This window comes from Otolemur garnettii, unplaced genomic scaffold (assembly GCF_000181295.1).
Source record: "Otolemur garnettii isolate 467f Iridium unplaced genomic scaffold, OtoGar3 scaffold00190, whole genome shotgun sequence".
NCBI lineage: Eukaryota > Metazoa > Chordata > Mammalia > Primates > Galagidae > Otolemur > Otolemur garnettii.
The window spans coordinates 1046736-1112381 of record NW_003852585.1 but is presented as its reverse complement, the minus strand read 5'-3'; the positions used below and the strand labels follow the sequence as shown (position 1 = coordinate 1112381).

At 43.5% G+C, this 65646-nt stretch overlaps 1 protein-coding gene across 1 annotated transcript; it reads right to left on the bottom strand.

Annotated features, from left to right (window-relative positions):
• Window positions 1-22624: 22624 nt before the first annotated feature.
• On the bottom strand, window positions 22625-42025 carry GABRE (gamma-aminobutyric acid type A receptor epsilon subunit). Its single transcript, XM_003800933.2, has 9 exons — window positions 41950-42025; window positions 37268-37485; window positions 36765-36832; window positions 31563-31783; window positions 30719-30801; window positions 29267-29404; window positions 25198-25350; window positions 24854-25053; window positions 22625-24573 (listed from the first exon to the last, which is right to left on the bottom strand). The coding sequence occupies exons 1-9, from the start codon at window positions 42003-42005 to the stop codon at window positions 24178-24180; spliced, it is 1533 nt and encodes a 510-aa protein (XP_003800981.1). The 5' UTR covers window positions 42006-42025; the 3' UTR covers window positions 22625-24177.
• Window positions 42026-65646: the final 23621 nt, after the last annotated feature.

Below are 65646 nucleotides of genomic sequence, written 5' to 3'. Positions count from 1 at the left end.
AAAAAAAAAAAAAACCTAAAGGCCTTTCTACAAAACTCCCAGAATTGAAAAACAAATTTAGTAAAGTCTCAGTTTATAAAATCAAGGTACACAAATCAGTAGCATTTCTATATACTAATGACAGTCAAGCTAAGAGTCAAATCAAGAACTCAATACCATTTTCAGTATTTGCAAAGAAAATAAATTACCTAGGAATATACTTAACAAAGGTGAAAGATCTCAACAAGGAGAGCTACAAAGCACCAATGAAAAAATATCATAGATGAAAGAAACAGATGGAAAAAACATTCCATATTCATGGATTAGAAGAATCAATATGGTTTAAATGTCCATACTGTTCAAAGTTATTTACAGATGCAGTGCAACTCCCATTAAAATGTCAACATCATTTTTCCCAGAACTAGAAAAAACAATCCTAAATTTCATATGAAATAAAAAAGAGACCCAATAGCCAAAGCAATCCTAAGGAAAAGGAGCAAATCTGGAAGTGTCATGTTACCTGACTTCAAATTATACTATGAGGCTATAGTGGCCTAATTGGCATGGTTCTGGTATAAAGGTAGACAAAAAAAAAAAAAAAAAAAAGAAAGAAAGAAAGATCAGTGGAACAGAATAGAGAATCCAGACTATAACCAACTGATTTTTGACAAAGTGGATAAAATTATTTTACTTTAAAATTGTTAACTTGATTTTTAAAAAAATTGTCAAATGATTAAACTCTTTTTCTCTTCTGATGTATAGTTCTAGGGCTTTAGCCCATGTATAGATTTGTGTAACCCCTACCATAAGCAGAACATTGAACTGTCTCATCACCCTCTCCCCAAAGAAATTTTGTGTACTATTCATGTATGGTTATACCCTCCCTTCACACATAATCTTAGTAACTACTCATCTATTCTCTATCCCTATAGTTTTGCCTTTTCAAGAAAGTCATATACATGTAAGAATAGAGAATTTAACTTGTTGAGACTGGTTTCTTTCACTCAGAAAATTGCATATGAAGTTTATTCAAGTTTTATGTTTATCAGTAGTCCGTGCCTTCTCATTACTCAGTAGTAAACCATTTTATGGATACACCACTGTTTGTTTATCCATCACTTATGGAAGGACATTTGGGTTGTTTCCAGATTTGGGAAAATATGAATAGATCTTCTATAAACATTGATGTGTAGACTTTTGTGTGAACATACTTTGTACTCTTCCTAGTAGTGGCATTTCTGAATCACGTGGTAAGTATATATTTATGAGAATTTACTGAATCATGTTCCACACTGGCTGTACAATTTTCCATTCCCACAAATAATATGTAAGGATTCAAACTGTTCTTCACTGTAGCTAACATTTAAGAATGATATTTTTAACTTTTTAAAAAGTATTTTAGGGTGGCGCCTGTGACTCAAAGGAGTAGGGTGCTGGCCCCATATACTGGAGGTGGTGGGTTCAAATCTGACCCTGGCTAAAAAAAAAAAAAAAATTTAATTTTATTCTTTCTCAAATGTGTGTTGTGGTACATCATCATAGTTTAATTTGAATTAAGCTAATGATGTAGAACAATTTCCCATGTGGTTATTTGCCATCCACCTGTCTGCTTTGGTGAACTCTCTATTGATATCTTTTGGCATTTTTAAAATTGTTTCTTTTCTAATATTGGAGTTTTGAGAGTTTATACATATATATATATTTTCTCCTTGGCTATATGAATTGCAAATATTTTGTTCCAGTTTTTTTTCTTGACATTGTAATCTGTCTCTCTCAAAGCAAATGTTTTTTTTCATTTTCAAGAAGTCTAATATATCTTTCCTTTTCTTTTTTGAATAATGTTTGGGTATCATAAAGATTTGCCTAATTCTAGGTCATGAAAATCTGACTCCAAGTATTCTTTTATGAGTTTTATAGTTTTCATTTAATATTTAGATAATGCATGCATTTTGAGTTAATATTTGAATATAGTGTGAGGCTTAGGTGTAAGTTGAATTCTTAACTTATGGATGTCTAATTATTCCAATATGACTTATTAAAAGGTTAATATCTATCAATTGAATTGTCTTAGTCCTTTGTAATAACTACATAGGCTGTATTTGTGTGGGTCTATTTCTGGACTCTATTTGGTTCTATTGACCCCTTAGCCAATCCAACATCATCTTGATGACTATAGCTTTGTGGTAATCTTAAAAATCAAGTAGTATTTTTCCTCTACTTTTGTTTTACTTAAAAAGTTATTGGCGTTCTTTTAGTTCCTTTGCTTTTTGAGAAACTTGCCTGTATTTATAAAACATTCTGCTGAGATTTTGATTGATATTGCTTTGAATTTATAGATCATTTTGGTTAGAATTGACTACGTAACTATGTTGAATCTTTCAATTCATAAACACAGTATGGGCTCGGCGCCTATAGCTCAACCGGCTAAGGTGACAGCCACATACACCTAAGGTGACGGGTTTGAATCCCCAGTCCAGACCCGCCAAACAACAATGACGGCTGCAACCAAAAAAAATAGCCGGGCATTGTGGCCGGCACCTGTGGTCCCAGCTACTTGGGAGGTGGAGGCAGGAGACTCGCTTGAGCCCAGGAGTTGGAGGTTGCTGTGAGCTGTAATGCCAGGGCACTCTATCCAGGGGGACAGCTTGAGGCTCTGTCTCAAAAAAAAAAAAATAAAAATAAACATAAACACAGTATGTAACTCTATGTCTTGTGGTCTTTTATTTTTTTCATCAACATTTTATATTTTTCAGCACACAGATATTATTTTGCTAGGTTTATACACAAATATTTTATTGATTGGAACTATTAAAAGAGGTAATTTTTAGTTTCCAGTGTTTATTGTTGTTATATGGAGATGTGATTTATGTTTGTGTATTGACCTTGCATCTATCTTGTATCTTGTTAAACTCACTTATTACTTTTAAGCATTTTTTGAAGTGGTCTTGAGTTGTTTTTTTTTTTTTTACACAGGTAATTATGTCTTTTGAGCCTAGAGGCAATGTTATTCCCTCCTAATCTGTACGCCTTTCATTTATATTCTTTGCTTTATTCCTTTAGCAATAATTCCATTATACTATTGAATAGGAATCATGGGAATAGACATCTTTTACCTTGTTCCTGATCTTAGGAAAAAGGTATGTGGTCTTCCACTGTAAATTTTGGTATTAGCGGTGGATCTTTTGTAGATGGCTTTATCAGGTTATTTTTTATTTTTCTTTCTATGATAGTTTTAATCATAAATGCATGTCACATATTATTGTCAAATACTTTTTTGGCTTCATCTAAAATTATTACAAAACTAGTCTATTAATATTATTTATTACATTGATCATTTATCCAACCAGCTTTATGTTCCCCAGATAAATTTCATTTGATTATGGTGTGTGTTATTTTATGTTGATTTTAGTTTACGGGTAATGCTAACTTTATAAAATGAATTAGAAAAATTTTCCTCCCATTGTATTTTCTGGAAGAGACTATGTAGAATTGGTGATAATTTTTTAAAAGTTTGGGAGAAAACACCAGTGAAACTTTCTATGTCTAGATATATGCTTTTCAGAAATTTTTAAAGGATCCCTCTAATTTCTTTAATACTTATACTTCTAGTCAGGTTATCCATTTTACCTAGAGTGAGTTCCTGATTTTAAAGAATTGTTTAATTTCATCTAAGTTCTTGAATTTATGTACATAACATTTCCTTGTTATACTCGTAATGTCTCCAGGGTCTGTCATGATATCCTTTGTTTCATTTCTGGTATTAGTTATGTGTGTCTTTTTTCTTGCTTTGTCTAACCAGACTTTTATACCTTTCATCTTTTCAAAGAAACAGCTTTTGGTTTACTTGGTTTTCTCCATTTGTTTTCTGATTTTAATCATTGATTGATATTATGATCTTTTATTTCCTTTCTTGTTCTTGCTTTGGATTTTTTTCCTGTTGAGGTGGAAACTTAAATTATTGAACTGACACCTTTCTTCTTTCTTAATCTAAACATTAAATGCTATAAATCTGTTTCTCAGTACTGCTTTAGCCGCAACCACAAGTTTACCCATATATTTAATATTTAGTCTTTTACTCTTTGTTACTCTATAGCTTTGGCATAATCTCTTTGCTCTTTGTCACTCCATGAGTTTTTAAGGTTCCAATTGTGATCATTTCCCTTCTGCTGTAGGAATATGTTTTAGTATTTTTTTAGGAGAGTTCTGATGATATTGAATTATCTCAGTTTTCTGTATGAAAATGTCTGTTTTGCCTTTATTCTAATTTATTTAACTATAATTGACAAATTTTTCCGTTACAGTTATTTTTGTTGTTGCCATGGCATCACAGCTCACAGCAACCTCCAACTCCTGGACTTAAGCAATTCTCTTGCCTCTCAGCCTCCCATGTAGCTGGGACTACAGGCACCTGCCACAATGCCTGGCTATTTTTGTTGTTGTTGTTGTTGTCATTGTTTGCCAGGCCTGGGCTGGATTTGAACCCATCAGCTCTGGTGTATGTGGCTGGTGTCTTAGCCACTTGAGCTACAGGTGCTGAGCCTCCATTTCAATTTTTTAATTTTTTATTCAGTGTATTAATTTCCCAGGGCTGTTGTAACATATTACCATAAACTGAGTAGCTTAAAACAACAAAATTTTACTTTCTCATAGTTCTGGAGACCAGAAGTCCATGCAATCCCCATTAAAGCACCAACATCATGCTTTGAAGAACTTGAGAAAACAGTACTTTATTTCATATGGAGCCAGAAAAAAAAAAAACTGAATAGCAATCCAATTCTAAGAAATAAAAACAAATCTGGAGACATCACATTGCCAGACTTCAGCTCACACTACAAGTCTACAGTGATCCAAAAAGGATGGTACTGGCACAAAAAAAGAGACATAGACCTATGGAATAGAATAGAGAACCTAGAGATGAACTCAGCTATATATTACCACCATCTGATATTTGATAAAACACACAAAAGCACTGGAGAAAAGAATCCCTGTTTAGTAAATGGTGCTGAGAGAATTGGTTAGCCACATGCAGAAGACTGAAACTGGACCTGCACCTCTCACCACTTACAAAAATTGACTCACACTGGATAAAAGATTTAAATTTAAGACATAAAACAATAAAAACTCCAGAAGAAAGTGTGGGAAAAACTCTTGATAATATAGGCCTGAGAAAAGATTTTATGAAGAAGATCCCCTTGGCAATTGCAGCAACAAGAAAAATAAGTAAATGGTACATAATGAAGCTCAAAACCTTCTGCACAGTTAAGGGTACAACAGCTAAAGCATACAGATAGCCTTGGGAATGGGAGAAGAAATTGACATGCTATGAATCTGACAAAGGGCTGATAACCAGAATCTATAGAAAACTCAAACTAATCAATAAGAGCAAACAATCCCATTTATAAGTGTGCAAGAGACATGAACAGAATCTTCCCTGAAGAAGATAGATGAATGGCCAACAAACACTTGAAAGATGCTCATCCTCCCAATCAACAGAGAAATGCAAATCAAATCTTGAGATATCATCTTGAGATATCACCTAACCCCAGTGAGAATAGCCTACTTCACAAAAATCTCAAGCTACTGATGCTGGTGCACATGTAAAGAGAAGGGAACACATTTACACTACTGGTGGGATTGCAAATTAATACAGCTTCTATGGAAAGAAGTATGGAGAATTGCCAAAGAGCTAAAAGTAGACCTTATATTTGATCCCACAATCCCTTTACTAGGTATGTGCCCAGAAGTAAAACAAAAATATTTTTATCATAAGAACATTGGCAGTAGATTGTTTATTGCAGCTCAATTCACACTTGCCAAGATGTGGAATCAACCCAAGTGCCCATCAACCCATGAATGGAATAATAAACTGTGGTATGTGTGCACTATGGGATACTTTTCAGCCATAAAAAATTATGGAGACTTTACATTTTTTATATTAACCTGAATGGAGTTGTAGAACATTCTCCTTAGTAAAGTATCACAAAAACAGAAAAGCAAGTATCAAATGTACTCAATACTAATATGAAAACAGTATATAAACACCTAGACACTTAGAGATAAATATCATTTAATTCAAGTCAGAGGGGAGGAGGAAAGGGGGAGAGGGGATGAAGGAGGAGGTGTGGTGAGCTCTCACCTAATGTGCACAATGTAAAGGTATATGGCACACCACCTGGGTGAAGGGCTCAACTACAACTTGGATTTTATGTAACAAACACAAACGATGTAACCTGATTATACCCTCATATTAATTTGAAAAAAAATTCTCCATTTCTTCTTCTCTTGACACATCAGATGTGATACTGTCCCTGGGCCTCCATGGTTGGTCCTGCATGACAGTGGGCAGGAGCTGAGTTAGAGCTGCCTGGAAGTATCCTCATTTTTTGCTTTTACAATCCTGGAGCATGTGGGTGTGGGAGTCCTGGCCCAGAGGGCAGAGCCATAGGTAGGAGCTTCAATCTGCCTTGCCCTCTGACACCACCTCAGGGAACTCCCTACCCCTCTCTGGACTCCTCTTCACCCATCTATGGCTGAGATGCATGGACTCAGGAAGCTAAATAAAAGCTTTATACATTTAAAATGTATAATGTGGTGTTTTGATATATATGCACCTACCTTATGAAATGATTACGACACTCAAGCCAACATATCCACCATCCTACCTAGTTACCATGGTTTTTTCTTTAATATATAAAAACAAACAATAGATACTAAGTGTTGGTGAGGATGTGGAGAAAATGGAACCCTTGTACATTGTTGGTGGGAATATAAATTTGTACAGCTATTATGGAAAATGGTACAGAAGTTCCTCAAAAAATTAAAGGTAGAACTGCCATGTCATCCAGCAATCCCACTTGTGGGAATATATCCAAAGCAAATGAAATCACTATCTCAAAGAGATACCTGTACGCCTATGTTCATTGCAACATTATTCACAGTAGCCAAGGTGTAGAAATAACCTAAGTGTCCACCAACAGATAACTGGATAAGAAAATGTGATGCAATGCACACACACATACACAGAGTGGAATCTTTTTCACCTTTATTTTTGAAGTATAATTTTCTCTGGGTATAGAATTCTAAATTGGCAGCTATGCTTCTTTTTTGAATACATCGTACAATTATACTGTGCCTTCTATAGTTTCTGTTGAGAATTCAGCTGTCAATCTAATTACTGCTCTTTTGAAATATGGTAGGCTGAATAATGGCCGCCCCCACAGATAACACTTCCTAATCACTATAACCTGTGAATGTTACTTTATGTGACAATTTAAGGATCTTGAGATGGGGGAAATTAACTTGGATTATCTAAGTAGGTCCTAAGAGTAATCAAAAGTGTCTGTATAAGAGAGAAGCAGAAAGAGATTCAGCACAGACCAAAGAGAAGAAGGCAAAGTGACCACAGAGACAGATATTGGAATGATATGGCTCTAAATCAAGGAAAGCTGGTTGCTACAAAATCTAGAAGAGGCCGGGAACAGATTCTCCTCTAAGAGTCTCTGGAGGGAGCCCAACCTGCTAGATTTTGGCCCAGTTATACAGAGTTTAGATCTCCAGAACTTTGTGATAATTTTTTATAACTTTTAAGCCATCAATTTGTGGTAATTTCTTAAAGTAGCTATAGAAAACTAATACTTGGTGGTAATCTACAGAATATTTATAGATGTTCTTGAATAGGTGTTTCTTCATTTGCTATTAATCTTTAGACCCTTTTAAATGGTTGTTTTCTAAAATATAGTTTTGCCCAGTTTCAGCAGGGAGCAGATCAGCAGAGTTCTTCATACTGTCATGCAGGAAGATCTCTCTACTTTTTAATTAGCAAAACTCTGAGAGTTCTAAGGTCAGTACACTTTTTCTAGTATTTTCTAAAGCTTACATGCATGAATACTCTTTCTTCTATGAAGTTTTAACCAAAAGCCTGCCCTTAATTTGACCACCACCTAAAGTATTGGCCTCTTTTCTTACTTTCTATGAGATTGGGATCTAATCAAAGTATAAAAATAGAACATAATCACTTTCCTAGTAAAGAGCCACTGTTTCCTGGCTGGGAGTTAACCCCACATTGCCCCTGACAGGATGGCTGCTTGTGTTCCCTGTTGTCAGTCAGTGACAAAGATGGGAAACACCTAACTGATTGCACTTCAGGCTGCCGTTATGTGTAGCAGACCATATAGCTCATGGGAAGGGGAAGCGAGAGTAAAGCTGGGAACTCTCCGTAACTAGGAGAAACACCTGTGATATACTATCTCGGTAACGTAACACCTTGATGATAAGGGCATGGGGAAGGGATTCGGCTCTCCTTAACATGAGAGCTCTCCAGACCAGAACATCAGTGCTTGGCAGTCTCTACACCCGTGGTGCAAGCAGCCACGGGATCACGTCTCGAAGTAGCTGCAGGAGAGGTCAGTCGGGGAGCGCGCATTCTTTCACTGACTCGCTCACTCTGTCGCTTCTCCTGCTCGCAGGGCGTCTGCCTGGCGTCTCTCTATGAAGACTGCTAAGATTCACTGTCCTACTAAGACTGTTCTCTCCCTCGAAGACTTTCTCTCTCTCGCTCCTGCTAAGATGAATAGCTGTCAGGCACCTAAGGATAATTGATCTCGAGCAAGATAGCGCAGCGGTCCAGTCTGGGCAGTAGATAAGCTGGGGCTGGAGACCTGGACAGTCCCGGCCCCTACAAGTGGCAATGAGGATGGGATAGTGGATGCCACTGGCAGTTATGAAGTTATTAAAATAGGAGAGAGATTTTACACGCATCTGTGGGCAGATCCATACCAAGACCGGGTTTCTAATTTTGAGATCATCACTTTATTTTTAGAAGTATCCCTGAAACTTTTCAAAGTTCATTTTTTGGAGGCAAATAAACTATCTACCGTGTTACTCCCACAGTGCCTGAGTCCTGGCAGGACTGATTCTACATTTTGGAAAGTGCTACAAGGGACTACCATGTACTTTAGACCACATTTACTTTAGACCAATTTTATGAAAGTTTCCCCCAAATTTCAAGTCTTTTAGTAGAAACATGTATATTTGACCCAAAAGTTTTACTTGTCCTCCTGGGAATTATCTGTCTGACAATTTTTCTCGTCTGCTTTTAATTTGTTTCCCTATTGCCTTCACTGGAGCCCAGGAAATAAAATACTATATTTTTCAAAGAATTAAGCAGGTCACATGGTTATTGAACTCAACTAAGAGTGTATAAGCTGAACTAGATTGAATGTGCCCTGCAGGATAAAGCAAGCCTCAGAGTTTCAGTATCCATTCTCAGCCCTTGCATTTTCAAGGGTATAAATGAAATATACGACCCCTTGGAGTCCCTTTGTGATACACAGCTCCAGATGTGCTCCTTTGTGCAAAGGAGGAGAATTTCAGTGATTTAGTGAAGGGAAAGAAAAGCCTCACCTGCACGATCTTAACCAATCTATCTAGAAATGTCACTGGCTCAACTTTAACAATATTCTCACTACTGGTCTACTTCACCCTGGTCCCAGCCACCATGAACTCTCACCTAGACTAGTGTAATAGTTGTCGAATTGATATCACAGACAAATTTTAACACTGGATCTTGGGTAAAATCTAAGTCAGATTAGGTTATTTCTCTATTCAAGAGCCCTCACATTCAGAGGAATAGCCAAAGTTCTTTCTTAATTGCATGTGTCAACATGACTGTGCCAAGGGACACCCAGATGGTTAAATATTATTTCTGGGCATGTCTGTGGGATGTTTTTAGAAGAGATTAACATTGGTGTAGGTAGACCAAATAAGATTGCCCTTATTAATGTGGGCAGGCATCAACCAATATGCTGAGGTCTTAAATAGAACAAAAAGCCAGAGGAGGGGGAAATTCTCTCTCTCTCTGCCTAAGCTAAGACATTCATCTTCTCCTGCCCTTAGATATCTGTGCTCTTGGTTCTAGGGCCTTTGGACTCAAGCCAGGACTTAACCATTGGCCGCCAGGTACTAAGGCTTTTAGCTTGGACTAGAAATACACCTCTGTTTTTTCTAGACGTCCACCTTACAGATGGCAGATCATGGACTGCTCAGCCTCCACAATTACATTGGGCAAATCCCTCATAATAAATATTTTGTTCTCTCTCTCTCTCTCTCATACATGGCCAGCCACCTCCATTCTAGCTGTCCTTGGCTATCCCTCCCAGCAGCTGAGTGAGAATGCCTTGGGTAATTCAACTTATTTCTAGATATTGGGCCCAGTTATCTCCCCCACTCCCTGTTTTTAATAAAAAGCCATATGTGGGAAAGAGGAAGAACATACATTTGAATTTATTTGGTATGACTATTGAGGATTGGGGCAGTGTAGCATGAGGCACCCAGGAGTCTGGTCATGGCTCATTCATAGTATAAGAAGAAGGAAGAAATTTTTGCAGTGGGTCTTAGAAGTTTCTTTTCACATCAATTCATACCAATGACCAGCCACTGCCACCCCCTTCCCATGGCATTTGGTCCTAAGTGACTATTGTACTGGGAGGGTGGAACTATTGAAGGGAACGTGGAAAATATTTTTAGTTTTGAAGCTTGTCAAATTTTTGGAAAAGCCTTTTGCTTTAAGAGTCAGCCTAGGAAAGGACTTTTCCTGGACTCCAGTTGTGATGACACATGTGTTAGCCAATAGAATTGCCTGTATCTCTGTCAAATTCTATCATTCTTTAAGTATATTATTCTTGGGGCCTGGAGCCCTCAGCTTCAGGGCCCAGCTGGGTCCTGAAAGTTGCATTCTCCCTGTTCTGAGTGACTGCAACACTTTTTCCATCCACTCCCATCTTCTGGAGCTTTTCTGTACCTTAGTAACCTGCAAGACAATAAGCAACTCAAGGGCTGCTACAGCGTCAGATTTTTTATTATGTTCCACCCCAGTGCCTCACACAATGCTGGGCAGTTATTATATACCTGGAGTTGAATAATCTGGAGGGCCCAAGGAATGAGTTGTCTGAATGGGGAGACAAGTGTTTCTCCTCGTCCCTTCAGTGCTTTCCTATGCAGCTCAGAGGTGGGCCTGAGCAAGAGCGCACCACATAGATTATTATACACATAATAGGAGTCTCCTAGATGGTGTTAGGGGCCAAATTGTGTTTGTCCAGATTTGCCAGCACTTCAGAATGTGACTGTATTTGGGGAAAGGGCCTTTAAAGAGCTGATTAAGCCAAATGAGGTCACTAGGCTTAGCCCTAATCCAATGTGAATAAGAAGAGGAAATGAAGACATATACAGGGACACAGGGAGAAGGTGGCCATTAACAAGCCAAGGAGAGAGGCCTGAGAAGAAGCAACCCTGCTGATGCCTTGATTTTGGATGTGTGGCCTCCAGAACTGTGAAAAAATAAACTTCTATTGTTTAAGCCCCCCAGTCTATGGTACTTCCTTATGGCAACCCTTTCAAACTAATGCTGCAACCCTTTAATACAGTTCCTCATGTTGTGGTGACCCCCAACCATAAAATTATTTTTGTTGCTACTTCATAACTGTAATTTTGCTACTGTTATGAATTGGATAAATCAACCTACTGCTCTAATGGGTGACTAATCAATCTCAGCCTTTGATTGTCTTTCCCCAGTGCTTTTATTGCCCTCAACGCTATTCACTTATTCTGTTTTCTTATATTTATTTTTTTCCCCTGCATTCCTCAAATACCTGAGATTTTGCCTGTGGCACCATTCTCTTCCCATGTGTGCCATCTCAGCCCATGTCAGTGAGCGTGAGGTCAGGCAATCCAACTCAAAATCCTGTTTTAGAGTGGCTTTCTCTAACCATTCCTGCCCTGACTTGCTAGTTGAGTTCTTCGGGAAGCAGACTCTGAGATCAGAACTGCGTGCATCAAGTGTAGGGGAGAGGACTCTCCAGATCAACCTTTGGGTAGGGAAGGAAGGAAGAAGAATCAGCCAGAGGAGAAGCTGAGGTGTGAAGCATTTATTACAAAGGCCTCAACCACTCCCATGGGCAGCACTGCAACTGAAGGGACCCTTTAGCATTTCCTAAATTGGGGCAAGGCAGCCAGGTCTTTATATCCCTGCATCAACTAGTTAATGGATGCAAGCTGCCCACACTAAAATACACTGTTACAGAATTGTGCACCCAATTAGCAATGATAGGACCCCATGGCAATAAAGGAGGTGGTGATGGCCACCTGTCATAAGCAAGGTGGGCACAATTATCAGAATGAGCAACAGAATCAAAGTAGCAGCCAGGGTTCTTACTTGAAGAGAGCTATGGAGATAGTGATTGGAAGAGAGACGTCCTAATGACGGATATCAATGCTGTTGCTACATCTGTGCAAACAGAACACATCAGACATGGATGATCAGGAGGATGAAGGCCACCTCAATCAAAAGTCATGATCCCTTGCCTTCTTTCTGCATGTGAGCCTTTCTTCAAGCCCAGAACCGATTCAATGAATTGTGTGTGTACGTGTGCATGCATACACACACTATTTGTTTTATATCTATACTATATATTTTCATTATATACACTGTATATACGCTATTTTATATACAGGTGTATATACATGCTACTCATTTTATATAGGCATACTCTGTACATGTATGTGTGTCCATATATATATATTTTTTTCTCCCCCTCAGCTACTTCCTCCATACAATGTAAATAACCAGGGACACTACTTGCAGCTCCACCCATTGGGGAAATTTTCCCTCTCACATGGCCCCTCAGTATGACAATAACGTAGGCTTCAGTCATCCTCAGCTTGCTCCCTCCATTGAACCTGACTTGTCTGCAAAGCAAGCCTCACCCTTTTCCTTCCCTTTAGCTGGTTGCATGGGATTCCATAGTGACCACTGGCATGAGCTGACAGAGAGGAGCTGGCACAGCTGCGTGTAACTAAGGGTCTGAGCTACTGCCTCACACTTGCTCTTGCCGTCTGCTGCTGCTCAGACTCAATTTGCTAGTATGCTACTGAGTATGTTCTTAGGACTCGGGGGTCTGATGGCAACTAGCTCCCAGACACACAGTCACTTGGTGCCCTATGGTCAAGCTTGTCTCTATCAGGGCCCAGAAGCATACAAGAAGCTGTTTCTACAAATGCATCTAATTCTCTGCTGCAGGTGTCATGGCCATGGTCCATAACCCCAGGGGCCTGAGTGGTGATTCTTCCACAGGGGCTGGCCTTGAACCCAACACTGCTTCCTTTCCCACCACTGACACTTCTGACATCATAGGATCTGTTGGATGAGATGGTCCATGAGCAGCTTGCACTGTGGCCTGGACTTGCTGCAGATTCCTTCCTGGTCCTGGCCTCCAGGCTTTCACCCTTGTATGTCCCTGATATGTAGACCAGAACAGTTGTCCTGTGGGTGGCATATCTCTTTCCCAGAACTCAAAGAACGGTTGAGTAGCAGTGTTTCCTACTTTGTAATTATAGATTCAAGATGCAGTGATTTGTCTTTTTTTTTATTTTTAATTTTTTAAACATTTATTATTTTTATTTTGTTTTTATTAAGCCATAAACACATATTTGTTTATTTTTACTTTGTAATATTAAGCAGATACAAATGTTTTTGGTTACATGGATCGATTTTGCAATGTTTGAGTCACAGCTATAAGTGCATCCATCACCCAAATAGTCTTCATTATACTTGTTAGGTAGTTGTTTTCCTTTCTCCTCTTCCCCTTCCCCCTGCTTGATTTCCACTGAGTTTTTCTCCCTCTGTCATATGTGTGCTCATTGTTTAGTTCCAACTTAATAGCAAGTACATGTGGTGTTTGCGTTTTCATTCCTGAAATACGTCACTTAGGATAATGAGCTCCAGTTCCATCCAAATCACTGCTAAAGACATTAATTCATCCTTTTTTATAAATGAGTAGTACTCCCTGGTTTACATATACCACATTTTGTTAATCCACTCATGGGAAAGTGATCCCACATCTTTGCAATTGTGAATCACACTGTAATAAATATACAAGTATGGGTATCTTATTGACAAAATGATTTCTTTTCCTTTGCATCAGATACCCAGGAGTGGGATTACTGGATAGAATGGTAGGTATAATTTTAGTTATTTGAGGTGTCACCACACTGTTTTCCATAGAGGTTGGACTAATTTGCAGTCCCACCAACAGTGTAAAAGTGTTCCTTTCTCCCTGCATCCACACCAGCATCTATTGCTTTTGGAATTTTTAGGAATAGCCATTCTGACAGGAATAAACCGAGAAAAGAAATCTCAGAGGACACAAGCAAATGGAAAACATATCACACTAATGGATTGGTAGAATCAACAGTGTTAAAATGTCCGTCCTACCCAAAGTGATTTACAGATTCAATGTAATCCCTATCAAATTTCCAACATCATACTTGACAGATCTAGAAAAAATAATTCTATGCTTCAGTTGGAAGCAGAAAAGTGCCTGAATATATACAGCAAATTTAAGCAAAAAGAATATCACTGGAGACATCACATTGCCATACCTCAAAGTACACTATTATCCAAGGCTATAGTAACCAAAACAGCATGGCATTGGTACAAAAATAGAGACATAGACCAAGAGAGCAGAATAAAGAATACAGATATAAACCGTCTACCTACAGCCAACTGATCTTTGACAAAGCAGACCACTGTGTGCACCGGGGAATAAAAGCCCATTCACTAAATGGTGCTGGGGAAATTGGACAGCTACATGCAGAAGAATGAAACAAGATCCTTATCTCTCACTAGTCACAGACATTAATTCAAGATTGATAAAGACTTACATGTAAGGCATAAAACCATAAGAACTCTAGAAGAAATGTAGGGTAAACAATGATTAGTTTTTCACTATGGAGAGTACATCCTGATAATTCTATGATTAATGAGCGTCTAAAAAACTTCAGTGAAGTAGCAGATCTCTGAATCGTCATGGGGTCTGTCTCTCACCCTGGAGAGTAGCCACGTTTTACCAAGGCTTCTATTCTGCTGGCTGCCTCTTCCCCTTGCCCATTCAGAATAATGGTGTTGGTGTATGGATCCAAGTGACATTCTTCATGATATTCTGACAGCCTAGATCTTTTATGACTATGTTATAACTAGGGGCATGAGGTTTAATATAGCCCTTGGAAAACCTGTAAATAAAAGATCTTATCCTAGCCACTGTTTCTGACCCCCTATTCTAGTTGGAATAGAAAAACACACATTTGCCAAATCAATTGCCGTATAGCATGTGCTTGAGGCTTTATGAACCTATTCCAGCAAGAACATGGCACAGCAGCTGGGATCCAGACCACTAGTCCGTGAAGCCTGGGGCAATCTGTAGTCATTAGCCAGAATCCATCTGGTTTCTGCACAGGCCAGATTGAATTAAATGGACATATGATGGGAACATCCTTAAGATCTTTACGGGTGACACTAATTGCCCTTACTTGGTTCCTGATACTGTTTTTTATTTACTATCTTGACTGAGGAAGAGTAAATTCAGAGGTTTCCATTTAGCCTTTCCCACTATGATCACTTTTATAACACAGATACACAGATCAGGGACTCAGTGTGGGGGTTACTCCAACTTCCAAGTATATTACATCCAATTATTCACTCAAGAACTGGGAAGATGACTATTACCTGGGTCTGTGGACCTGGTGGGCCCACTAAGAACTGTATTCTAGTAAGGATTCAATTTATTTCTTGATCTCCATATGCTTAGCACTTTAATAGGGAATTCTAATGATGCTTTGGTCTTGTAGCATCAATCTTTTTTTTTTTTTTTTTTTTTTTTTTTTTTAGATGGAGCCTCAAGCTGTCCCCCTGGGTAGAGTGCCGTGGCATCCTGCTCACAGCAACCTCCAACTCCTGTGCTCAAGCGAGTCTCCTGCCTCCGCCTCCCAAGTAGCTGGGACTACAGGTGCCCGCCACAACGCCTGGCTATTTTTTGGTTGTAGCCATCATTGTTGTTTGGCGGGCCCGGGCTGGGGATTCGAACCCACCACCTTAGGTGTATATGGCTGGCACCTTAGCCGCTTGAGCCACAGGTGCCAAGCCTGTAGCATCAATCTTAATTTACACCTATGTCTAATAGTCTTGAAATGTCTGGGTATTCTACTTTCTACCAAGTATACAGTCACTTTAGTAAATGACTGGAAAACCCTCTGAGTACGGAATGGGGACACAATCACATTATACATTCACCATAGTGTTGCATAGCACTTCCTCCTTCAGACCTGGACACTTGTTCTGTCAATAGTCTGAAAATTGGCTAAGGTACAAGAAAGCAAAGGATTACGACTTTCTTATCCGTGAAATGACCCTTAGTTTTCTGTTCCTGCATTTTTGCCTTCTGATTGTAATTTTTAAGCAGTGCCCTTGTTGACTGTTGATTTATTTTTATTTGTTGTATTAACCATCTCCACAACATCCTATGGGTCAAGCTCACTTGGCTACCCCTTGAGTTTTGCTAGTGAAGATGATTTCAGCCCCTGGTTTCTAATGGTTAAGCACTGCTACTTGGTTTGGGTTGCTGCAGGGCACCATTGTCCTCACTGCTATTAGCCATCTGTTATAGAATGAATGCTTGTGTTTCTCCTAAATTCTTCTGTTGAAATCCTAACCCTTAATGTGATGATCTCAGGAGGTGGGGCATTTGGGAGGTGATGAGGTCATGAAGCTGGAGTCCTCATGGGAGGAATTAGTGCCCAAATAAAAAAGGCACTAGAGAGCTCCCTCACTCCTCTAGCCATGTGACGACACAGTGAAAAGATCTATAAACCAGAAGTGAGCCTTTCCCAAACACTGAATTTGTCAGGGCCTTGGTCTTGGATTTCCCAGCCTCTGTAACTGTGAGAAATAAATTTCTATTGTTTATAAGCCACCCAGTTTATGGTTTTTTGTTATAGCAACCCAAACAGACCAAGATACCATCCAAGTTAATATTTCTGCTGTGGTCAGCCCTGGCCTGCTGAGCAGAACCACTATTGAGATTCATAGTGATGTTGGTGCCTCTCTGGGAAGGGCATTACTCATGGTTTGGGGGAATTACAAGTTCTCTGGAACATAATCCTCTCCTGGGGATTCTTTTGGCCTCCCCTAGTAGGCAGGCCTAATCTGTACATCGTAGCATGCTCATTTCCTCAGCCTTCAAATCCCTTCCTTTACTATCTGCCAAGACAACTTGGCCATTTCCACGTCACTTAGTGTTGATCATCACTTTCATCCAGCTTCCCTCCATGCCTTTATGTTCAAAAACTTAGTCCCTGTGCTACTCCCAGACTCCTGGTACATGAAAGTTAATTCCTATAGCTCATATAGGATGTAACATCTTTTCTCCCTTATGAGACCTATGACTTCCGTAATGCATTATGCCTGAATTTATTCCAATTAATGACTTACCAGCCAGAAAGGAAATTGGGTAGCTCCTGAAGCGAGCACCTGTTACCTTGATGAAGAAAGGTGATGGTGTGTTCTTTGGAGCCTCTGATCGGAGACGCAAGGGAAAGAACTGCAGACGGAATGATAAAGGGAGGCCGAGACTCGCTCTGGTCGGCAGCCCGGCTAAACTTTACTGATTATCTTATATACTTTCAAACATTCAGTAAGAATTTAACACATATACAAAGAAGTGAAGTAACATTAGGAAGCTACCATTTAAGATTACAATTTAGTGTGAAGGCTGAGGAACACATATACAATTGATTTTGTTTAGAGTAAACACATAAGGGAGACTGGCTGTCTGTCCTTGCTAGCCCAAATCAAAACTAGGGATTATGATGTTAATGAAGGAAGAAGGCAGAGAATAGAACCCAATGCTCGAAGACCAGTTTGTTCACCCCCAGCTGCGACCCCGGCTGATTCTCCACAATTTCTTTTAGAGAGACCTTTCTGCATATTTCTGCATATCTATAGGCAGGTACAGAAGCTCATCTTCAATGTTTCTCAGAATCAATCTCCTGGGGGAGCACATTGAAGCGAACTGCCATGTCTGAGCAAGGGGTGCTTATGTCCTACAGAAAGGTTCCCAAAAGGTCTAAGTTCACTTAGTACTGCAAAAGTGCTAACTTTTTTGTTTTGTTTTTGAGACAGAGTCTCACTACGTTGCCCTTGGTGGAGTGCTATGGCATCACAGCTCACAGCAACCTCAAACTCTTGGGCTTAAGCGATTCTCTTGCCTCAGCATCCGAAGTATCTGGGACTGTAGGCAGCCACCACAACACCGGGCTAAAAAGTGCTAACTCTTAATAGGGAGCAGTGGACCAGTTCATCAGGCTTTGAGGGCCAAGAATGTCTACAATGCCTCAATCTTTGATGGCACATATCCAGATGATCCCATTATGTGTTTCGGAGTTCCGGATTTTCCCCTAAAGGGCCTTCCTTCACTTTAGTCTAATAGACATACCTTGGTTATACATTTAGTCATCCCTGGAGATTTATAAGTCTAACTCTTAAGTTCTGCATTTGATCTTCATCTATGCCTGTGGGAGATAAAGCCCTCTTTACAAACTTTCACAAAAATTCTCTGACTCTCATACTTACACTTTAACTGTTGCTGACTATCCTCAGTTTCTCATCTCTCCGTAGAGCATCAGTACAATTTAATCAGAACAAGTAACCCCATTCTCTTCATATACAATGTTTTCCCTGCAGCCTTCAAATGCCTGAAACAGCAATGGGGTTTCCTTCCACTGGGGTGTTTCTCCAGGTAACCACCAGTGAAATCTTTAGGTTTTGGATTGTCACAGTGTGCCAAATACTATCTGTGCCCCATATAACACTCAAGATGGTTTGTTCCTTGCCAGCTACGCAGCAAGTGATCCAGTCTCAGAACTCCCTCTTACTGTATACATTCTTGTATTATTTATACCAGCAACTGTGTCAGTTCAAGCCTGTGACAAAATTTCAATCCGGCTATGGGGAATGCTGGTTCAAAAGTTGCCTGTAGGAGGAATCCTGCATTTGGCAAATGTGTCCATACTCTAGCATTCCTGCTATATTTAGTCCTGGGCTAGAAGTAGCCCCAGGACATTGTGACCTCACCCAAAGCACAGTTATGCTAAAATTTTTCATTTATCTGAAATTCAAATTTAACTGGAAATTTTATGTTTTATTTGCCAAATCCGGTAGGATTGGAGGTTGTATGTGGGCACAATAGCATGGTTACCTATTTACTAAGGCTCATTTAGCTATTTCCTTTGCCTGCAAAAGAAAGCAATGGTGAGAACCCAATGTGTCACCATTCTTGAAGGAAGCCATTAAAGCTACTTATGGGCAAATTAACTACATTGAGTCTCTTTGAAATTGAATAGGCTGATGATTTGTCTTAATCACATCAACATAAAGTTCAGATATGGGTTTGCTTTTCCTTTCCTGGAGACCTTCAGCCATCACCACTACTTAAGAGTACATTGTTTGATGCACTGAAATTGGATCTCATACAACATTGGGTTGGAACTAAAGATCTACTTTCCAGCCAAAAGAGTATAACTTTGGGCATTTGACCTAGGATTCTATCACATACTACACCACCTAGAAACTGCTGGCCACACAGAGTGATGAAATGGTGTGAAGATACAGTTGAAGTGTCAGTTTTGAGAGGATAATCTGAGAGGATGGGGGACCAGCCCCCTGGAGGCATTTTGTACCCTACACCAATGACCATATGTGGTAGAGTATACAGGTTTGGGAACTAAGGAGTAGAAGTAGAAGTTGTTCTATCATCAATCCTGATGACTCACTTGGGAGATTTGTGCTTCCTTTCTCATAATTCTGGGTCCTATAGGTTTCAAGTTCTTGGCTTCCAGATTGTAAGTGGCTTCACCAGGGGAAAGCAAGAGTCCCATCAAATTTTAGGCAAGGATGCTTGCTGGTTAGTCACATTTGGCACCAGCCAAGAGAAAACAAGTCACCATCCCGACAGGGTAATCCATCACAATCATCAGGAGGAGATTAAGCCACCACTATACAACTGGGACAGGCAAGAATAACTTTGGAATTCAGGTGACCTACTTAGGTAAATCCCTTAGAAATAACAAACAAGTCTACCAGCCATGATCTGAGATGGGCCAGGTGTCCAGAGACTCAGACCCTTCAAAAATGAAGGTTTTAATCAGTTCATCAGGTAAGCTACCAAGATCAACAGAGATATAGCTGAGGGTGAGGACATCTAAGATGAGTAGTACAGTAGGGAGATGGTGACTATCAAATAAGGCCCCAGACCAGCTCTGGTGACAGGGGCATAGTGTTTCATTTATCTTCTTGTAAATCTTCCTCAGGAAAAGAAGTTTAACATAAACATGGGAGAATTCCCCTGGAATTTATTTGTGAAGCAAATGGGCCTAAGCAAGGTGAGAGCTGAACTATACTGATGCTGTGGTCCCCACCCTACTAAGACTTCTCTCCACCACTGCCCCTTGGTCACAGCTCTAGTTTCTCCAGCTTCTGAGAATGTTGGAGGCTGAAAGCCCTCAGCTGGGTCTCTCTCAGATATACCTGAGTTCATACCCCTTCTAAGTCTGTGCTCACATTCAGTGATGGGGCCTAAGGGCCCAGCTCCTTTGCCCTTGTTTGTAAGATTCTGCACCATCCAACTCCAGAACTCCCATGTGTTCATATGAGTCCTTTATGTGAATGCCTGGAAGCCTAGTTTCTCCTCCTCTGGACCATGCTCCCTGTAGTCCACCCAAGGATGCAGATCCTAAGAGTGCTCCCAAATCAATTTCCTATATGCTCTTCTTGGTCTCAGTAACTGCTTCCCAGAAAAACTGACTTGTGACAGCGTATTTTTTGCTTTTATTCTTATTATTTCTTAGTTTGGTGACATTTTTCAACCTTTTCCTTTACAGTTTTTGGTGTTTTATGTCATGTTTAGAAGGTCCTTTTGTCTCTCAGAAATATAAATATATTCACCGATATTGTCTTCTAGTACCTTTATGGTTACCATTTAAAAAATTCTCAAATTTTTGATTCACCTTTATTTTGCATGTGAACAGAAGTAGGAACCCAGCTTCATTTATTATTTTTCAAATGCTTAACTGGTTCTCTTTATATTGCTTATTGTATTTTTTATTAGTATTTCAAATGAGTATGAGGGAACACATGTTTAGGTTACATTGTTTTCACTTCTAAGGTAAAGTTCAACTTCTAGTTGAGCCCTTCACCCAGGGGACATGCTGAACACGTTCACGTTGTGCACATTAGGTGGAAGCCCACCAATCGCCCTCCCCCTCCCACCTCTTTCTTGCTTGACTACATTTGTATTTTATCTTTCGTGTGTGTTAGTTGTTTATATATTGGTTTCATATTAGTATTGAGTACACTAGATACCTTTTCCCCTCCTTCTCGACTCTACCTAGGTAAACATAAAAGATGTAAAGTCTCCATCTTCTCTTATGGCTGAACACTACTCCATGGTATACATATGCCACAGTTTGTTAATCCATTCATGGGTTGATGGGAATCTGGGTTGCTTCCATGACTTGGCAATTGTGAACTGAGTTGCAATAAACATTCTGGTGTAAATGTCTTTGTGGTAAAATGATTTTTGTTCTTCTGGGTAGATACCTAGTAATGGAATTATGGGATCAAATATATACTACTTGTTTTAAAAATTATTCTTTCCCCCAACTTTTCTAAAGTGTAGTGTGTTTTTCTTTTTCATAATTTCTACCTTTCAATGCCTAAGTTTTCTTCCAACATGTTTAGTAATTGAACTGCTTAAATTAGGAATTCTTCTCTAAGGGCAATGTTGACAAAGGTTTTAATATGTAGAGTTTTCTTCATTAGTTCATTTTTTAGATATTACACACCCAATTGTGTTCTCAATTTCTTCATTTTTAATAATTAAGGTTTTAAAATTTACCAGTGGTAGTAATTTTATGTATTTGTAGCTTTAGTATAGTGTGATTAAGGGATGGGTTTTGTGCTATTTCTATATTTCAAAATCCATTTAAATGAATGCTCACAAATGAGCATTTCTACTTTGCTTAGAGGCCAAACTGCCTCCCCCCCATCTTCTTAATGTAAGTAAAAGCCAGGAACTAGGCTCCTTGTTCTAAAATTGTTACTTGTATTTTTCTGTGAGTTTCTTACATGAAAGTGAACTTTATTCTAAGGACTTTATAGCAAAACTTTGACTGTTCAGATGCCATTTTTATCTCCTCTTTTGTTCTCGTTACTCTGAGTTCTTTGGGAGTTGGAAGTGTCATAAGATGCCAGGGCCAACACTTCCCAATACATCTTTAGAGACTTTTCTTTTGAAATGTGGATCAACCAAGGTTTCCAGCCTTGCTGAAGGCCAAGCCAAAAGCATCAGGATTTCTGTGGCCTGGTCCAATGCCACTATTGATTACTTGTGAGACAAGAGACAAATATCTCTTAGTTTTCCTGTGCCTCAGCATTTCCATCTTTACATGTGGGGGGTAGTGTTCTGAGTCCAGTGGTTCCTTACAACCTTCTAGCTCTGACAAGGTGGGGGCTAAAATGGTGGGCAAAGCAAAAGGAACATGGAGGGAACAGGCATAGGAGCAAGTCAGGGAATTTGGAAAGGAGGCCAGTCTCCTTTCTTTGTTCTCTACTAATGACAGCAGGGTAATTGGTTTATGACTGGCAGGTCTGGAAGTTACAGATGGGAGAGGAGAACAGACAGAGGCCTGAGTGATGGATTTAAGATTTAAATCCTGAGATGAAAACAAACTTGAACTCTGGAGAAACCAGCCACACCTTGAATGCTTTGCTGATATATTTATTTGTATAGTTCCCCTTTCAGATGATGGTGACAAAAAGCAGATGGATCCCCACCCTACCCACCCCCCAATAAAATACAGACACAGATTTCATTCAGCATATATAAGCAATGGGGCGTGTTCTAATTCATCTCACTGGGTTACCAGAGCCAGGAGAGATTTGATCTTAGGGGCAGTCTGAGCACCTCAGGCCCAGAAATTGAATAGGCCAGTGCTAAAGAGAGGCTGCATTCTGGGCACCACCACTGGGGTACCAGCAGAGGTGATAGGATCGAATCATGGTGAACTGAGCTGCCCAGCCCTGTCATGTGGTCTTTAGAAGACGACAGTGGGCTCCTGGGTAGCTTCCAATGAGATTCACAGTCCCACAGAAATCTGTGCCTCGGGGTTCCCATCTGCACAGTGGGGATAAGAATCCTGCCCCGAAGATGTCACAGGGCTATAATGAGGCTCCAAATAGAAATAATTTGTCCAAAGTGCTTAGCCAAAGGTAAAGTGCCATACAAATTTAAGGGAATTCAATTGATTGATTGTGATTGTGAGAGTGCCCCGGGGACAAGAGTGGACTGGCTCATGGGTCCAAGGGCCAAGGAAGCTCCCATGCTGTGCCTTAGATTGACACCAATCAATGGCGGGGAATGCCCGCTCCAAAACAGTTTCCTTAGTATCTTGGCCCTAGGAAGTCACCAAGGCCTAGCACCTGGGTCAGGGCTGGGAAAGTCACTGGGGAAGTTACAGAAAAAGTCACAGGGGTCAAGGAGGAGGAAGGAGGTAGCATATAAAGCAAGGGGGAATTACTATCATCACACACGAAAACAGATACCCACTGGATGCAGGGCATTGAGTTGGCAGTGCGGATGAAAGATGGAGGCAGAGGGGGAGAGGGAGGTGTCACAGCAGCAGAAGGAGAGATACTGTCCCAATAGGCTCACTTGCTAGCTCCCCTCCTCCTAAAGGGATAATGCCAGTGTCTGTCTATCTGCAGAGGAAGGGGGGGGGGCAGGGAGAGAAAACCAATAATATAATAATCTGATTTATGAATGGGGTTCCTCTCCCCCTGTTACACTACTACCCAGCACCTTAGGTAGGTGTCAGGAACAGGCAAGCACTTGGTCTGTGCACTTTGAGGCTAAGGCCAGAGTTGGGCCTGGAGCACCACAAAGGCAACAATGGTTATCTGGAAAAAGGCAGTGGTTGTCAGTACTGTTGGGGGATAGCATTTCTACTTGTACTTGGGCACACTTTTAAGGAGCCGATCACTGAGAGTCTATGAGCGATAGTGCTGAGCATTGTGGATGCCCCTGAAGACTACAGAGGTAGCCATCTTACTTGCGGTGGGCTGCCAAGGCTAATCTGGAAATGGACCAGGTAGGGAAGAGGGCCGGCAAAGACAACTCTGCAGGCTCATGTCTGGGAAACGCAGAAGGAAGGACTCTCTACTTGCTCCTGCTACTGCTGCTCTCCCCCAACTCCCTTGGCAAGGGGCTTGGGACCTCCTGGGGAACTGGGAGGCTGCCCCAAGGTGCTAGCTGGCACCTACAGGTTAAGGCAGACAAGCCAGTAGAGCACATTGAAGAGGAAGAAGGACACCGGGAAAAGAACTCGCGAGTAGTCATCCAGGCGGTAGATGTGGATGCGGAGGCGGCCCTGCTGCCAGGTGCTGCCCTCACAATCAGGGACCATGCAGAAGTACTTCTTAAGACCCTTGCACCACGCACAGCAAAACAGCTTGGAACAGAAGCTGCGGGGGCCCTCAGGGCTACCTGGGCTAGGGGACCGCTCAGCTGAGCAAGACGGGCGCTCTTCTCCATCACTTCCCTCAGAGGTGACAATCTCGCACACAAAAACTTCCTGCTGCTGGCGGGCACGGGCACGAGCACGGGCACGGGCACGCGCACGAGTACGAACATGGGCACGGCTATCGATACGAGGCTGAAATGGACAAGGGAAGAAGTGTGGAAAAGTCAAGGGCAGATGAGCCAAAAACTAAGTGCTGCCTCAGGATTTGCTGGAAACTGTACTTGGCACATCATTTCTTAGCCCCCCTCCAGAACTCCTACCAACACATCAGGAAGTTGATTTCAACTTCCCCCACAACCCCGGGTAACCCCCCATCACTCAACAAGCTGACCACCTACACACCAAACTCCTAGTGCCCTCACTGGCCTTCACACTCCAGAGCCTCGCCACCAATCCCACACCCAGGTCATACGTGGCGGAGTTTCGGAGAAGCATGGGCTTTGGTCCGGTTGTAGGTCAGGAAGTTGAGCACAGCAAACTCCATCAGAGCACAGAAGCAGAAAACGAAGCACATGGCAATGTAGAAATCCAAGGCCGTGATGTAGGAGACACGTGGGAAATTCTTACGAGAAAAGGTGCCCAGAGTGGTCATGGTGAGAACAGAGGTGATCCCTGCAAGAGCACAGGAGTAGAGGTGGACTCAGCTCCCAACCATACATCACACTGCTCAAAGTGCTCTAGGAGAAGGCAATTCATAGCACTCACCAGCAAACTCACAGCCATGTGTCCATGTTTATGCCACTGACAACCCCTTACCTAAGGAGGTCCTAGCTGGAGCAGACTCCTTCTTGATCCAAAAGGAAACCCAGGAGAGCATCGTGGTCACAGAAGAAGGGACATAGTTTTGAACGGCAACATAGCCAAAGCGCCTGCTCACGTTGAAGAAAAAGGTCATGACCATGAAGTTGCCTGGAAGACACGAACGACACCATTTCCTCATACCACTGATGTGAGGGTCTTCCCCAAGCGGGATATACACACTAAGGGTCCTGTCGTTCAGCTCATGGGATTCACTACCACTGCCCTCAGACACAGCCACGTTGTTTTGTGGCAATACACATAGGACCAGAGTCCCAGAATGGACACTCACTGTAAGACACATGACCTGCTGAAAACTAAGCTAAGGTCGGAATCTTCATAGCTTCCTTCTCAGTCCCACACACCTAATGTCTGTCTTTACGGGGTGGCAAGACAGGCAGGTGCAAGTGAGAGAATGAGTTAACTCTCAAAGTATCAGTCCCACAGAGCTGATGTCCATATGATCGGCCAAGGCCTTCACGCCCACCGAGATGTCCTGAACCGGCACTGCTGGACCTCACAAGGTGCACTATCCGGAAACGGGCCCCGGAAGGCCTGCACTGTGCTGAGAAGGAGAGCTTTGGCCTGCTGTCTACACACCCCTATTCTGGGAACATGTCCTAGTTAGCACTACTTCACTGACAGCCAAAAGCAAGTATTCAGCTGCCCCCTAAGCTTTAGCTGAAGTCTGCACCCTGAAATCTGACACTAAAGGCTCACCCCAATCTGGCTCCAACTGACATCTTATATCCACACACACCCCTTACCTACCCTCTGCTAATCCCCTCTGCTCCCAGATTCCCTGTTCTTAGTTTATGACTCTTAACCCATATTGAGTGTTTCAGGAAAAGGGAAAAATTAGCTGAAAGTGAAAATTTCAATCAGCCCTCTAGATGTAGTATCAGCACAATACACATCCCCAAGGTAGACCGAGGTCTTCACGTTCACCTAGACGGCAAAGCCTTCTCCAGGACCTGAAGACAACCCACATCTCTAGTTGGCATCTTCTTTTGAAACCTTCATGCTGCCTTCTTCTCTGACACTAGTTACATGCTCTGCATGCTATCAGGATGCTGTGGTTTGTTTGGGCTTTTCTTTGAGCCTAGAACATCACTCTTCACTTTAAATATCACATCAAATTTGTAATTACTCCAATCCTGGCTCCTAAATGAACTTAAATTTCACATTCCCACTTCAGTGATGCTGCAGAAATCCTTGACCTTGAACTGCATGGGCTTTTAAATCCCTTCAAGGCAAGGCTCATGTGGACCTGTGGCTTAGCCCCTGCTCATCCCAGCCCAGCACAGCCTGAACCCAGCAGGTGCTCAGCAACTCTTGCTACTGCTGGGCAACAGCTTTGTAAAGCAGACCAGACCACTGACCTGTCCATGTGTCCTCCTAATTTGTAAAGTAGATCACGGCCCAGCAGGTTTGAGTGGGCTGTAGCTGAATGAGAAGAGGAGCCTTTCCTACTCACCTTGGCAGCACTGGTATTCAAGGAGCAAGACTTCTCAGATTCTTCTGGAAAAAAGGCAAGGAAGTTGCCTGGGCTCAATAGGAAACCTGTGTCCAGAGTAGTAGCTTTGAGACTGAACTTCTCCAGAGCTGCTGCAGGGACCACTCACACTTGCCTACTGGCCAGAATGTATTTATCAGAAGTTCTTTTGCCCTGGCATCTTGACTATAATTTAAGATACTTCTAATTAGCTATCCCTCCAATGCACCCCCATAAAATTGCTGAGTTTATATATTCTTCTTGTAAGAAGATTCAGAATTCTATTGCATTTTTCTTTTTTAATTTTATTCTGGCCAAAGAAGAACCTTTTCTGCTTGTCAAGGGATGGAAATTCGTCTTGAAGGCCAAAAGAAAGATGTGAACCCACACTTTCCTCTTCCTGAGGAGTGAAGAAGCATGGGTAAGAAAATAGGGCTTGAGAAGCCAAAGCAAACCCCAAAAAGGCTAAAGATTCTTTCTGTCTTTACTCTTTGGCCAGACCACGGTCAGTTGCTGCACTGTCAGAGGGACACAATCCAAAAGACTGTGTCCACAGGACTGGGACTACAGGGTGAGTGGACCCAAAGCTTTCAAGAACAAGGGAAGGAAAAGGAACCAGGGCCAGGGTCCTGCAGACTATACTAGAATGTGATCCAGGGCTGCAATGTTCATATTGGCCCTTTAACCTCGGCCTCATGGGAGAGTGACTGGACTTAACGTAAGCTGGATAGTTCTACAGGAAATGAAGTAAGTCCAGTGGGTGGAACTTCCAGAGATCCCAATTTTAGATGGGTAGGGAGAATTTTCTAATGGACTTAACTGTCTAGAGAAGAAAGAAACCCTCTTGCCAGATAGTGTACTCTTGATCACCACTATGATGCCATGACAGGTGTAGTAGCCTTTAGTGAAGGATGATTATTCCCTCACTTGTGGCAGGATTGGACTCTTAAAACCTCCTAGAGCAAAGATTCTGTCGTTCAAGGGCCAAGATGGTCAGAGTAGCAAGCTACCACTGCATCCTGAAACCTCAGGAGCTGAGTACATAAGTCTGCTCCAGATGGACAGAACTGCCCCAGAGGCTGACTAGAAGAGTTCAAGATCAATCCCAAAGATAACTTAGCCATTGAAGAAATGATGACTCAAGATCCACTAGTCTTAAGCAGAAGAAAAAGGAAGAAGATCACTTTTTTTCTCCCCAAGAACTGTCCTGTCTCCCCAGCGGGTCTGGTGCTTACCTATTGTCATTGCTTAGGTGATGATACTGGCTCTGAGGCTTTGTAGTCACTAGGGCACCATTTTGAAACAATGCACAGCCATCTACTAAACGGAACCACTAGTGACTTGAAAGCCCCTGGGCCTTGTCTCCTCTGCCACTTTTGATGACGGGTCCCTACCTATCTGGGGAAAACTGCAGTACAGAAAGCCAAGAGGTAGGCCCACGGTTAGTTGGCAGAAGAGCAAGGCTCCAAGTCAAGGTAGTAAAACTGCTTACCCGGAGCTCCCAGGAAAAAGGAAAGCATTTGAAAGCAGGCCAAGCCCTCTGCCCCTGCATGGGACTATTCAAGCAAAGCACCAGCCAGAGAAGCTTGAACTGTCCCCTCACCCAGGGATCTACTCAACAAGGGAAGCAAAAGTAGATTTTCTGCCTATCCACAGGGAAACAAAGCAAGATGCCTGCCAGGGCAAATGGCTGGTTGGGTGTGACTGGCTCCATCCACATTCTGGAAACGATGAGGGCAGTGCTTCCACTGCTCTGAACTTGGTCAGTACATGTGAAGAGAATTTCCAGGGCTGCTATGAGAGCTACCCCAGGGAGATCCCTTGGCTCCTCATTCAGATCACCTAGGAACACAAGCAGAGATGCTCACATCTTATTGGGAGATGAAGTTTAAGAGACCCAGGACCCTCCCTTTTCATCCTTGTTAAAGACACGGTCAAAAAACCAATGCTCATCAAAGCTATACCGAATCCACCATGAAGCCCTTGACCAGAATCTGTGCCTTTTAGAGTTGTCCCTTCAAGATAGACGTTGATGCCCCCAGTATAACTTCATCTAGTCCATCCAGCCTTCACCTGGATGACATCAGAACTCTAGCCTCCACCTCCCATTTGGACAGACTTTGCTTTCCATTCAACCAGCTTGGATTGGTTCTGGGTATGGAGAATTCATACAAGCTCCATTCTGAAAGTCATCCAACTAGTTCAGTGTTGTAGCAAAGACCTTGAAACTGAAGGGTCTGCATGACAAAGCTAGTTGCACATTCTAACAGCAACAAAACTTTATCTACTTACCTAACCTCCCAGGGGACTTAGCAAAGCACTTACTTCTTTGCAGATGAGACTGAGACATAGTTACAAAGTCTCAGTTTCCTCTGCAAACAGTTGTAAGTGCTTAGCATTAATAAGGCAGGAGACATGTTCTACAATACTTCCATGGAATGACTGCATAGCATTTGTATTGATGGCCACCTCCACTCATTCCTACCATCCACAGGGGCCTCTGCCTAGCCCTGCCTCCTATGGCACACTTACCAGATGGAGTTGAGATAATCTCAGTTTTGTTGCTCACTCCCTTAACATCAAATTGGAAGAGCTTCCAGGAGTTCTTCTCATTGATCTCAAGCTTGAAATTATCCCACTTGTAGATCATCTCAGTCTCAGGATAGGAAACTGGAAAGCAAGGTGGGAAGGAGGATCACATGAGACTGGGAAGCCCAGCTGAGGTCTCCACAAGCATGGAGTCAGCCTGAGCAATGCCTTGGAGTCCTGACTTTAGCCTCACCAGCTATGGGACCTTACTTCTCTTACCGCATTGTTGAAGTCCATTGAATAAGTGCATTTACTGAGCATTGCTCAGTATTGAGCCCTGGGATGGAAATACAGAGGTGGATATGGCATGAACCCTGCCCTCAAGTATTCACACTTCATTGAGTACAACAGTGAGTAAACAACTGTAACTTCTGGAGTTGCTCTGAAAAACATCTGCCTATGGAACAGTGAGGAAATAAAGTATGGAAAGATCACTTGGGGACACACTCAGAAAAGTCTTCATAAAGCAGATGATGCTCCCATTAAGTCTTGAAAGTCAAGTAAATATTCTCCATATGGATGAGGCTGGATTAGGGGTGAAGGTAGCACAGAAAGGTGAAATGCCAAACTTCAGTGAGGCAGGAGTAGGGGCAGGGATCAGTTCATGAATGGCCTCAAGGGTCATTCTAAGGAATTTAGAATTGACCCATGGGCATTAAGGAAGGATTTGAAACTAGGAAGTGACCTGGTCTAGATGATGCTTTAGCTGGGTCATTATGGTCCTTCTGTGAGGACAGCATGTTGGCAAGAAGGCCAGTGCAGTAATCCAGTATAATAAAATGAATAAAGGCAGGAGCCAAAGCTGTCACAGTCAGAATGCAGAGAAATAGACATCAATAGAGATTTGAGAGGAAACACCAACAGGATATGTTGACTGATGAGATGTAGGAGGTGAGGGAGAGGGAAGCATCCAAGTTCTTGGCCTGGACAACTGGATGAGTGATGATACCCTTTAATAAGACACGTGAGAACACAGAAACAACACATTTGTTTTGGGGGTTGAACTCTTAGGGGAGACAATGAATGTAGTTTAGATATGTTCAGTTTCAAAGCAAAGATGTTGCAAAAGTCCAAATGGAAGATGACAAAGGCCTAAAGCAAGGTAGTGCCAGTGGAGATGAAAAGGAGCGGACAGGTTTGAGATGCACACATGGAAGAGATGAGTGACTCACTTGAGGTGGTGGAAGGGAGCGGCAGGAAGCCAGCATGAGGCCCAGGATGAGCAGCACAGTACTGTTGGCAAGAAATGAGATGAAGGCGGAGGATGGAAGCCCTGCCCAACCTTGGCAGCATCTTAGGAGAAAAGTGGAGGCAGAAAAATGTAAAGGGTAAGGATGAGAAAAAGAAGGGCCCGAGCATGCTGCTGGTACCCCAGAAACCTAGGAAGGTACTCACAGCTAGAGAAAGACAGAGGGCAAGAGTGAGAGTCCATTGGAAATTTGAGCATGTGGAGGGAGCATCCAGCATCAATGGTCATCCTGGAAGGGAGAAAGGAACCTCATTAAGCTGGCCCCAAGCACTTAGGCATTCACCCAATTTTGGCCTGGGGACCACTCCCAGTGAATGGCAACAACAGATTTAAGACCAAAGCTCAAAGGAGAGAAAAAAAAAGAGAGGAAAAATAGCTTGTAAATATCTGGCTACTCTGGGCTCTATCACCAGAGAAGTACATGGACCAACTTAGATCGGCTTTTGTTTCCTGCCCACCTCAACGTCCAGAACCTGCCAACACTCTTTCACTTTCCACCTGTCCCCACATCACCACCAACACATGGCTTTCCCTGCCAGGCATTCAAAGTATCTAGCCTGGTCTTAGGTACATTTCCAACCATTATGTTGCTGCTCTGTCTGGACAATTCCACCACCAACACTGCGGATGTGTCTTTACATCCAGTACCCACTTTGGGTGGAACTGTCCAGGCAGTGCAGTCATACTGGCACATCCTAGTTGGGGGATTCCTGGACTGGGAGCCAAGTAACTGGGTACCAGTCCCAGCTCTGCCACAAACTTAGTGTATAGTTTTAAGTAATGCACATACACATATTTATGGTTAAGAAAAATTTTTTTTGAGGCCTTAAGGTCTGTATGTTCACATGACGCATTTGAGGTTATGGTCTAGGAAAGCTGGAAAGGCCCTGAGAAGTATCATTTGGATGCTATCTGTGCCCATGAGTCTGGCTGAGATCTCAGAAGGGGAGAGAGAGTGTCAGGACATGAGACACCAGAGGTGTGACATACCTAATTGTATACAACACCTTGCCATCCTTATGGATGCGAACCATCTGGTTGGGCATGGTGATCTCATGCTCTTGGGTCCTCTTAGAATTCCGAAAGAAGGTGTCTGGGATCCACAGCTGGCTCACCATATTGCCATTCAGAACGAGGGTCTCAAAGGTATCATTGTAACGGAGGCGTTCATCATACCAGGTCTGGTAGAAGATGATGTCGATGGTGTACTCCTAGTATGAAGGATAGAAAAGCACACGTTTGGATAAACTTGCATGTTTACTTGTCATTGTCTTTGTTAAATGAGGAACTTGAAATAACTTGTAAATACTGCCGTTATGTCCAGACTTGGCACTGAGACCCTTCTTCCAGTGGGCTAAGACCCTGCGTGCCAATCTGTGATGGGACTATCAAGTGAATACACCCTTTGGAATCCAGTCAGGTTTGTACAGAGGAAAACAGCATGAGCGTGGCTATAGGATTTTTCTACATCCAGGTATTCCCAAAAGAAAGCAGCCTTCCCAAATAGATAACAGTCTGGCAGAACACATTTAATCTAGAATTAGTCAGTGGTGGCTTCATTTCATGGGCTAGGCTCACCACTTCATTGTTCTGTGCCGGTTACTGTGCTACTCTAGCCAAGTCGACACCCTCCAGCCTCCACATTTCCAAAGTAAATTGAACACCCTAGCTCAAAATCATCTTAAAAATCTATAAGCACACATATTTTTGCTTATATTTGGGGATCCTACATATTAATTAATCTCAATCCTTCATTCTCCAGAACTACATATGAAGTGTTTTGAGTCACAAGAGAAATGTCTATTGAGTTTCATGTTTTTTAAACAAGGAGAATCATTAATTGGCTTTGTTTTGTTTTTCCTTTCAAACAAGTGCCCATAACCGCTGAATGTATGTGTGCATGTGCATAGATATCCCATGGTTATTTGGTCTCCAGATACCGTGTATTTCATAAACTGTTAAGCATCAAGAATGCTATTTCACAGGATAAAGCTAGAAATTTGCACCACTGCATTGACAGGAAAAGAAAACAGACTGCAAGAGAATTGCAAGCAGCTTGAACAGCAAGTACCAGAAGTAGGCCCGGACAAAACTGTGAGGGTTGGCTCAACCTCCCTTATTTTAGAGGTTGGGAAACTGAGGCTCACAGAAAGGGGGCTGTCCATAATCAGAAAAACAGTCAATAGTAGCATCCTGGCTGTGCTGTTCAGCATGACCATGGCTTTGGGATGGCCTTCACTTGCACCAACAATCCCTTTGGATACCAATTTTCTCTGCAGAATCCTTAGGCTAGGTCTTTACTATGAGTTATCCTATCTCAAGCAATGATACCATCTAGAAACCCACAATCCTGGAGGCCAGTAGAGCCCTCAGGGAAGAGATCAAGAAAACCCCTGCTTGCCTTAGCTGTCCAGGACAAAAGGTGGTGGAAGTAGCTACCAAATCGCTGCCAGCCAGCCAGGGAAGGAAATACTGAGAATGTGTCTGGGAACGGGCCCAAGAAGCATACAGAAAAACGCTGGCAGAGCCTGGCTACCATTTACAGGGAGCCTCTGACCCCACTCTGCCTCGCTCCACCTGCGTTCACAAATGGCCTTCAAAATGTTTCCAAGCGGCCAGTAGAGCCTCTCTCATTCCCAGGCTGGCAGCCAGTGGGAAGCCCTCCTCTCCACACCCACGCTGTGACCATGCTCTATGCTATAAAGTGTTTCAAATGAGCATTTAATTTCTATCTGACAAGATACCGATGGTGAGTTCACTACACATCAACTGATAACTAATGGTTCAATTTTCCCCGTTCAATTTTTCCTTTGACAAAGGATTTTGGGATGTACATCTTTTAGCTCATTCAAATCTCTAGAAATTCAGTTTAGGAATCAGCTTAATTAGAATCGCCTATGACAATTACCGCAGTTAGAAACAGTGTTAGCCACTATTGATGCTGCGCCAGGCAGTCATTCCCAGGCTGTCCATCACCTCTGAAGCTCGGACTAGGTGCTCCAAAGTGCAGCCAGGAGATCTACAGCAGTGTCTGCTTCAAATCCCCATGCCATGGGCTCAAGGGCTATGCTGTATATATCTCATTGACTGAAGGGCTCTGAAACGCCTGACTATGTGACCAATACTGGGACACACCCTTGCTAGAGGCTCAGTTGCCTCAAACATAAAATGGAGATTCAAATGGCAGCCACCTAGCTTTCACAAGAATCCAAGGGGACAAGTATGGTCTGAAGTCTTGCCTTCTCCCCACCAAGTGCCAGAGAACAGGGACCTCCTACAGCTTCCAATAACTACTTGGAACCATGCAGATGCTGAGACTTCTCAGGGAAATTTCATACCACATGTGAGGGTTTGGGATTTTCAAAAGGCACTTGGCCCAGGCTAAAGCACTACCTTAGTGGCCAAAAAACATAAAGTTATTGGCTCTTTTCTGAACCAGTTCTGTGTTTCATGTAGGTCTGGTGACTGCTGGGTTATGAGACTGTATCCTCAGCTTGTTAGGCGAGGCCAATGCTGGCAGCACGACAGGTATGGCATGAGGAGAGCAGCCATTTAGCTGCTAGGAGCAGTAGCCTGCCTGCTACCACAAGGCCTCTTGCAAATGACAGAGATTGGTTTCCCCAAATTATACCTTATGAAATAGCAAGGAGATTGTAGTCACAAATTTCCCACTACTCTTTAGTTTTACAGCATGCTGTCTCATCTAGAAAACAGCAAAGTAACTTTGAGCTATTTGCTCCATTTGTCAATGTGTGTATTGTCCCCACTCAGCCTAAGGAAATTTAACCACTGTCAATTGCGTGGCGGGTAACAGGTTAGGAAGGAAGGCGCTTGCTGGAATTTAGACTTGCTACTTCCCAACCTGGTTGGCAGTGTCTTAAAGTCCATCCAAAGGAGGAAAAAAACAAGTGTGCAAGGTTCTGGGAGCCAGGTCACTGTGGACTGAGTGCTATGTTCAACTGTGGGAACACTGACAGGGAGCAGCAGAGACTGCTGCCGGACATTCTCTGCCCAGTAGAAAACAGTCCTAAGCCCCCTTCCCCACCCCCCATCAACGACCTGAAAGGTCCATTTTCTCTTAAGAGAAAATAATAACTACAATGGTGGGACCACAAGACCCCAACCTTTAGCTTTCACGTAGAACCTACTGTTTCTTACTTTTATAAACAATTTTAACAAAACTGATTGCTAAACCAACACTCACTTTAAAAAGGCAATTTACACGGCAAAAAGGAGACTATATTCTTACTAGGGTAAGCACATTGATAGCAGCAAAAAGCAAATCTGACATCAAGGAAAAAGGCCAAAAAAGCACCCCAATTTTAAAACATAGACAGAAACTCTAAGTTATCTGTCTGCCCTCATGGTTCCATCCTCCTTATTAGTTCCCAGCAGGCCATTCTAGGAGTTGCAGGCGTTCACCTGCTCTAACTGGAGAACTTCACTGCCATGTACAGGAGGCAGACTCTGAGATGGCCCCAGCGATCTACAACTCCTGCTGTTTGTCCCTTCTGCATTCCCTTCTACCTGTGGGCTGGACTCACTTCTAATAAAGGTTAATTCCATAGAAGCAGTGGGATGTCACTCTTAAAATTAGATTACAAAATGTATGTGGCTTCCACCTCAAGCACCTTCTCTCACATTCTTGCTCAATCTGAGAGAAGCCGGCTGCCACACTGTTGAGTTACCCTATGGAGAGGTGCCCTTGGCAAGGACTGAGGGAGGCCTCTAGATCATAGCCAGAGAGAAAACAATTCTTGCCAATCATGTGATTGATTTAGAAGTAGATCCTCCCTCAGTTGAGCCTTCAAATGAGACCCCATTCTCAACTGACACCTCAATTCCTACTCTATGAAAGACCCTGAATCCAACTAAGCCACGTCTGGCTTCTTGACCCATGCAAGCTGTGAGATAATAATTCTTTATTGTTTTGAAGACACTATGTTTTGTAGATAATCTTTTACATAGCAATGCATAAGTACACTAAACCTTAAGGACTCTGTAGTCCAACAAAGACGGGAAACCTCACTCTTCCACTCAGCCTATGTAAACGCCTTGGTCTTCCATAAAGGTCTACTTACCTTTGAGCATCTATTTGCAAAGCCCATCTCAGACCCAAGGCTCTAAACTCACTCAATTACATGGTGCTTGTTAAATACCAAGGTGTAGCCTAAAAGTGTGTCTGCCCTGGGCCAAACCAAGTGTGTGACTGTGATGCAGTTGGCCAAAACAATCTTCCTCATTTTCAGGCTCTGCAGACACAAGAAACTTTCGCAGAGCATTTTTAATCATTCATTTGCTCAGCTAACACATAGTGAGTCCTGGACATCAAAGAACCCATAGTGGAGAGAGCAAGGCAGACATAGAACAGATAATTACAGTGAAATGAGGTAGGGAAGAACAGGCAAAGAGAGAAAAAGAAGGGAGCAGCTAACAGTTGTGGAGGTTGGGGAAGATGCCATAAATGTGATGTCATTAGAGACAGACCCTGAAGGACAATGCAGCTGACAAGTAGGAAAGTGGAGCAATGAATGGTCAGAGGACAAAGTGTCTGAGAAGACCTATACTCTAAAAGGCTCAAAAAGAATACAACCATGGAGGGCCTTAAGTACTAGAGTGTGGGGGTGAATTGCATGCAGTATGGGGAGACAGGGGCAGGCCCACAGGAGGTGCATTACTGGGGAGGCAGCTTAGTAGGTCGATGGGGGTAGGCAGAGACCTCTGCATATTCAAGGTGGGAGACTGTGAAGACTAAATGGAGACAGCACTGACACTAGGATGATACCAGTAGAAAAGCAGAGAAGAAACTAGGGCAAAATTTGAGAAACAGTCTTAGAGCAAGAGCTGGTACCTGTAGACTTAAGACCATACAAATAATTACCAGAAGAAAAGAGTCATTCCATTGTGGTGTTTAAAGTTGCTTTATTATTTTTTTTTGAATGAAAGGCTGCAAGATATAGTCACAATTCTGAAGATCCTCTTCAGGCAGCAAGGGACTTACCTTTTTCACCCTCATTCTCAAGTAAGTCAGTGGTAATTACAATCTATCCCTCTCTCCAGAAAAAAAAAAAAAGGACCAAACAAAACTCTTAAGAGTCATTACTAAAACACAGAGCAGAAAGTACAAGTATGTGGAAGGGCCCATTAGCCAGGGCCTGGGCCAATATGCTGTAATCAAAGCTTAGTACTCACCATGTCCATGATGGACAGAGGACCAAGGCTGTTGACGGAGATCTCAGCGGTGACCACAGTGGGCTTCTCTGTAAAGGAAGCGGAAGCAGCAGAGGGTAAGTATCAAAAATGGGCATGGGCAGGGAAGGAATAGTCCGAGGGGAAACAGGGGGAGACCAGTAAGGGTCGGACCACACAGTTTCAGTTTCCAGTCCTTCTTCTTTATTTGTTCCTTCATGGCAAGATCCAACTAACAGACCAGTAAGAGTCGGACATACACCCAGAAGATCAACTGTCTAGTCCTGTCATCTCAGTTTGTAGTTGGAAGTACTGAGGATGAGAGAAGGGAAAAGTCTTGACCAAGATCAATGGCATTGCTGAAACTAGAGTCAATGTCTCTTACCTGACTGGCCAGCAGCAGATGGATGCTGCTGTCCAGGTGCATGGCACCCTCACCTACTCCCCAGACCCATTTGCAACCTCCCCACCCTCCATCAGGGGAAAAACTTTATTCTGCTACTCACCCCCAATGCCAGGGCGCAGTTTGTGGTCATAGTTACTCAGGATAGTGTTCAAGATGCGAGAAGCTTCAGGCAGTTTGCCAACTTTGCGCCCAGTCTCAGGGGTGGGTGTTGTTTCTACAGCAAGGAGCTCACTTTCACGAGGCTGTGGCTCAGGGCCATAGACCACATCCTCGTGGCCAGAGGCTTCAATATCTGATGGAATCTGAGGTCCCTCAACCCTGGAACATACAAAGGAAAATTGATGCTCTGCACTCCACTCTGTAGGGGCCTCAGCGGGTGCCTCTTGGGACAGAAGGAAATCAAAAGAAGTTTGCAACACAAAGCTTACTTAAATAGCGGCTGGGACTGCGTAACAGCAAATTACGAGACAGTAACAGATTATACTCATTAATTTCTTTTAAATCTTGCTGCTTTGCTGGGAATATCTATGCTATTTTTCTTTTGTAATAACTCTTTATTTAAACAAAAATCAACAACAAAACTGAGACCTAGATTTTAAAAGGATTTTCAACATAAAATGAAGTAAGAAATCACTGTGTGTGAGCACTGGCCCATTAGCCACTCTTACTGGCCTTGGCCTCTAGTCAGCCAGACCCAGCACCACCTGGGAGTAATGGGCAGGCCGAGTTCCAATGCTTGAAAATGCCAGAGTGGGCTGCTCCCAGAAAATCGCAGGGATATGTTGCAGTTTTGTTGGTTTTGTAATGCTCATTGCATTGGTGTGGGGAGTGCAGGAAAGTAGGCTAAAGAACATTGAGGAATGCACCCTGAGAGCCACAGCCATGAATAATAATAAAATAATAAGAGTAATTAAATTAAGTGAATATTTTAGGAGTCAGCTGCCACTGTATGAAACTCACCTATGGTGTTAGCAGTCAGGATACTGCTCATGATTTAGTCCTTGATTTGACTTTCTTTATACTACCATGGTCATTTACTGGCAACTCATCAGCTGTACCATTATGATTTGAGCACTTTTCTGTACATATGTTCCAATTCAATGAAAGGTATTTTATAAAATAAAAATGTCCCATCTGCTAATATCTGGTTCTTATTTAGATCCTGATTTTAAAATACAAGCTATTAACCTACCCCTTTTAATTAATCCCCACTTCCCCACTACCCTTCCCAGCCATTGTTAAGCATCATGGAACAAAAACATAGCTAAATAAAAAAGAATAAGGTCTAGTATTCAGTAGCACAATATGGAGTTAGCAGGAGTTTATTACATATGCCAGAATAAGAAGAATGGAATTGTAATGCTGTTAACACAAAGAAATGATAAATGTTTGAGATGACAGGTATCCCAATTAACCTGATTTGATCATTACACATTTTATGCTTGTATCAAAACATCACATGTACCCCTTAAATATATATAACTATTATGTATCCATAATAATTAAAGAGAATAAAATTTAAAAAAAAACAGACTAGCATCAAAATGGGCAAAATATGGACTCTTTCAACCTAAAATCTGTAACATGTTAAAGATGTAAACACTTGACACTGTTACTCAGCATTTTACAGGAGTCCTAAAAGCAAGAATGAGTTAAATAAATAAGTATCATATATCATATGGATTGGCAAAGAAGTATAAACTGTTAAAGAAAACAGAAAAAGACATTTCTGACACAATAGGGCAGTCTTAAATTTTTGTTGTAATAATGATATTTTCTTATGCTTTTGAAGACTGTAATGACTAGAAATATGTAATGAAATAATTACATATGAAATGAGATGATGTCTGAAATATACTTGAAACCATCTAAGTGGGACACTAAGAGTGACCAGGAGCTCATAAATATTGATGCTGGTAATGGGTATGTAGAGGCTTACTATACTATTTATTTTTATATATCTTCAAAAAATTATAATTAAAAGCTTCTTAAAAAGCCATCAGCTCAAATTAATCTGTGATTTTGGAAGCCAGAAGAGTGGCTTCATTTAAGGAGGCGTGTGTGTGTGTGTGTGTGTGTGTGTGTGCGCGCGCACGCGCGCATGCAGTATGGGGGGTGCCTGATGACACGGTGTTTCTCAATCTAGGTGCTGGTTCCATGCGCATGTTTACTTGTGAAGATCCACTGAGCTATTCACTTATGACTTTTGCACTTTTGCATGTATGTGGCACTTCCAAAATGATATTTTAAAGGCATTAGGCAATTCACTTCCAAAAATAAAGGGCAAACAGGGCAGGAGAGGTGGGCATGGCCTCTGTACTGCAGACCAAGGGGCTGCCAACTTGGGCAGTAAAATGCAATTTGTCTGCAGTATTTCAAGCTCTTAGAATTGCTTAACTGGCATACAGATGCACCGAGTCTATGCCATTTCTCATGTCTGAAGTGCCTAATTCCCATTGTGGGCTAGGGAAGAACTGGGCTTCAGCAAAGCAGTTTCCACTTTCAAATGTCATATTCAGAAGATGTCCTCTTTCCTTGAGGCTTTTCATGTCCCCTGGATACTTAGAGGCTAATCTCCCAGCCCTCTAAAAAGGGCCAGAGACTCTAGGAGGGAGGAAGGGAAACAGAGGCCTGAGACCCTGCAAAATGAGTGACGTGGCTGAGAATACGGTACAATCTGAACTGGCAGTCAGTAGGAGGCTGGTCATTGCCAGTCAGGACCACCCAAAAGCCTATAGCAGCCCCTCCCAGATGTCTGAACCCTTTAACAACAATAATCACCCCCAGGGTTAAAAGCAGAGACAAACAAACCTGAAAGCACTGGGACCACCAAAGCCCTCCTGCCCCTAGACTAAATCTGCAATGAAAATGTTATCAGAGGATCTGGAGGTGGCTTTAATCCTAAAACTAGTTCATGTCAGTTAAATACACAAATAAAACCAACCAACCAACCAAACAAACAAACAAAAAACCTCATCCTGGGATCCCTGAGGTTAAGGAGCTGCTGACAATGCATACCTTTCCCCAGCCAGCCATTAAGATCGCTTTCAGGGCTAGAAAGAAAAAAATTTGAAAAACACTCATATATTCGACTAGTGGGATTTTTCATAGGGGCTTTTCAGGCACCCACGTCCCTTCAGCTTTCAGGTCCAGGATGACACTGAATTTCTGCACTACCCCTCCCCACCAGCTAGTTGGCAGGGTGGTGGGGAGGGTGGAGGAGAGGAGCAGGAAACATGAGGAGGGGTGCTGGATTTTTTCCTAAATCATCAACTCTCTTTTTCATTTTATAGATGAAGAAACTGAGGCCCAGATAGAAGAAGGGCTGTGTCCAAAGTCACTGAACTGATCAGAGGCTGAGCCTGGACCAGAGAGAGGCCTCTTGGTTCAATGTGGCTCAGCACACTCAGTTGTCACCTCCCCAGCTCCTTCCTGACACCACAGGTTGCTATGTTGACAGTGTCTGAACATCAGTTACTGCAGTCCTCCCTCCCAGCTAGAAGGGTAGTTTCCATGTCCACCGTCCCTCTTCCCTGCTGTTTTCTTCTCTGATCCCCCTCCCTCCTTCTCCCCCCCCCCTCGCTAGTCACCATGTCAGTTTTCTCGACTAGTCCAAATCCCATCTGGAGGGATGTGGATGACTGGAAATTCCTAGCACGCATTCAGACATTTACCAAGCCCCTGCTGAGGTCAGCCCCACCCTAGGGCACCAGTGAGCCAACAGGGAGCCACACAGCCCCTCCCCCAAAGAACTAACGCAATCTGGGGTGGGGAAAGAAGCCATCCCCCCTCTTTCCAAAACCATAAACAAGACACAAAGCCCAGCGTCATGGAGACTTCGAGAAAGCTCGACAGATCAGGAAGCTTAGGAACTTGTGACAGTTCACATGCAGCAGGAACCGTCTCAAAAAAAAAAAAAAATGAAGCAGTCCTTTTCCACCCTAAAAAACCACAAATACAAGGACAACCTTTCTAGCAAAGGCCCAAGACCAGGAGAGGGTGTAAGGGAAACTGGCTGTCCAAGGGAAACCTGAAAAGGGAAGGGAGGATTGAAATCTACGACCCCAACCCAAACCGCAGACCACAGAGAATAACATTCCTGGCCCCTGGCTCACAGCCCAAGACGAAGCAGGGTGTCCAGAGATGAGGGAGGAAGAGGGGCTGGCGGTGGCTGGGAGCAGGGTACAGCAAGAGTGGGACCCTTAGACTAAACCAAAGCACGCGCCTGGGACTGGCACCAAGAGGAGCGGCGGTACGGGAAGCAAGTAAAGTCAGAGTTGCCTGGCACAGTGCCTGGTACTCAGTAGTCACTCTAAAAAAAAATGTGAGCAAAACAGAGGCAACACACAAACATTTTCGGCACAGTTAAGCTCCCCGGCCCGCGCTCCACCTTCCCAAAGTCCCCAGGTCCCCAGCAGTGCGAGGTTGCCCAGCCGCTCCCCTCTCCCTGCAAAAGACTCCTTGAGAGGGGGGTGGCTCGCCCGGCCGCCGCAGTGCTTTGGAGAGCGGCAGTCCGGGGTGCGAGTGGCGAGGGGACAGGCATCCCGCCTTCCTTTTGGGACTCCCGTCCTAGGGGCCTGGGGCATCCGTCCTAGAGAGAGTGGGACGGAGGCTGGCCGCGCGTCGAGGGACGCGGGACCCGGCTAGCCTGCGCGAGGCCCTGGGGCAAGGCGGGCGCGGGGCTCGAGGAACGCGGGATGCGGGGGTCCTGGGAGCCGGCCTTGCTCCCGGGCGGAGGGAGCTGGGCGCGGAGGGCTCCCGGATCCCGGGAGGGAGACTTACCTCGACTGGAAGACCAGGAGCACAGCCAGGAGGGGCACGCCAACTTTAGACAACATTTCTGGGGAGAGCGGCGCGACCACCTGTGCGGAGGCCGCACACACTGTCTGGCGCTCGGCAGGCGCCGAGGGTTTTGTTGGGCGCAACTTTCACTCCTCCCACTCGCCCCGCCCCGCGCTCCCCCCGGGCCCGCCCCCAGCCCCGATGGAAATCTCCGACGACGACGTGATGGCGCTGCGGCGAGAGCGGGGGAGGGGACGGAGCCCGGTCGTCAAGGCCCCCCGCCTCCGCCGCCACCACTGCGGCGCTGCCAGACAGCTGGGGGGGGGGGGCTGCTGGGGAGAAGGACGGAGGCGAGCCGGCGTGCTCGGGCGGGGGAACCAGAGGCCCGCGGCTGTGGTTGGGAGGGCGGCCTCAGGCTGAGCCCTGCCGGCCCAAGACGCGGACTGAGTGGGCTTTTGCCTCCGCTGCAACCCCCACTTCCTCCAGCCCACCAGAGCACCAACTGTGCTCTCCAGTCTTGGCTTCCTCCCCACCACCTGTTGCACCTCGTCACTCCCCCACTTCTGGCCTCCCCTAGCCACCTCTCACGTTTTCCACACCTTCACTCTGCACCCCCCAGGCCTTCAGAGCGTATCTCTTCGCGTGCGAAGGAAGCTGGATAATGCAGCACCTTCCTTGGCACGCAGAAGAAGAGAGGCTTGGGGGTCTCTCCAGGAAGCTCTGATCTGAGCTACCCCATAGGCCAGTTTCCTCGGTACTGGGGGGCAGGGGAGCACCCGGCAACAGAGGACCAGTCAAAGGCATTCACTGCAGCACCTTCTCTGAGTCCCCCACCCACCCAGGCGCTGCCTCAACGTGACTGTTTCAGCGTGGGGGCACTGGATGTGAGAGAGGCCAACTGGAATCGAGGAGGCCTTGGAAGCCGCCTCTCTGAGACGGAGTGGCCAAATCTTCCTGGAGACTTGGCTCTGGGTGATAGCACAAGAAGTTAGAAGGCACGGAGGGGTGAGGGGCAATGCCTTATTCTTGGGGGCGGGTAGGGCATGGACAAGTCAAGAGTCTCAGACATACTTGGGCTTCATCTTCCTCGCCTGGACCTTCTGGCTTCACTTGCAAAGGTAAGGAATTGCAGAGGGTTGCATAACAAGCTGATACTAAATATTCCAGCATCCTTACCTGTTGCTCTAGAAAGGGCCTCAGCACCCCAGCTTGCAGGACAGCACCTCTCCACCACCCCACCCCCAGCCACAACACTCTGCTTTGTCATCTTCACAACACTGTTCACCGACAGATGATTTTCTTTAGCATTTCTTTGCGAGCTTGTTTACAGTGAAATCAGCTGAAATACACTGAAATAAGCTCTGTGACAAACAGAAATGTGTGTGTCTGGTTCTCCACTGTATCTCTGAAACTTAGAAGTGGACACACAGTCATATAGTGTGCACTCAACACATATTTGTCACTGGCCTGTGTGCAGCTGTTCTAGTACCACTGAGCCTGCTGAAACCTGGAACTTCCTTTGTACTCTGGTGCAAGAGGGAAGAAAAGACTGCAAGACACACTCAGACCTCCCTGGCACTATCAGGACCAGCATCATGGGCATGTGACCTATGCAATTGCACAGTACCCCCACCACACACACACACACACACACACACACACGGTCTCCATATTGTAAGGTTTTGCTGTCATCCTCTTGAAATTCTTAATAATTTTTCAACAAGTGGCCCTGAATTTTCCTTTTTCCCTGGACCCTGCAGATTACGTAGCTGGTCTTGCCCTAGGGAGACATGCTGCAAAGCAGGAAACAGGCCAACACAGAGCCTTCCTGATCCCATGAGGAAGAGAGAGCTGCTGGTCCATCCGCCTGCCATTCAGTCCAGCACCATACTGCTGCAGAGAAGCACAAGTCTATACTTCTTGTAGCCAGACATGGATTTGAAGTGTCTCATATACATGTCTCTTCCTCCACTGACATTGGAGCTTAAGGTTTGTCTGATTTGCCTGTATTCCCCTGGGCCAGATGACCAGTAGGCATTAGTTACAGTTGCTCAAAGAGGGACTGAATCCCAGGCACCTCAAAGAAGCAAGTGGTTACAGCTTCCTCCCCAGAGAATCCCAGGTAACTTCCTCTTCCAGTTTGAGATTCAGCAGACTTTGCCTCCTCCCTTATGGACCTCATCCATAAGACAGCTTCGAGGACTTGTGGCAACTACTCCATATTATTGTGTTGTATTTCTCGAAGTATTTGCCGTGCACTTGTCTGCACAAAGCCCTGGACTTGGTAATGGGGAGAATATACAGCAAGGACACAGTCTTGGACTTCACATTTGTTTTTCAAGAGAGGGGTGGGAACTTGTCTTAGAAATTACTAATACTAGGTAGAAAGTCCTGAGGGCCCAGACTTCCCAGGAAAATGTTTGCATGGTCCTGAGACTCTCACAGCAAGACAAGGAGCTTACAAGTGGCAGAGGTACACAGCTGAGCAGTCCCGGCTGAAAGCCTGCCAGGGCGTTGAAACCAGAAATGTGTACTGCTTGACAGAGAACAAGGAAGAGTTTGCCAGAGGCACTCGTGTAAAGAGAGAGCGTTGGATTTGAAGCTGGGTGGGAGACTGGACAGGCTAGTGCTGAATCTTGAATGTGAACCAAGAGACTGCACTTTATCCTGTGGGCAATGAGGGACGTGGCATGTCAGAACAGTGCTTCGAGAAGATCTTGCTGCTGGGGGCGGGCAGAAACGTTTGTAGGAAGGGAGCTGGAGCCTATTTTCTCCCATGAAAGGAGTGTGGATCTGAACAGGAGGAGAGCCACAGGGATGGCTAGAAGGGGAGCCACAGGAGGGAGCAACATCAACATCGGGGATGTGGAATTGACAGAGGAGTGGGGGAGGAGGCAGAGAAGGCAGGGCTGCCGGAGAGGGCTCACAGGGTCTTCCCAGGTGACCAGGGTGGCAGAACAGAAATATGGAAGGCAGGAGGAGGAGGAAGAGCTCTCAGTTACAGCCACGTTCCTTGCATTTTGCATTTCACTTTCCAAGGTTCCATTAGGTAACTTCCCTCTCTGTAGCTGTTTGTACTTCAGATATGCTTCTCTTCAACTTGATATTCAAGCTGGATATAAACAAAATGTTAGAGCAGCTGTATTTTCATAACTAAACCAAACTACCCACTGATGAGAATAGCAGTAAGCAACCCCCTTGTCAGTTGTGAATGATCAAATTTTATAACCTACATCAAACCGCCATGTGTCCTGCTTTCTGTGTGGTTTAGGGATAATATCAGAACTGCTTGTCATAAATTGTGTGTGTTCCTGCCCCAGCTAGGCACAAACTGCAGTGTGTGTACAACATGCTTTTCTTATTGGGTCAAGGGAAACATGCCAAGTCTTGCAAGACTCTTAGCTTAGGTACCTGGGCTTGCAGCAGGACTGAGACGCCAGAAACACCAGGGGAGGCAAGCTGGAGAAAGAACTGTCTGTGGGACTAAGCCAGGTCTGACATGGATAAAGGGGCAAGTAGGGGACAGTCAGGTTTCAGAGCAGAGAGATGGACACTAAAGGCAGAGGCAGCAATGGGTAGTGCCTGCCTCTGTGCTCCACTGAAGACAGGGCAGGGTTTGAATTTCAGATCCTCCACTAGCTACTAGCTAAATGGCTATGAGCAAGTTACTTAAAGCCCCCTGAGACTGCGTTACTCATGTGTAAAATGAGAATCGTAACACTTTCCACCTCACATGGCATTTGTGGCAATTTTATTGCACGGACCATGTAAAGCATTTAGCATCAGTGCTCAGCCAAACTTACCTGCCATTGTCACCGTCACCGTTATTAGCTAATAACTGATACCAGCAATGCAAACACACCTGCTATTCCTGAAGTGTCTAGTGAAGTAGCAAGACCCCAGCCCCAGACATACACTGCAGATCAAAGGGCTCATGTCCCAGTGAGGTTGAAATGCTGTGGACCAAACAGGATTCTAGACCTCAGAAAATTGGACCACCTAGTGATCACCCCAGGCTGCTGGCACCTAGTCTACAAGGAAAAAGAGAAGCATGACTGACAATAGAGATTAAAGGTTCCTAACTCCTTGGTGGTTTTGAAATCCACTGAATTGGATGCCATCACCCATGGAGAGAGCAGACATCTGAAGCGAGAGTCCTGAGAGTGGGGTCACAGAAGCCAGCAGAAGAGCGTGCATTTCTAGTAGGCCGGTGGTTTTAGCTGTTTTAGCTGGTGCCGGTAAGACCAGGACTGGATGGTACCCAGTGGTTTATTCAACAGAAAAGTCATTGGTGAGCTTGGGACAGGGGCAGCTCCACACAGAGTTGAGATGGGGGGGAAGAGGACGGAGAATGTGACTGTATGCAGACTGTATGTTTGAGAAGTGACTGGAAAACAGGGAGAGCTGTGTTGCCTCTCGCCGTAAACATGGGGAGAGAGGCCTTCTCTGAGTCCCCAGAGCCATGGACAGGAAGGGAAAGATTCAAAGAGGAGCTAAGGATGGTGGCAAATGCTTCTGCTCAGCAGGTGAGAATGATGAGGTCTGGAAAGGGTATGCTGTGAGGTGTGACCGGGTGAGGAGGATGTGAAGTCAGGGAGTATACACAGTTCCTCGGGAAGCTCAACCTGGAGAATAGAGACAGCTAGAGGGAAGCAAATATTTGAAACACTTTGATGTTTGTGTTTTAAAAATAAATGAGACAGAAACATGTATATATGCTGAAAAGAAGAAGCCAGTTGAAAGGAAAGGGTGAAACTATAGAATATGGAGGGAGGAAATATAGAAATCCTACATGAGGTCCTGGGTGTGGTCAGAGTCTGGTGGAGAGAAGTGGCTTACTAGTGGGGGATGAACACCTCTTCCTTGGGGGAAAGAAGGAGGGAAGGAGGGGGAGAAGAAGAGGAGAAGAAATAGGCAGACTCATTCATTCATTCAACTAACATTTATTACTATGTGACAGGTGCTGGCCTAGGTAGTAAAGATAATAGCAATGAGAAAAACAAATCAAAATCCTTCCCCTTATGAAGCATACCTTCCAGAGGGAGGAGAAAGACCATAAAAAACAGATACATCAAATAGGTGACTTACAGAGTACATTATAAAGTTTGGTTTGGAGAAAACCAAACAGGTAGAGTGAGTAGGATTGGGAGTGCTGGGGTGCATCACAATTTCAAATAAGATGCTCAGGGAGAGCGTCACCGAGAATGTGATGTCTGGGGGAAAGCATCCCAGTAAGAAGGAAAAATAAATGAAAGTTACTGAAGTCACAGCATGCCTACCCTGTCCCAGGCACAACAGGAAAGACACTGTCACCGGAGCAGAATAGAGAAGGAGGAGGAGATGAAGCCAGAGGATAACGGGGTGGGGCTGTTTACTCTGAGTGAGAATGGGAGCCTTGGGGAGAGTTGTGAGCAGGGCAGTGGCATCATGTGAATGACCTTTTTTTGAAGGACCACTGCCTTTAGAAGTTTAGAAGAAATTGATAATGGCAAAGATAAAAACACAGGGGCTAATTCGGAGGCAATCAGAGCAATCCAGAAAAGAGATGATGATGGCTTGAAACAAGATGGCAGCAGTAGAGATAGTGAGAAGTGCTCAGACTCTGGAGATATCTTGAGAGTACAGCCAATAGGATTTCCTGACAGATTATATATGAAATGTCAGAGAAATGGAAAAGTAAGAGATGACTCTGGGAGGGTAGAATTGCTGCCAGCTGAGATGAGAAAGGCTATGGATCGAACGGGGTTTGTTTTGTTTTGTTGATAGACAGCTCAGAAGTGCAGTTTGAGCATGTTGAGTTGAGGTGTCTATTAGATTCCCAAGTTTACTTGTGTTGTTTACGAGTCTGAAGTTTGGGTGGGAGAACAGTAGGTTGGAGATGTAAATTTGAGAGTCATCAGTCCAGAGATGGCATTTTCAACTTTGGGACTGGATGAGATGCACATAGGAATGAGCACAGCTGGAGAAGAGAAACAAGGCCGGAGCCCTGAGGTGTTCCGACTGTCAGACACCGTGTGGAAGAGCAGGAGCCAGGAAAGAGACATGGATGTAGGACAATGGAGAGAGCAAGGCATTCTGCAAGGTAGGAGGGAGGTGGGGCCCAACTGTCGTGCTGCTGGGGGTCCAGACGGCTAAAACTAAGAACTGGCCATTGGGGTTAACAGTGCATAAGTCATCACTGTCCTTGCCAAGAGAAATGTATAAGTTGTGTATGTGCACACCTGTGCGGGTGGGGGAAAAGGGTGGGGAGGCTGAAGACTACTTTAAGTGGGCACACAAAAGACTAGGAATTGGACACGAGAAGTCTGAGGAACTCCTTGGAGAATGAGTGCTGTGGCAGAGGACTGCAGCAGCTCCAGGCAGTTATTGGGGACAGCATGTGTGCCTGCCCAGGATGCCAGAGTGCAGAGGGAAACCTTTGCACTCCAGGGGAGATGGGGAGGGCGGAGCTGTCACTGAGTGAGCAGAAGGGGGTGAGAAGTAGTGCTTTGGAGAGTGACGATCCTACCTTCAGACTGAGGGACATGGAGTGCTGGGGCCTAATTGCAGCATACCAACTGGGTTAATGATTGAGTGCGTGGCTGAGAGGCCTGCAGAATAGCCACATCCTCCAGGCAGAGAGGAGCAAGCGAAGCAGTATGCAGAGACGAGGCCTGCTGGCAGCCCAGGGAGGGTTTGAAGATGTGGAGGGGATGCAGGAGTGCTCAGGGCTTCTGTGGAAGCTGCAGAAGCACAGAGGGGCAGTGTAGGGTGGGCTTGCTGTGCTTTGAGGGAGACCATTGACGGCATCCCTGTCCCTTCCCCTTCAAGTTCAAGCTAATTTAAAACTAAAATGCAAGAGTCAGACAGACACATCACCAAATGAAGGCAACAGAAGCTCTAGTTGGATCTGTAGCCAAATGGGCTTCCATAAATGCCACCTGACCCCCACCCCTGCCTCAAATTGAACATGACCAGCCTTTTTGAAGTCAGGTGGCAGTGCAAGGCTCCCACATGTCCCAGGGAAAGGACAGAGGCCATTTCTGTAGTTCCTATACCCTGTCTCAGCACTCAGGGAGAAGTAGAGGGATGAGCAGAAATGGTTCCCTCAGAGGGCACACAACAGATCTTGCCTGTTTTTTCTTTTTCTTTTTTTTTTTTGCAGTTTTTGGCCAGGGCTGGGTTTGAACCCACCACCTCCCGCATATGGGGCTGGCGCCCTACTCCTTTGAGCCACAGGCGCAGCCCAGATCTTGCCTGTTTTATTGCAGAGTGGAGGCACTGCCTAGAGAGAGGAGGAATCCTTTGGTTACAGCCTCTAGGGCTTTGTTCCTTTTCATCCCTGAGGCTTTAATGATTAAGTCTGAGATTAAGCAGAGGTGGGGCTGAGACTCTCATGTTTGTGGCCAAGGTTGGAAGGACTGAGTGGGCACGGGACACGGTCCCTGGTTGTGAGAACAGTTCTCACCTTCCTGAAGCCTTTCCCCAGGCACTGTGTTGTCCCCTTTGTGTATTCTCATGCTTTGTCCATCCTGCCCTCCTTTCTCGCAGGCGCCGTGCTGGGTGCTGGGGACGCAGGGACAAACCAGACCCAGTCTCTGCCTTCAGGAAGTTTTCATTTGTCACATGGTGAAACAGACAATGCACAGAGGAGAAGGTAAATCTGATGATTGTCAGTATGAAATGCCATGTAGAAGGTAACATTGGCAATGTAGTGAGGATGACTAGGGGAGACTGTCAGTCTGGCCAGACTGCGGGGGACATCTTGGGTCCCTCGTGGGTTCTCTGCACAGCTCAGAACCTCGGGAAAATCAGCTCCGAAACCCCTTCGCCATCTCTTATTCCAGTGTGGAAGACAGGGAGCGGGAGGAAGGTAAAATGACAAGGCTATTAATATACGAGAGGCTGCCAAGCCATTATCGTTTATTTCAAGTGGTGGTAAAAGCAGATGACTCATCCTCCTGAGCTGCAGGACTTTGCACCAAACAGTCTGCATGGTTTACTGGCTTGCCTATTTTCCTGATCCTGAAGTTCAGGGGACAGGGCTCTGGAGCTTGAATAACCTTGCAAAGCAGTATTTCTTCACCCCGATCCCAAGGAAGAATTTCCCAAAAGGTCTCAAGAGAGCAAATAGATACTTCAACACTGCCTGTGAGCAGAGAGGTTTCCCAGTAAATATGAAGCCGGGCGGCCCCATGAAAGAGTTGTGCTTTCCTTGCCCTCTCTCACCAGCCACAGGTCCTTGCCTTGTCACAGATTAAAGAGGAAAGGAGGGACTCTCTTGCTCACCTTCTCAGGAGTATCTTTCCCCTAGTGTCCTGGTCAAATGTAGCCTACTTACTGGAAGACATTGCATCTCCCAAAGCTGTGGAAAATTAATTCTTGTGTTCATTAATTCCTGCTGATCAGTTGTTACAACTGGGAGTGTTGAGTTTGGTCAAGTGCTCTGCGAGGCTCCTTGATCTGTGGTGGGTAGCAGCCTGTCCTACAAAAGGGATTTGTTCCAAAAGACTGGGAGGTGACCTCTCTACAGAAGGCTGTAGTTTCAGTGCAGAGAGGTCTTTACAAAGAGCAAGTGTTCTCTCTTCCTTGCTGCGCCATCACTAGTTAGATCTCAGCCCCAGAAGGAATTATCAAGGTGGGTGTTCTTGTGTGGACTAGAAAGGGCTCCATGGCAGTTGAGATTAGTTTGACACCTTTTGTTTCTGTGAGCACCTTGCACAGGAACAGCAAGAGAATATCTTTCTTCCTCTAAGAGCCTAGTAGGATGGGCTTTAAGAAGAACCAGCGTTTGAACTATAAAGGAGGTGATGAAGCTAGCCCTAAGATTTCCTGAAATTGGAGGCCCCTTTAGAGTATCCCTCACAAGTGAGCCATCCAACTTGGTTTGAACCAGGGATGGGAAGTGCATTATCTCCACAGGGCAGCCTGTGTCACTTGTAGACAATCTCTACAGCTAAGAAGTCCTTTGTCACAGTAAGTGAAGAATTTTCTGAGAACAGATAGAGGAGCCAATCAACTGTCGCTCACATTTCAACTCTAAGTTGTGCAGGAGAAAACATTTCAATGGGAAATGAGAGCACCTGTCCCTGCCACTCATGTGCTCTATGCACCTCGACAGGCAAGGTTTGAGCTCCCTCTGCTTGGATAGCCAACCTTTGACATTCAGTATTCTTTTTCACAAGAAAAAAAGTAGGTGACACACTATCTTAATCCCTTTGATATTATATGGACTAAAGATTAGCCATGTATATAGAAACACCACAATTATCTGCATGTCTCTAATTCAAACAGGAAGGCTCTACCACTTCTTTTGTTTCTCTCTCTCTTTTTTTTTTAGAGACAGAGTCTCACTTTATTGCCAACAGTAGAGTACGTGGTGTCGCAGCTCACAGCAACCTCCAGCTTCTGGATTCTCTTGCCTCAGCCTCCGGAGTAGCTGGGACTATAGGTGCCCGCCACAACACCTGGCTATTTTTTTGTTGCAGTTTGGCCAGGGCCAGGTTTGAACCTGCCACCCTCAGTAATGGGGCCGGCGCCCTATCCACTGAGCCACAGGTGCCGCCCAGGCTCTGCCACTTCTTCATGGGAAAGTTCTCAGGATTCACTCAGAGCCTGTTCACAGTCACTCTAAGTATCCATGGAAATTTGGTTTCCCAGCCCACATCAGCTTAACAGCAAAATTAGAAGGGAACAGAGCCTACTTACCTGATGATCCAGGATACAAATAGTTAGTATTGTTTTTCTCTTGTATTATTTGTTATTATTTAAATCTGGGCTTCTTTTTCTTTTTTTTAAATTTCAAAATATTAAGCAGGTACAATGTTTTTGCTACATGTAAACCTTCTTTCACACTTAAGTTGGGGATTTTAGTATTATTATAATCAACACAATTAGCCACAGAATTTTCTGTGTGTTCTTAGCAAAATCACTTTCCCTTTCTGACCCTATTTTCACTTGTTTGATGTGAGAAAGATGATAGTTCCCTTGCATACTTGGGCTGTGTTATTGTTCAAGTCAGCTATTGTGTTGGATCATTTACAGTGCTTTTATCTGCAAATAATGAAAACTCTTACTCAGTCTGAGTCAGACAACAAAAAACATTTAAGAACAGGAAGTCCAGAGGTATGTGGGCTGCCGGGTTGCTTAATTCAGCAGCCGAACATGTCATTCAGGACCATCTCACAGACATCACAATGGATTTGGGTCTCTTCTTTAGCAGCAGAACTTGAACTAGAATAAGAAATAGACCTAGAGTCATCTGTCAATGAACTCATAGCTCTGTTCTCTGCCTGAGCTACCTTAGGGTTGTGGATAGTCCAGTGTCAGTGACTGCTTTCCATGTGAGGCTGTGCTGAAAAAAAAATTACTGAAAGTTGCAGAAAGCAACTTCAGGGTGCCATTTATGTCAAATGTGGGGGTGGTCTCATAACACCAAAAAGAACCAGATTCCATGGTAAGGTTTATAGTTTACCAAATGGAAGAGGGGATGGGAGAAGACATGGTCTGGTCATGCTTCTCTTCAGGAGCACTGAGAACATTAGACACTTAGAGGGAGAGGGTGGGAAGTGAAGACGGGATAGGTTGCTCCTCTAGGTGTACAAGGCTCCCCTCGAAGATTAAAGGAGAGGAGTTTGGTCAGATTTGTGTTTTTGAAAGGTTAATCGGGCTGTGATGGTAAATCTGGATTGGGGGAGATAGATTCTGACCTAGGTTAGAGAAGAGGGGAAGGAGTGAAAGAGTGGAAAGCCATCAGTTCTTATTCTCAATCTGGCAGCCATTGAGCCCGTGAAGGACAGTTTGGCCAGTGAGGCCCTTCAGGTTTCAGGCTGGGCCCACTGAGTGCCTCACTGACATGGGCTCCATGGGAGGGATAGGCAGCCATGCGAGGGAAGTAGGGCACTGGGAGCTGTTCACTCTGAGTCCATGTGGAAATTGCTGGGACTCGGGATGGAATCGTATTGCGTAGCACTATGGATTTTCCCTAGCATCTCTATCTTCATGATTTTATTTAACCCTTATCCCACTTCTGTTAGGCACGTGTCATTTTTCCCACTTTCCAGCTGAGGTAACTAGAGTCTCAGAGAAATTATCTGTGCCTGAGATTGCACAGTCAGGAAGTGACCGCACTGGGACTGGAATACAGGTCCCCTAATGCTGAATGCCACATGTTCCCCACTGCTCTTCAGACAGTGAAGCAGCTTATGGTAGAAGTCATGAAGATTGCTAAGGTCCCTCAGAAGCTTAAAGAACACAGGCAGAGGGTTAGGCAGAAGATAGAATGGCGGGGCTTTCACTGGGGTCCATGAGGGCTGCCTGTAGCTGGGCTGCAGAATTCTGATTGATGGGACCTAACTGCTATTCCGTTTGCCTTTGGTCCCTGGACCGTGCCTGGGCTCCTGACCCCGACGATGATGCTGCATCTTTGCCTTTCCCTGCCCTCCCTTCTCCCTACTCCAGCCCCCTCCTCCCTGAACTCCTACTGGAGTCACTCACTCCTGGCAAGCACTTTAGACCCTGGCTCTGTAAATTGTGCCTTGTCTTCTCAACCCTGGCTGCGTCCTTGATTGCTCACTCACTGGACCTACTCGGGGACTCCCGGCGCAGGTCTCGTACTCTGTGCAGAGTGAGGCTGGCCGGCCTTGGAGCTCTGGGCTCTGGTAGCCTGGGAGCGCTACAGGGAGGAATGAAGTCAGCCGTATTCATTCATCCCCTCAGGCCTGCTTTCTTGCCTAGTAGGTCATGGAGGAATGGCCGTGTGTGCCTGATTGGCAAATGAAACTTAGTGAAAGTTCACAGGACGCATTGGAAACGGAGGCCGAAGGGCAGTCATCCCGGTGGTGGCCAGCTTGGGGTGAATTGGCAGGATTCTGAGGAAGATAATGGAAGCTCTGATTCCTGCCCTCAGGGAAAGGAAAGGCCTCCTTTTCAGGTCCTCAGAGGGAGGAGGAGAGCAAAAGAACCATCATACTTCTCATCCCACGTTTTCCAGCCTGAGAGTGAGGGTTCAAGACAGTATTGAAAGAAAGGAAGTTCACCACTTTTAGCATCAAGACTTTCGAAGGAAGCACGTCTCCCGGAGCGGGCATCAGACACGTGCAAGCTCTGCCTAATGACTCCCGGTTCTTACTGTGAACTTCAATTCCTGTCCTTTGCCACGACAGTAGTGATCTCTGTCGCGATGTAGATGTGGTCACTTCACTCCTACTGGAAGTGGCCCCAGATGGATGTGCTTTTGGAGTCATGTCTCTCTTTTTACATGGTTTCCTCTTTCTTTACTGTCAGTCTGTCGACTGCCACTTCTCAGGCCCATCAGCGAGCCTGCCTCTTGCATGAATCCACTTTTCCTTGCTGTTTCTCATTTTCTATGAGATAGGAATTCAGATACATGTGTTTCGGGCAAACAAGTTTGTGGATTCAGAGTCAAATCCTGAAGGGCCCCCTGTGACGAAAGTGCGTGTGCCCTGCAGCTTGGGCTCATGACCAAGCTTTCAGTGGCTCTGAGGGCTTTCCCTTTCATTTTCTTCCTCTTTCCCTCTCAGTTGTGTTCTCATTAAGCACAGCCTATTCATTCTTTCGGCAAATATTGTCTGAACATCCCCATATGTCAGGGATGCTTCCAGAGCCTGGGGATGCAGGAAAGGTCCCTGGCTTCGCAAGGCTTTCATTTTGTGGGAGGAGACACTTTCAAAAATAAATCCACAACACGATACAGTTGAAGATGAAAAATACTAGGAAGAGAAATGAAGTGGGGGTGATATTACATAGGTCATTCTTTACAGGATGCTCAGATTCAATGGAGGGAACGTCAGGAGAGAACATTCTCCAGAGAAGGAAAAGAAACACACAGGCCCTGAGGTGAGTGAGTGCATGCCTGTGTGTCAGAGAAATGGCAATGGGGCCAGTGTGGCTAAGGGAACAGTGAGAGCAGATGACGTCAGAGGGGTGACAAGGGCCAGATGCTGAAATGTCTTCAGAGCCATTGGAAAAATGTTCGTTTTTACTCTAAATTAGATGTGGAGCCATTAAAGAGATTTTTTTTTTTTTGAGGCTGGGTCTCACTCTGTCACCCAGGCTAGAGGGCTCCCTGCAACCTCCAAGGCCTGCTTTCAAGTGATCCTTTCACCTTGGCCTCTCAAAGTGCTTGAATTACAGGTACAAGCCACCATACCTGGACTAAAGAAGTTTAGAGCAGAAGAGTGGTATTAGGGACTGAATTGTGTCATCCCTGTCCCATTCATATGTTGAAGTCCTCACCCCCAGTACTTTTACAAAGGTAATCGTGTTAAAATGAGGTCATTGGATGAGCCCTAAACCACTGTGGCTGGTGTCCTTGTAAGAGGGGATAAAGACACAGACATACAAAGAGGGAAGACCCAGGGAGAAAACAGCCATCTGCAAGTCAAGGAGAAAGGCATCAGGAGAAACCAACCCTGCCTACACCTTGATCTTGGACATCTAACCTCTAGAGCTGGAGGAAAATATATTTACATTGTCTCCTAGTCTGTTTCCAGTTTCCTTTCCTTCAATAAAATGAAATAGCCTGCACATGGGTGCCCAGCTAGACCACATTTGCAATAATCTCCTACAGGTAGAAGCTGTCATGTGACTACCTCATTGGTGGTGAAATGTGAACAGAAGTAACTTGTTCCACTTCCTGGCTGGGATCTTAAGACCGCAATGCGTTCTCTCCTTGTTCTCTTCTCTCTTGCCATCAGTGGGAATCCTTTTAAGGTGGCAACCCACGCTTAGTTTTAGGTAGATGATGTCAATGTCCTAACTGATTTCCAAGTCACAACCTGGAAGGAACTTGGGTTTCTAAATGACTTCAAAGGGGAGGAACCAGCACTTGCCAACCATTCACATCAGGAATGCTAAGTGAGAAAGGTATAAACCACTTTCTTATCTCAGTCATCATAGGGGTAAATTTCTGTTACAAAAGCTTAACTTTCCCAGAACTGAAATACAATTGTAAATCAAAGTAGGGTGCTATTGCAACCCAGTCCCAGCAAGTAGGAGGTGGGGACAAAGATATTGATATTACAGGCTTGAAAGCTGGTAACTCTTTTCATGTCATGACAAAACATGGGAAAACTGTCACATTATGTAACTTTGAATTTAGTCTAATGCTCCTGAGACCATAGCTCTCAGTAGTGATTGGAAACGGTCAGAATGTTGGTATTGGCTGCTTCTTAATGGTTTTAAAAGAGCATCACAAACAGGTAGTCTGACAAGAACTTTCCTCGCCTGCAATCTGAGATAGAAGGGAATAGAGACAGTCCAAACATATGGGGTCCTCAGGTTAGGAAAAGGCCACTATGTAAGTAATTGTAAATGGCTGCAGAGAAGACTGTCTTCTTGAAGTTCCAGCCAGAACTTTTCAGCCAATCAGAAATTGATGAGACTGTGGCAAAGATTAGACTAAGTGAGGGCTGCCTTAATGCCTAATTTCAGTTTATCTCAGGGAACCATCAGTAAAATGGTACAGAGAATCATGAACCAAGCAAAGAAATAAAGCAAAGGGAAGAGCTGTATCTATGACTAGAACCTCAACAGACCTGGAACAAAGGTACTAGAAGCTTTCCAAATTTTGTGCTTGAAAAAAAATGTGTTACCAAAATTTTCATCTGGGTAAAAAGTGAAGAGAATAGTATGATGAACTCCTATGTGCCCGTTTTTTAGCCTAACTTCAACAGTCGCCAACTCATGGTGAATTGGGATTCAGTCACACCCCTACTTATTCCTCTCCCACTCCTCTGGGATTACTAACAAGTATCATTTTTAGATTAACTTTTATCGAAGAAACACACACATACACGATATGCATGCACACAAAGAAAAGTGAACATACCCTCAGGGTGTAGCTCAATGAACGTATTCTTGTAATCAACACCAATCTCAAAAATCAGAGCTCGTGCAGTTCTCCAGGGCACACCTGTGCTTCCTTCCAGTAATTTCACATTCCAAGCAAATAACCATGTTACAGCGATGTCTATCAACATTGAATAGTTGTGCCTGTTTTGATTTTTATATAAATTGAATATGTAAAGTTTGTATTCTCTTGTGTTTGGTTTTTATTGCTAACCAGAATATCTATTGAGGTTCTTCCTTGTTGTTGCATAAATCAGTAGTTACTTCTTTTCTTATTGTCATGTAATATTCCATCTTATACTACATTTCCAGTACACTTGACTTAGGAGATTTTTAAAATTTCATTCCACTCCTATTGAACATGTGAAATATTTCCAATGAGGGGAGTTATTATGAATAAATCTGCTATAGAAATTCTTGTACATATTAATTCATGCATAAATTTATTTTGGTTATGCTCTAAGAACTAGAATTGCTGGGTCAAAGGGTGCATACATCTTCAGGTTTAGTAGGTACAGTTTTCCAAAATGGCTGCACCAATTCACATTCCTCCCAGCAATGGATGAGAGTTCCCTTTGCTCCCCATCCCCATCAATGCTTCATTTTTGTTTTTAAATTTTTTATTTCAAAATATTAAGGGGTACAAATGATTTTGTTACATGGATACTTTGTGTAGTGCTGAAGTTGGGGCTTTTAGAGTGCGCATCACCAGAATAGTATTCATTGTACCTGATAGGTAAGTTTTTTACCCTTCCCCTCCTGCAAGATTTCTAATGACCTTTAAGTATTGCAAGAATGGAAAAACAAGCACCATGTATACTCACTATTAAACTGAAACTAACCAAAGCTTCTTATAATCAGTCTTTTTCATTTTAGCCACTTGGGTGGATGTGCACTAGTATGGAACTGCGGTTTTAATTTTTTTTTTGCCAATTTTATATCTTTTTGGTTGTTAAGTCCCTTTTCTCTTTGGTTTTCTACATTTTTGTATTGATTTTTAAGAGTTCTTTATATATTCTGTGTAGAAGCCTTTGTTGAATATATTGTAAATATCTTCTCCTGTTCTATAAGGCTTTATAGCCTTTTAAAGATTTTTGTCACATCTTAGTGCTATGAAGATGTGTTCCTATATTGTGTTCTGAGAGCTTTGGCATTTTATCTCTTACATTTAGTTGTATAATCCCTCCAGAATTGATTTATGTGTGTAGTGTGACATAGGTGCTGATTCATTTTTTTGCCTACATGGACAGCAAATTGATCCAGCATTGCAGTGGCACTTTTATTATAAATCAAATGACACTATTTCTGTGGATTTGTTTCTGTTCTCTCTATTCTGTTGCAGTGGTCTGAGTTATTACAGCTGTATCTGGTAGTTTTAGTCCTCTGAGTTTTTTCATCTTCAAATTTGCCTTGGTTGGCTATTTGCAGACCTTTACATTACCATATAAATGTTAGAATAATGTTGTCAATTGTCCTTCAAGAAGTCCCCTCTATAGGAGGGCCCCAGGGAGGGAGACCAGCAGCATGAATGAAGGATTCCGACCTGGCTCTGAGATTATGGCACTCACGAAAAACTCAAAGCTATTTAAAAGGCTTCAGGTTCTCTAGAATCCCACTAGGTTGCTAAAGGCTTTGTATTCGCCACAGTCTATGTTGAGATTGGCTCAGGCTTTGAAGTAGAGAGAGCACACTCATTCACTCATATGGAAAGAACTCTTAGGTACTAGGAAGGCCCAAGGGTAAAGGCTAGTTCCAAATTCTTCAGTCACTTTATATTTTTCCAAGAAAATCATGCTTTATTTCAAGAATGTTTAAGAAGTTAGTAAAGAAAACAGTTTTCTCAGGGGGAAATGAGGTCAACTTATGAGGGTTATTTGATATTTTTAGAAAACTGCCTCTGAAGGTTGGGTCAGACTTGCTCCTGACTTACTAGCTCACTGGGGGAATTCTAGAATTCCACTGCTAACATAAGGGGCTCAGAATCCAAGCTCATAGATGTAATGATAGGGACATTAATTCCCAGAGAGGGCAAGGAACTTGCCCAAGGTCACCTAGCAAGTCAGTGGTTGAGTTGGGATAAGAATTAATGTTGACTACCTGCTTGTATAATTACTGCCATAGCCCAGATGCAAAGAGAAATTCTCACTTTATGTAAATTACTTATGTCTATGGATTTGGCACAGAATTTTTCCTTTTGCTGCCTGGAAAGCGTAGAAGAGTTGCTAAGCAAAGACCATGGAACAACCTGTAAACAACAAGGCCTGTATTAAGGGGCACACATGAGACTGGATTTGGCTCCATGCCACTAAGCCTCTGAGCCCAAATTGCTATCCATCCCCCTTCTACAAAGGCACCATGAAAGCACAGTGCCAAGTGCCTCTCACCACCCTGTCTCCTCCTGTTCCCCCAGTCCCATTGTGTTGAACCTGCATATGTGGGAAGTGTGAGCTGGCACTGTATTTGAAAGACAGAGTACATTTCTTTGTTTGTTTGTCTTTGACCACCGCCCAGCAGGAACTCAGCAAAGTCCAAGGGCTGGAATCTCTCACCAACTGCAACATTCTAACGGGCTATAATAACAAAGATCATACAGGTGACTCAGCAACAGGGATACTAATTCCCAGAGAGGGAAACAGAATAGTACTGAATAGTTTCTGAATTAGTTTCACCTACGACTGTGACCTGATAAATGGTTTGGTTAGCAATCAATCAGACTATTTTTTTATGATTAATAGTGCAGCTTGAATATCCTCCCAGCTGTAGGCAAAATGATCTGAGTGACAGCTCAAGATGGGTTTGTGGAGGTGGGGCCCACTTAACCCCTCCAGAAATAAGTGTTCTCTTTAGTGAGTAAGACAATCTGCAGGGCTAAGTATTGGAGAGAAAGAAGTACATAGGCTAGGGAAATTCCATGTGTAGGTGGACAGATGAACCAGATCTTGAACTTGCATGGTCATCAGAAGCACCTGAGAAATGTGTTAAAGCGCAGACTCCTGGGTTTGCCCTGGACATTTTGATACAGTGGGTCTGGAGAAGGGGATTCTATTGCTGGTAGCTCAAGACAGGACTACATGTTGAAAATTGGTCTCAGTCACACCTGAGACTCACCTGAGCCATACTCAAGTGAGCTGGAAGTTTCTGCTTTCTATCGTCAAATGTACCCTGTTTCTCCATTTAGCCAACTAGTCCTCAGTCAGTGTAGTACCTGAAATAACCTGTCAACAATAGCCTCTGATAATTGCACAGACCCTGGAAGTTTCTAAAATGCCTCCCAGGCACACATTCATTTGGTTTTCATGTGAACCATGGGGTAGCTTGGGACTCCATGAAGTCTAGCAACTTCAAACCAGAATTTCCAAGCTCTGATTCAAATCCCAGTCTTTAGATTCTAGCTCACGGAGTGTTCTACTCCCCCAACCCCTCTAGCCTGTTCTATCAAGAAGCCTGAAGCTTGTGGTTTTATCCTTGCCACTAGGCTGCCAGTCCCACTTCCTCTACCTGAGGCCCAGTCCAGAGCTCTGTCCTCCTCTACCACCAGCCAGGCCCTACCTGAACAGGTGATATCCCCTATACTTCTCCTTCCTTCTCTCCATCAGAACACATTGCCCTGGATTGGCCTCCTGCCCTCAGAATCACCAGGTTTCGTGGTACACATGCATTTACAGAGGTCATAGAAACCTGGGAAGCTTGGCTCAAACCCCAGACTGTTCCTTAGGGAGGGTATTTTTTCCCTCCTCCAGACCCAGAGATTCTGCCTGGCAGTCATCTTTATCCAACTTATAAATTGACTTAAGCTTCAGATATTGGCCCCAAAGATGGGCTTCAGGGTAGAGTTCACCCCCTCAAATCCCCTCTCCCAAATCTGGGGGGTTAAAGTTTCTTCCATCCATCCCCATGAAAAATGCCCAATTTGTTTACAGGAAAACCTTCTGGAAGCCCAACTAGTGTCCCGTGGAACGAGCCTGAAGGGCCAGTTTGCTTATTGTCCTCTCTAAACATTTCCCCTCCCAAGAAGATCCTCATATTGGCCTAAAGATTATTTCTTTATTTCACAAACTTTTAGCGAGAGCCTGCTATGTTCCCAGCACTATAGCAAGCCCTGGCAACACAGCATGAACAAAGCATACAAAAGTCCCTGTCACTGTGAACCTTACATTCTTGCCAGGAGATACTCACAATGAGGGAAGAGCATAATGCATGAATTATGTACTACTTTTGAAGATGAGAGTACTAAAGTAAAAAGGCAAAAAGGGAGAGTAAGGTGCGTGTGTGTGTGTGCACTTACACGTGCAATTTTAAATAGACAGTAGTGAAAGCCTCGTTTAGAAGGTAACAAAGATCCAAAAGAGGTTAAGGGTGAGCCATGTTATGGACACCTGGACAAACAGCGTTCCAGACAGAGGAAAGGGTCAGTGCAAAGTCCCTACAGTGATTGCATGCCTGGCGTGTTCCAGGAAAAGCAAGAAGGGCAAATGTGGCCAAGTGGAATAAGGCAAAGGGAATGAAGAGTTCAGGTCAGCAGGAGCGGAGATCGTGAGAGACTTTTGGGTCTTTGGATTTTAGCTTTTTCTATAAGAAAAAATGAGGAGTCATTGTCTGACAGGGGAGTGCCATGATCTAGCTGAGGTATTTTAAAAATCAACTTCATTGAAGCATTTTTTAATGTACAGTAAAATGCATTCAGTTTGATTATACCATAGTTACGTGAGATTTTTGGAATGTACACACTTGTGTGATCACCACCACAATCAAGATACAAAATATTTGCACCACTCCAAGAAAGTTCTAAATGCTATTAGGAAATCAACTCCCCACTCTCAGCTCTCATTCTGGGTGATGCCACTGCTCCAATTTCAATTAAAATGCATTAACTTTGTCTAGTCTAGAATTCAAAAATGCATAATCATTTAGCTTGGACTCATTTATAATTGCCTTCTTTTGCTAAATATTATGTCCACGAAATTTATTCATGTTGTGTGTCACAGTAGTTCATTCCTTTTTAGTGCTGAGTAGTATTCCACAGTATAGATCAGTGGTTCTCAACCTTCCTAATGTGGGGCCCTTTAATACAGTTCCTGTGGGTTGTGACGCACAGGTTGAGAACCATTGGCATAGATGAACAGGAGTTTGTTTATCCTAGGATTGAACTGCTGGGCCATATCACAAATACACATCTAATTTATAAAACAAAAATTTCTGAACTCCTTTACAAATTGATTGTACCAATTTATACCCTCACAAGTGGTACAGAGAATTTCAGTTGCTCCCCACGCTTGCCGGCACTCTTTATTTGTCTTTTAAATTTTAATTTTAGCCACCCTAATGGTGATAATGGTATCTCACTGTGGCTTTAATTTGAAATTTTCTGATGAATAATATTGGTTGAGCACATTTTAATGTTTTTATCGGCTATTCTTATCTATTTTCCTTTATGAAATATCGACTCTTTTGGCCATTTTTAAAATCAGGTTGCTTTTTGAAATTAATTTTAAGATGAAATAATACTTTATAGATTACAAACAAATTACTTGTCAGATATATGTATTGGGAATATTTTCTCTCAGTAGTTTTTCTCCTGCTTTTCTTAATAGTGTATTTGGAAGAGCAGAACTTTTATTTTACAGCAATTTTTTTTTTTTTAAAGACAGAGTCTTACTCTGTCACCCTGGGTAGAGTGCCATGGTGTAATAGCTCACAGCAACGTCAAACTCTTGGGTTCAAATGATCCTCTTGTTTTAGCCTCTCAAGTGGCTGCAACTCCAGGCACCCACCACAATGCTAGGCTGGTTTTTCCCATTTTTAGTAGAGACGAGATCTTGCTCTTGCTCAGGCTGGTTTCCACCTCCTGAGCTCTACCTCAGCCTCCCAGAATGCTAGGATTATACGCATGAGCCACTGTGCCCAGCCTTTAAAACATATTATTAAGAAAATGTTGAAACATTTGTTTTAAATTTCATTAATCTCTCATTTAATTTTGGATATTTCTTTTTTTCTGCTGGGTTTAGGCTTAGGTTGCTCTTCTTTTTCCAATTCCATCAGATGGCTTGTGAGTTTGTTTATGTGCTCTCTTTCTGTTTTTCAAATGTAGGCATCTAAAGCTTTCCTCTCAGAACTGCTTTTGCAGTATCCCACAGGTTTTGGTAGCTTGTGTCTTCATTGTTGTTATGCTTAAGGAAGTTAATGATTTCCTCTTTTATTTCTTCCTGCACCCCACTGTCATTCAGCATAAGGTTGTTTAACTTCCATGCCTTTGTGTGAGGTTGAACGTTTTTTTTTGGGGGTTGAGTTCCTTTTTTTTTTTTTTTTTGTGGTCTGAGAAGATGCAAGGTAAAATTTCAATTCTTTTGTTTCTGTTGAGGTTTGTTCTATATCCTAGGATATGATCAATTTTGGAGAATGTTCCATGGGACAATGAGAAGAATGTACATTCTTTATCTTTGGGATGGAGTGTTCTATATATGTCTGTTAAGCACAGTTGTTCTAGGGTCTCATTTAAATCTCTAATATCTTTATTTAATTTCTATTTAGAGGATCTGTCCAGCTCTGAGAGAGGGGGTGTTAAAGTCCCCTGTTATCATGATGTTAAAGTATATCATATTGCTCAGACTAAGCAAGGTCTGTTTCAAGAATCTGGGAGCATTTAAATTGGGTGCATAAATATTTAGAATTGAAATGTCTTCTTGTTGTATATTTCCCGTGACCAATATGAAGTGACCATCATTGTCTTTTTTGACTTTAGTTGCTTTAAATCCACATGCATCTGAAAATAAGATGGCAACCCCTCTTTTCTTCTGAATTCCGTTTGCCTGAAAAATTGACTTCTAACCCTTAACTCTGATTTTTAATTTGTCTTTTGACGTGAGGTGTGTTCCCTGCAGACAGCAAATAGATGGCTTATGTTTTTTAATCCAGTCAGCCAATCTATGCCTCTTCAGTGGGGAATTCAAGCCATCAGCATTTATTGAGATAATTGATAAGTGTGGGAGCATTCTATTCATCTTATTTTGTGAAAGTCCATTGCTTAGTTTTGTGTTTTGTATCATTGTGGAAGCTAGGTTCTGTCCTTTAATTTCTGGGTGTTTATATTGCTGAAGGTCCATTGTGATGGTCAGTGTGTAGAACAGGTTGAAGTATTTCCTGTAGAGCTGGTCCTGTTGTGGCAAATTTCCTCAATGTTTTCATATCAGTAAAAGATTTGATTTCTCTGTCAATTTTAAAGTTTAGCTTAGCAGAATATAGAATTCTGGGCCGGAAATGGTTCTGTTTAAGTAGATTAAAGGTAGATGACCATTGTCTTCTGGCTTGAAAAGTTTCATTAGAGAAGTCTGAAGTCACCCTGATGGATTTGCCCCTGTAGATCAGTTGGTGCTTACTCCTGGCAGTTTGCAGAATCTTTTCTTTTGTCTTGGCTTTAGATAGATTTATCACAATATATCTTGGAGAAGCTCTATTTAAGTTGAGGTGACCAGGGGACCAATATCATTCTGAAAGGAGTATGTCAGAATCTTTGGTGATATTTGGGAAATTTTCATTTATAATATTCTCTAGCATGGCTTCCGTTCCCCTGGGGCATTCTTCTTCCCCTTCTGGGAAACCTATAACTCTCATGTTTGAACACTTTATAAAGTCCCATAATTCTGTCAGTGAACGTTCTACTTTCTCTCTCTTCTTTTCTGCCTCTTCAACTAGCTGAATTATCTCAAGAGCTTTATCCTCTAACTCTGAGATTCTTTCTTCTGCATGATCTAATCTGTTGTTGATACTTTCAATTGCATCTTTAAGTTCCCTACTTGACTGCTTCAGTTCTTTCAATTCTGCTATATCCTTTCAATATTCTTCGTATCATTCATCTCTTATTTGATTCTGTTTTTGGATTACCTTTTGGTTATTTTCCACTTTCTCAGCAATATCCTTCATTGTTTTTTTTTTATTGTTTTCTACTTTCTCAGCAATTTCCTTCATTGTTTTCATCATCTGTATTTTAAATCCCCCCTCTGTCATTTCTAACATTTCATTACAGGTGGAATCCTCTGCTGTAGCTACCTCACGGTCCCTCGAAGGGGTTGCTCTGGATTGGTATTTCATGTTGCCAGGATTTTTCTGCTGATTCTTTTTCATGAGTGCTTTCTTGTATCTGTTTCCTTGCCCTTATTTTCCTTTCACTTCCTCTTGCTCTTTAATTCAGAAAATTAATGAAACAAGGAGTTGGTTTTTTGAAAAAATAAATAAAATAGATAAACCTTTGGCCAGACTAACTAGAAATAGAAAAGTAAAATCTGTAGTAACTTCAATCAGAAATGATAAAGGAGAGATAACAACGGATGCCATAGAGATACAAGAGATTATCTCTGAATACTACCAGAAACTTTATGCCCAGAAATTTGACAACGTGAAGGAAATGGATCAATATTTGGAATCACACCCTCTTCCTAGACTTAGCCAGGAAGAAATATATCTCCTGAACAGACCAATTTCAAGTACTGAGATCAAAGAAATAATAAAAAAATCTCCCAACAACAACAAAAAAATGCCTTGGTCTGGATGGCTTCACACCAGAATTCTATCAAACCTTCAAAGAAGAGCTTATTCCTATACTTTAGAAATTATTCCAAAAATTGAGGAGGAAGGAATCTTCCCCAACACGTTTTATGAAACACACATCACCCTGATATCAAAACCAGGAAAAGACCCAACTAAAAAGGAGAATTTCAGACCAATTTCACTAATGAATATAGATGCAAAAATTCTCAGTAAAATCCTAGCCAATAGATTACAGCTATCATCAAAAAAGTCATACATCATGAGTAGGTTTCATCCCAGGGATGCAAGGCTGGTTTAACATATGCA

What these genes read in the sequence shown, in the direction of transcription:
- GABRE (XM_003800933.2), bottom strand. Translation starts at nt 42,005, where the DNA reads ATGTTGTCTAAAGTTGGCGTGCCCCTCCTGGCTGTGCTCCTGGTCTTC. An exon ending in CTCCTGGTCTTCCAGTCGAG is followed by an intron (nt 37,486 to 41,949) that starts GTAAGTCTCCCT and finishes TGTATGTTCCAG; the next exon opens with GGTTGAGGGACCTCAGATTC. An exon ending in AAGGTGTTGTATACAATTAG is followed by an intron (nt 30,802 to 31,562) that starts GTATGTCACACC and finishes TCTCCCTTCCAG; the next exon opens with GATGACCATTGATGCTGGAT.